The 71,170-nt window shown below is 46.4% G+C and overlaps 2 protein-coding genes across 2 annotated transcripts in view; both read left to right on the plus strand.

Moving 5' to 3' along the window:
- LOC306959973 (adhesion G protein-coupled receptor E3-like) overlaps positions 1–11,419 on the plus strand; it is a gene marked incomplete at both ends in the record, with an annotated part of 17,354 nt that extends 5,935 nt beyond the window's left edge. Inside the window, 16 exons of the mRNA XM_079552230.1 lie at positions 1,510–1,656; positions 2,063–2,209; positions 2,275–2,312; positions 2,628–2,714; positions 2,806–2,835; positions 2,915–3,077; positions 3,149–3,262; positions 3,965–4,143; positions 4,217–4,432; positions 4,609–4,812; positions 9,564–9,805; positions 10,275–10,341; positions 10,463–10,554; positions 11,021–11,180; positions 11,255–11,314; positions 11,378–11,419. Coding sequence (XP_079408356.1) covers positions 1,510–1,656; positions 2,063–2,209; positions 2,275–2,312; positions 2,628–2,714; positions 2,806–2,835; positions 2,915–3,077; positions 3,149–3,262; positions 3,965–4,143; positions 4,217–4,432; positions 4,609–4,812; positions 9,564–9,805; positions 10,275–10,341; positions 10,463–10,554; positions 11,021–11,180; positions 11,255–11,314; positions 11,378–11,419 — 1,988 coding nt within the window. The remainder of the gene's footprint in view (positions 1–1,509; positions 1,657–2,062; positions 2,210–2,274; positions 2,313–2,627; positions 2,715–2,805; positions 2,836–2,914; positions 3,078–3,148; positions 3,263–3,964; positions 4,144–4,216; positions 4,433–4,608; positions 4,813–9,563; positions 9,806–10,274; positions 10,342–10,462; positions 10,555–11,020; positions 11,181–11,254; positions 11,315–11,377) is intronic.
- A 17,996-nt stretch (positions 11,420–29,415) lies between these two features.
- On the plus strand, positions 29,416–57,402 carry LOC306959974 (adhesion G protein-coupled receptor E1-like; the record flags this gene model as incomplete). The annotated part of the gene is made up of 18 exons (XM_079552231.1): positions 29,416–29,653; positions 31,000–31,140; positions 35,035–35,181; positions 47,554–47,700; positions 47,766–47,803; positions 52,986–53,072; positions 53,164–53,193; positions 53,273–53,435; positions 53,507–53,620; positions 54,469–54,647; positions 54,721–54,936; positions 55,113–55,316; positions 55,622–55,863; positions 56,225–56,291; positions 56,466–56,557; positions 57,019–57,178; positions 57,253–57,312; positions 57,373–57,402. The coding sequence occupies 18 exons, from the start codon at positions 29,416–29,418 to the stop codon at positions 57,400–57,402; spliced, it is 2,355 nt and encodes a 784-aa protein (XP_079408357.1).
- Between the last annotated feature and the right edge of the window lie 13,768 nt (positions 57,403–71,170).

Raw genomic sequence — 71,170 nt, forward strand, 5'->3', positions numbered from 1 at the left:
ATGTAAACAAGTCACAAGTCACGGACGTAGCTTCTTTGTGAACCGGAGCTACAGCCGCTCTGGAACTTTTTTTTTTTAGAAAGACACATCAGTGCTTCTTTATCTAAACACCAGAATTAAAAGCGGCGGAAGTACCGTTGAAAGCGACTCTCGTCCGAGCGCAGCTCCTGGAGCAAATGGTGAAACTCGCCAAACTGAGAACGCCTTCGGACGATCTCATGAATCCAGACACAGGCGTCCAACAAATGGGCGTGACGCGCGTTTTTGATGCCCAAATCGAGTTTGGTGTGGACGGAGCATTAGAGTCCTGTTGATGTTGTAGAGCTCCAGGCATTCAATGATCCAAGTATGTGGCATTGAGTCGTAGGCTTTCTTGTAATCAATCCAGGCAGTGCTCAGGTTAGTGTGTCGGGTTCTGCAGTCTCGAGGGACTGTTCTGTCTACCAGGAGCTGGTGTTTGGCACCTCTGGTATCTTTACCGATTCCCTTCTGAGCTGTGCTCATGTATTGATCCATGTGCTTACTTATCTTAGCCGCTATGGTGCCGGACATGAGCTTCCACGTTGTGGAGAGGCAGGTTATTGGATAGTTGGATGGGACTGTACCCTTTGAGGGATCCTTCAGGATCAGGATTGTGCGCCCTTCGGTTAACCATTCAGGGTGATTCCCATCCCTCAGCAGCTGGTTCATTTGTGCTGCCAAGCGCTCATGGAGTGCCATGAGTCTCTTAAGCCAGTAGGCGTGTATCATGTCAGGGCCTGGTGCTGTCCAATTTTTCATACCTGAAGCTCTTTCTTAGACTTCTGCCACTGTGATGGTAACTGGATTCTGTTCAGGGAGGTGCTGTGGTCCTTTCTCAGAGCCACCAGCCACTGTGCGTCACTGTTGTGCTGCCTCCTTCTCCCATATGTCTTTCCAGTACTGTTCAGTTTCCAGCCTTGGTGGGTCTGCTCTGTTACTGTTACCCTGCCACTGAGCGTACACTTTCGCTGGTTGAGTTGCGAACAGGCGATTTACTCGTCTGGCTTCGTTGTCTCTCGTGTACCTCTTTAGGCGGCTGGCCAAGGCTTGGAGCCTTTGTTTGGCAGTTTCCAATGCTTCAGGTTTGGGCATCTGGCTGTACCTTTTGGGTACTTGCTTTTTCATTGCACCTTTCAAGGCCTCTGTCAATTGACTCACTTCTCTCTCTCACTGCCTTGATGTTGTCCTCTAGCCTTCTTTTCCATGGTGGGTATTTCATCTCATGGTTGCTCTTACGATGGCCAAGCGTCTCTAGGATCACTGCTGCTGTGGAGTGTATCAGCTCATTGGTTTCAGTGAGGAATATTTATTTATATATATATATATATATATATATATATATATATATATATATATATATATATATATATATATATATATATATATATATATATATATATATATATATATATATATATAAAATAATAACTATGTGCTCATGCTCTCACAAAGAGGACGACCTTTTCATGTGACTGTATGATCTCGCAGATGTTGAAGAATGTGTGGACGATCCTGACGTCTGTGGTCCAGAGGCCACCTGCAACAACACCCTGGGGTCCTACATCTGCACGTGCACCCCGGGGTATCGGCCGCTTACACCAGCTGTGATCGCCAGCAACGCCAACCCCTGCAGCGGTGAGTTTGGAGCGGCCCATACAGGGTCACGTTTGAAGCAGCCAGAGGGAGAAAACATTTGCCTGGCCTGCAAAACTACGATGTTTTCAAACACATGTAGTCTGGCAGTGATTTCCCGGTCACCAATATGACGCAGGAACAACCTGCAGGAAGCCTTTTCAGTAAACATGAATGTCTTCCAATACAACGCGCTTCCTTATTTCAAACAGAAAAGAAATCAGTGTATCCGTAGCCGCACATGCCTCTTTAATGTTCGCTTCGTCTCTTGGTGCAGTGAACTCCTGCCTCACTGTTTTTTACATGCTCTACTTAAATCATCCCATGGACCTAATCCGGTCCATGGGCCACATGTTTGACACCCCTGCTGTTTGCAAACAAACCTTTATGAACTTGGTCTATTTTTTAGATATCGATGAATGCAGTGAAACTCCAGATTTATGTGGTGTTCTGGGTGTTTGCACGAATGTCCCAGGACTATTTCACTGCTCCTGCCTAGAAGGATCTTACCCTAACACTGGAGTGCTGTGGACCATGGGTGTAACATACTGTAGAGGTACCATGTCATTTTCATACAAATGTGCTGATCCATACATAACGCGGTTTTACATTGTTCTTTAGCTATTCCTGACATTTTGGATGAGATCGTCCCTCCAGAGGTAAGCATTACAAAAGTATAATAATTATCTGGGGCAACAAACTTGAACATATGAATAACCTCATTTATTTGACATCTTCACTGCAAGTCACACAACTGTAGAAAAATATCCAGTAACAGGTCAAATGCAGTACATTGGTCTTAATGTGTCTTGTGTCCTTACGATGGAAATGTATTTATTTTCATCATAACAATACAAAGAAAAGGATTTAAATGAATGAACAAGATTCAGTTGGGAATGTAGCTTTGAACCATAAATAAGTCAGTTTGTGTAGTTCGTTTTGCCCTTGAGAATAATGATAGACTATTTTCTCAGGGTCAGACTGCAGAAAAGACTTTCCTCCGGCAAGTGGACTCCCAACTCAGAGACAATCTCCCGAAAGGGCTCATTCTCCCAGATGCGGTCAGAACAGATTTGCTTCTATGAAAATCCAAATACACATGATGTATTTTGGAAGCTTATTCATGATGTTTTGTTTCTCCTACTTTCTCAGATGGTTGCAAACTGTTTGTCAGCGTGCATGGTAAGTTCTACAGACGTAACAGCGTAACATGTGAATATCTGACTCTGCTCTGAGTGACCTGTTATCACGTCACACACAGGAGGTTGCAGGTGTGGGCCACAGGGTGGACCCTGTCCGAGTGAGCAGTGCAGGGGACGGGGAGAGCGGCAGTTTGATCCAGGACATTACCAAACTTCTGATGATCATGTTGGTGCCGCCTGATCTTAACCAGACCATAATACGGGTCACCACAAAGACCCTGGGTGAGAATGACTCACATTTACCTTTTACAACACACTTTTTCAATGGGGTTCTCATTGTTTTAATGCTGTAGACTTGACTCTGTACGCCTTTGGACCTGGAATTCACAAATCAAGCAGCATTTCGCTCTCTGCCAATGGAAACTTGATGGAAATCAACTTGAAGAGTTTGGGCAGAAACAACAATGGTAAGTTCTTACATTGAGCTTGAATTTACTAAAGTATTTGCAGAGGGAATCCTAATGCTGAAAATGCATTTCTATGGGAATAACCTAATATCACAGTGAGGCTGTTTCTGTGGAGTTCGGAGGCTCACGGGGGAGGGGCTTATCTGGGGCGTTGGGGGAGTGTCAAAAGTGTCCGTTAAAGTGTCAAAGACTTGTTGCCTTTCCGTAAAGCTTTGACTAGATTTACAAGTTTATTTGGAGTGCACAGGTCTTACACAAGTGACAGAGAGTATCTACAGACCCATGTTCTCCTGCCTCAGTGACAGAGAGTATCTACAGGCCCATGTTCACCTGTATCAGTGACAGAGAGTATCTACAGACTCATGTTCACCTGTATCAGTGACAGAGAGTATCTACAGACTCATGTTCACCTGTATCAGTGACAGAGAGTATCTACAGACCCATGTTCACCTGTATCAGTGACACATTGTTGTTGTTTATTAGCTGACTTAATGGAAGCATGTACAAGTTGAATAAGAGGGGTCCCAAGATTGACCCCTGGGGGACTCCACAGGTCATGGCAATTTTGTCTGAGACACAGTTGCCAATTTCGACAAAGTACGTCCTTGAGATAGGACTTGAACCAGTTTAGAGCAGTACCAGAGATTCCCACCCAGATTTCTAACCTGTGAAGTAAGATCCCGTTGTCACATTGTTACCCAGGTTCTGCGGCTGTTGCTTTCCTGGTTCTTCACGACATGGAGAGTCTCCTCAGTCATCAGTACTTTGAGACTGAAAACAGGACAGAGATGATGTCAGATGTGATCATGGCAGAGCTCCCCAAAATGAGCAACACTGAGCTCACGGAACCGGTCAATTTCACTGTGATGCACAACAAGAAGGTACAGGGACTCTTGACACTCATTGATGATTAATGTAGAAGTGTCTAAGTCGTGTCGGGGTCTTCTCCCTCAGCTGATGCCGGAGTCGGGCTTGGTGAACTGCGTGTACTGGAACATCACCGAACAGCAGCTGATGGAGTTATTGAGCGGAGAAGATGATGAGGATGAAGAGGCCGACAGCATGGAGTGGTCAGAGGAAGGCTGCTGGGTCTCTCACACCAACGAGAACTACACCGTGTGCAGCTGCTCTCATCTCTCCACCTTCGCCCTGATTCTGCAGACTGGAGAGGTCTGTTCACTGACTTCCTGTATAAGACAGCCGGCCCATCATTCCCTCGTCTGCACATTTACAAACACACAAAACATTTATTAGTTAATAACTAAGTTTGTCCAACAGGAAAGTGTAAATACCGATTGTCTAATACAGTAGAAAAGCATAACTGTTTGTTTGTGGTTTCTCCTCAGCCTCCTCCACAAAGTGACTTCCTGGATTGGCTCAACAGGATCTGTGTGATCATTGGACTGTTCTTCTTTGCTCTGGCTATTCTGACCTTCCTCTTGTGCAGCTGGAACCCCAAAATCAACAACACGGCACGGCTGCACCTGTGTGTGAACCTGGGCCTGTCCCACCTGCTGCTGCTGTTCAATGATGTTTATGTGGCTGACAAGGTACGCTGATTCAAAAGCTTTTTACTTTGTGGAACTGTCTTTGGTTTTACTCAGGAATCCTGAACGTTTAGTTTATCCTGTCTCTGGAGCTAAAAATGCTCCTCTGGTGCATCTGCCTGTTCCATCAGTGCGAGCACATTGTGTTGGCGTTTTGTTAAAGGAACAGGCCACCGTTTTTCCACGCTGAGATACGTTCTTACCTGAGCTTAGACGAGTTGATCCGTACCTGTCTGGTCTTTGTGTCCGTGGAAGAGCTTGGTCGCTTCCAACTTCACCTCTGTTTGGAGCTATAGGAATACACTGGGAGAGGCCAAATGCGAACAACATCTCTGTTCTTTTTGTGTGACTGAGCGTAAGAACATGTCTATGGAAAAACGGTGGCCTGTTCCTTTAAGACAAATATCTTTCCTAGACACAGACATCGTCACAGGCAATTCTATAGGAAACACTGAAATGAGTCTGAAATATTTTAAAAGCCTAAAAAGTGCAAAATATCGTCGTCTTTCAGGTTCTTGAATGTGATGAGCTCAAACTGCACGATGTTTCTTTGTATTTGTTTCACTTTTGATAGATGGGCCAACTCCTTGGTGCAACATATTTATTTCAGGTGGCACAAGCTGCAAAACATGTACAAATGTTATTACTACAGAGCTTGCAGCCTCTGTTTCTCTCACATCACGTACTGGCAGAACTTCTTACAAAACAACACTCAAAGTCTAGAGTTGAACAATTTTACAATATTCAAAATGACTGAGCAAAAACCTTGTTTTACCTGTTTTTAACTACCTTTCAATCATGTATGTATCTTTTGTCATTACCGTTCTACTGTACCATTATATTACTTGAAACTTGACCTACTGTACTGTGTGACTCCATTTTCCTGCCTAAGCACACGTACACTAGTAGCTTAGCCGTACACATAACTGATGTGCTTATGGTGGCAACAAAACACAAAAAAAGTTAACCTGGCAATCCCTACCACACAAATTGCCCCGGCTAGATATAGTCGGGCTCACCTCCACGCACAGCTTGGGTTCCGGATCCCAACTCCTGGAGAGAGGCTGGACTCTCCATTTTTCTGGAGTTGCCCGCGGGGAGAGGCGGCGGGCTGGGGGGGGTTTGCTCATATCCCCCCAGCTCAGCCGTCACGTGTTGGAGTTCACCCCGGTGGACGAGATGGTCGCGTCCCTACGCCTTCGGGTCGGGGACAGGTCTCTCACCGTTGTCTCGGCCTACGGGCCCAACATCGGAGTACCCGGCCTTCTTGGAGTCCCTGGGAGGGGTTCTTGATGGTGCTCCGACTGGGGACTCCATTGTTCTACTTGGGGACTTCAACGCCCACGTGGGTAACGACAGTGAGACCTGGGAGGGAGTGATTGGGAGGAACGGCCTCCCCGATCTGAACCCGAGTGGTGTTCTGTTTTTGGACTTCTGTGCTAGTCACAGTTTGTCCATAACGAACACCATGTTCGAGCACAAGGGTGTCCATAAGTGCACGTGGCACCAGGACACCCTAGGCAGGAGGTCGATGATCGACTTTATAGTTGTGTCGTCTGACCTCCGGCCGCGTGTCTCGGACACTCGGGTGAAGAGAGGGGCTGAGCTGTCAACCGATCACCACCTGGTGGTGAGCTGGATCCGCTGGCAGGGGAGGAAGCCGGTCAGACCTGGCAGGCCCAAGCGTGTTGTGAGGGTCTGCTGGGAACGTCTCGCGGATCCCTCTGTCAGTGGGGTCTTCAACTCCCACCTCCGGAAGAGCTTCACCCAGATTCCGGGGGAGGCGGGGGACATGGAGTCCGAGTGGACTCTGTTCTCCTCCTCCATTGTCGATGCGGCTGCTCGTAGTTGTGGCCGTAAGGTCTCTGGTGCCTGTCGCAGCGGCAATCCCCGAACCCGGTGGTGGAGCCCGGAAGTAAGGGATGCCGTCAAGCTGAAGAAGGAGTCCTACCTGGCCTTGTTGGCTTGTGGGACTCCTGAGGCAGCTGAGAGGTACCGGCAGGCCAAGCGTGCTGCGGCTCGGGCGGTCGCGGAGGCAAAATCTCGGGTCTGGGAGGAGTTCGGAGAAGCCATGGAGGAAGACTATCGGTCGGCCTCGAAGGGATTCTGGCAAACCATCCGGCGCCTCAGGAGGGGGAAGCGGTGCTTCACCAACACTGTTTACAGTGCGGGTGGGGGGCTGCTGACCTCGACTGGGGATGTCGTCGGACGGTGGAAGGAGTACTTCTAGGACCTCCTCAATCCCGTCGTCACGTCTTCCAATGAGGAAGCAGAGGCTGGGGACTCGGAGGTGGGCTCGTCCATCACCGGGGCTGAAGTCACCGAGGTGGTGAGAAAGCTCCTCGGTGGCTCCGGGGGTGGATGAGATTCGCCCTGAGTACCTCAAGTCTCTGGATGTTGTAGGACTGTCTTGGCTGACACGTCTCTGCAACATCGCGTGGCGGTCGGGGACAGTGCCCCTGGATTGGCAGACCGGGGTGGTGGTCCCTCTCTTTAAAAAGGGGGATCGGAGGGTGTGTTCCAATTACAGAGGAATCACCCTCCTTAGCCTCCCCGGTAAAGTCTACTCCAGGGTGCTGGAGAGGAGGATCCGGCCGATAGTTGAACCTCGGATCCAGGAGGAACAATGCGGTTTTCGTCCTGGTCGTGGCACACTGGACCAACTCTATACCCTTCATCGGGTACTCGAGGGTTCGTGGGAGTTCGCCCAACCAGTCCACATGTGTTTTGTGGATCTGGAGAAGGCGTTCGACCGTGTCCCTCGTGGTGCCCTGTGGGGGGTGCTCCGGGAGTATGGGGTCCGGGGCCCTCTGCTAAGGGCTGTCCGTTCTCTGTATGAGCAGCAGGAGCTTGGTTCGCATTGCCGGCAGTAAGTCAGACCTGTTCCCGGTGCGTGTTGGTCTCCGCCAGGGCTGCCCTTTGTCACCGGTTCTGTTCATTACTTTCATGGACAGAATTTCTAGGCGCAGCCAGGGGCCGGAGGGCGTCCGGTTTGGGAGCCTCAGAGTCTCATCTCTGCTGTTTGCGGACGATGTTGTTCTGATGGCTTCAACGAACCAGGACCTTCAGCTGCTCTGGGGCGGTTTGCAGCCGAGTGTGTAGCGGCCGGGATGAGGATCAGCACCTCCAAATCCGAGGCCATGGTTCTCCACCGGAAAAAGGTGGTTTCCCCTCTTCAGGTCGGTGGGGAGTCCTTACCTCAAGTGGAGGAGTTCAAGTATCTCGGGGTCTTGTTCACGAGTGAGGGACGGATGGAGCGTGAGATGGACAGACGGATCGGTGCGGCGTCAGCAGTGATGCGGTCGCTGTATCGGTCTGTCGTGGTGAAGAGGGAGCTGAGTCGGGGCAAAGCTCTCGATTTACCGATCGATCTACGTTCCCACCCTCACCTATGGTCATGTGATTTGGGTCATGACCGAAAGGACAAGATCGCGAATACAAGCGGCCGAAATGAGTTTCCTTCGCAGGGTGGCTGGGCGCACCCTCCGAGATCGGGTGAGGAGCTCAGTTACCCGGGAGGAGCTCGGAGTAGAGTCGCTGCTCCTTCACGTCGAAAGGAGCCAGCTGAGGTGGCTCGGGCATCTGTTCCGGATGCCTCCTGGTCGCCTCCCGCGGGAGGTGTTCCAGGCATGTCCTAGTGGGACAAGGCCTCGTGGAAGACCCAGGACACGGTGGTGGGACTATGTCTCCGAGCTGGCCTGGTGTCGCCTCGGGGTCCCCCCAGAACAGCTGGAGGAGGTGTGTGTGGATCGGGAAGTTTGGGCATCTCTGCTGAGACTGCTGCCCCCGTGACCCGGCCCCGGATAAAGCGGAAGAAAATGGATGGATGGATGGATGGATGGATGGATGGACAAATTGCCCCGAGCACAGTACTAGTACGCACATCTGAGTACTTATTTCGCGAACACAACCCCGCACTGTAGTAAATGCTATTTTGCTTGGTCACCGCGGTAACCATTGGTCCAACGTCCGCCATCTTAGAAACGCTAACTTGGTCTGGTACTCGTCTTAAACAAACTAAAGTTTACAAAACACTTCCAAACTAAACAAAATTAAATCTAAAAGGTGCAGGAGAGACTCTGCTACTGTTTATGTGTGCGCTTTTCCAACCAGCTTACCTGAAAACATGTACAAGTGTTATTACTGCGGAGCTGCCTCTGTTTCTCTCATATCATGTACTGGCAGGACTTCTTCTACAGCGCCAGCTACTGATACGAAACGCACCAAGCGCCCTCTGCTGGTGCACCCAGGCATTGCATGTCACATAAAACACAGTAAAACCTAAAACATTGCAAAAAGCAAACAATTATGAACAGCATCTAAACTTAGTTAAATGACCTTAAAGAGTTTTTGATGGGGGGGCAACTATTTTAATCTAAAAAAGTGAAACACCTAGTGCCACATATTCATTACAATGTATTTCCGTAACTAATGTCCCAAAGCAAATGACTTCACAGGATCATTCATATTAGAGACCAGGTCACCTTATCATATAAATAGGGTTTAGTGAAGCAAATGTAGCGTACGTTTTTTCTCTCTCACACAGATCACACATATTTTGAGAAACTAGAAGGTCTTGGCTTTCAAATTAGGTGTCACACTGGCATATAGGGTGTGAGCTCTCCAGTCAATACGCTTTGAGATTTGGATGTAAGTAATTGTTAACCCTAACCCTACGGTGGCAGTTAAGTGGTAAATATTGTAAATGACATAAATGGCCCGACAATAAGAATCTCATGTTAATGTGTTGACAGCGAGCGTGTAAGGCGATGGCGGGCATCCTGCACTTCGTGGTGGTGGCCAGTTTTGTGTGGATGCTGTTGGAGGCGGTGCAGCTCTACATACTGGTGCGCCGGCTCAACAAGGTGCAGGTGATCGAGAGAGATGGGCTCCCTCTGCTGGTTCTGTTCCTCATCGGCTACGGGGTCCCTCTAGTTATAGTGGGGGTTTCTGCATCGGTCTACCACCCTGGATATGGAGCCACTGCTGCCAAAGTGTAAGTACCACAGGATCATAAAGTACAATACAAATACATGTGGTCATAGGTTCACGTGCCATCATCAGAGCTTTTATTTGTAAATAGTTCCTTCTCTCGTCCTTGTAGTGGACACTGTCTGTGTCAGAGGTAATTCCACCTGCGGCCAGCGGAGGTCACTCAAAGTAACAAATGAAATCCATCAGAGAGCCGTCCTTTCTAAAAGAGTCTATTTTCAACACATTGAGTGGAGTTACATGAAAAAAGTGGTGCTTTTCTTGAAACATTTTGGGGGTTTGTTTAAAAAGGCAGGTTTGAGGAACAGATGGATCAAAATGAGGTTTGGTTCTTTCTACCAGAGCAGTATTGGACCACAGAGAAACATCAGCCCTGTCTCCAAAACAAACAAAATGATGTTGACATCAAACTGTGGGATGTGTAAACACTGTATCAATGAATAATTAAATACATTATAATGTTTCTGTTGCAGCTGCTGGTTGTCTCAGACTCGCAACTTCAACTGGGCTTTAACGGGACCAGTGATCGTGATCCTCGCCGTGAGTTCACAACGCTTTCATTTCTGTTCATGAGGTTTTTTAAGAACATCTTCCAGCAGTTTTTGAAGCCTTTTGTTGTTTCGTTGTCCTCCCACTTTGTGAATAATGTCTTTGCTTTCAGCTGAACTTCTTGTTGTTTGGTGCGACTTTGTGGAGCCTGAGGACCACCCTGGCCAACATGAGGAGCGGCGCCTCTGACTCCAAAGACACAAAGTCAGTTTGGGTTAATCATTTCATACGGGACATTAAAGTGGACGTGTCCTGCACAGTCGACTTTCTTAAACCATGTTGTTCCTCGTCAAAGACAGACCTGGAGTCGTATTTCCCTACATTAACTGCTGTGAAACAGTGAAATGGAGCTGTTTCTTCTTCTGCGGCGTCAGCGCCTCGTTCTGTACTTCCTGATAACACTCGCGTCATTGTTCAAACCCAGAAACTGTCCTCCACATTTGTAAAGCCCATAATCCCACATGATCGACTCTGAGCCGTGAAGTGTGTTCATCAGGCAGGTGTCCCAGTCCAGATCTTCACCTGCATTTCTTTCTTACTATTTGATTCTTAAGGGACATATTTTCAAATGATAAAACGTGAAATATTAAAGCTGAAGCCCCCAAAATCAGATGCTCAGTCTGTTTTCAGGCTCCACATGAGTGTCCCTCTCAGACTGTTTGTTTCTCAGGCTGGTGTTGTTCAAGATCGTGGCTCAGTTTGTGATCCTGGGCTGCACCTGGATCCTGGGCCTGTTCCAGACAAACCTCTTCTTCCAGATCCTGTTCATCGTGCTGAACTCACAGCAGGGAACCTTCCTCTACATCGTCCACTGTGTGCTCAACAAAGAGGTGACCGCACTTCATCACTGAGGACACGAACCTCTGTCAGCGTTAACCACAACGTCTCCATTTGTGTTGAGCAGATTCGAGAGGAGTGTCTGAGAAGGTTCACGTGTTCAGAGAAGAAGAAGAAAGAGAAAAGTGTAAGTTAAAAACAAACTGGTTCCTCAAAACAATCACTGAAAACCCTGTTGTTGTTTGTTCAGGAGGAGCAGTCGACCTCTGAGCAGATCGATCACACCGGTTAACAGAAGAGCAGCGTCTTTCTGATTTTTACTGTCAGCACTTCCATTACATGGATCACGTGCTCTGAGTTAATAACAGTCTGGTTTATTATTGTTCACTTAAAGTGCATAGAACAGGTTTTAATGCTTTTCAAAATATGACTCATAGCGTCTGTTGTTAGGAATAATTACTGTTTTATTTCAGTGAAGCAGCAGTTTTAACTAGAAATGCAATGGCTGCGCCATTGCGATTGACTGCGGAATTGCGGGAAGCAAATGCAGAAATTGTTTGAACAGAAAACTGTTCAAATTGCATATATTGGTTATATGCGAAAATCTCTATTAAGTTGCATAATAGTGCTTTAAAATGCATAAACTGTTTAAATTCCATAAAGTGGTTAATTTGCATAATCTATTTTGCATAAAGTGGTAAAATGCATGAATGGGTTAATTTGCATAAATTATGTAAAATGCATAAACGCTTTAAAGTGCATAAACTGGTTAATTTGCATAAATTATTAATATTGCATAAACTTTTATATTCCATAAACTGGTCAAACTGTTGAAATGGCCTCAGTGCTTGATTGGCAGAAGCACAAATGGCTGAAAGTCCTGGAGTCTCCCCATTGGCTGGATTCCCACATACACACCAATGCAAAAATTTCAAACTCTCGTATAAAAAAACTGGAAAGTTGCAGAAGGCCAATTTTTTCTCAAAACCCACAAGTTGCAGAAGCTGAACATGCACAAAGTGCAGAAATTGCAGAAAATGCAGAAAAAAGTGCAGAAAAGCATGGATTTGAAGAAGAAGAATTCCGCAGTCAATCAATGAGGAAAAGAAGAGGTGAAGGTCCAGAGCAGTTTGACTCATTTCCCATTGATTATCATGGTCGGCACGGCAACAGTTTAAAATTGTTTACCTCTGTCTATGTCACTTCCTGTCAGTGTCTAACAAGGAAGTGAAACTATAAACGTCACAATAATGGTCAAACTAAAAAAGATCAGCAAAACCTTAAAGGTATACAGGAGGATTTTCCCAAATTTTAGGAAAGAACCGCCCTCTCTACTTTGAAAAAAAATGCGCATGTGCAACGCTCTACCTGCCTCCGAGGAGGAAGAATCTCCCAAAAAAACTCTGGTCTTGTTTCTCTCTCCTGAAGCCTTTCTCTTCTTCTCATACACTTCGAAGACACTTTTTCTCTTGACCCTCTGCCATTTTCAAACGACTCGGTGCTTCTGCAGCAGCAGTGAATGACGAACAGCGTAACTCACATAGGCCTGAAAGTGCGCATGTGCAGAGATTAACAAGGGGCGAGCGCACATGACGGCCTTACGTGGGCAAATCACCAGAATGATTGACAATTAGGACCAATCGTCTTCATGAAGAACATCCTCTGCTATACCTTTAAATATAATTGTGTTAATGATGTTGGAGCAAAATATGTGTCTACTGTGTCATATGAACTTTAATCAAATGTTAAGAATGGAACATGACAGATTAGAACAGGGGTGCCCAAAGTGGGGCCCGCCGGCCAAATTTGTCCCGCCGAAGCAGTTCTGTTGGCCCCCAGAGAGTGACCTACTTTTGTACCAACTCTCTTCCATTCATTCTCAAAGGTAAATATGGATGCAGTTCACTTTTTGACCACTAGCGTCAAATTGGGGGCGCTGTTTCACTCCTTTGACAAAGTTAAGGAAACAAGGCAAGGCAAGGCAACTTTATTTATACCGCGCATTTCGTACACAAGGCAACTCAATGCGCCTGTTGTGTGTCTTGTTATTTATCAATCACAGAGCATTGTAGCATCAACTTTCACAGTTTTCAACTTTTATTGCATGTTAAAAGTAAATAAAATAAAGTAGCTTAATAATTTGCCGTTTTATGTGTTTTTCGTGTTCGCCGTGTTTGGCCCGAGACTCAGAGGCACTTTTTCATTTTGGCCTCGGAGACAAAAAGTCTGGGCCCCCTGGATTAGAATAACCTTCATTGTCTTTCTGTGTTTCTGTGAAGCGTCATTGAGTGTCTAGAAAACACTATAGATAATGCTGTTGTTTTAGTTGATTAATTAAACATTGTAGATGAGAATTACTTCTTAATGTTGTGTCTAATTAAATAAGGGAAATATTGTGGTGGGATTCATTATTTTGAAGCTTTTTTAACGCTGGAGCTTCATAAATGTCATATTGATCGATATCAGCTGTCTCCATGAATGTAACGTGTGAAATTGTAAAACTAAACTCTACATCTTGCTCTGGTTTTGCTTCTGGTTTTGTTTGAATAAACTTTTTGACTGAGTTTCATGTCGCTCTGGTTGTCGCTCTTTTACATTTTAGTTTGATCTCGAGGCGAATCACGAATGTCGCGAACGCGTGAGCTCAGTGAGGACGGAGGAACCTCAGGATGTTCCTCATGAGCCCAGAAGGAGCTCAGAACAATCCCACAATCCACTGCTGCCTCCTGAAGGTTTATGAAGGACAGTTTTGCTGCGTGAAGTTTCATTAAATACAAACATGAGTTTTGTCCTAAACATATGAAAGTATAAAGCAGGTCATGCAGCGTTAGAGCCACAGCAGCGTCTGAACTCTTTATTTGGCTGATTATGAAGTTTTACTTTTGAGAGAAGACGTGGCATATTAAAACAGAAATAACCATTTTAAATAATTGTATATAAACAGGCTGGACTGAAAGATCAGCAGAAGCTCTCAAGTTTAATTCCTATAACTCAGAAGTGGGAGTCACAGGATGCTGCAGGACTGGAGCTACTGTAGGTGTGTTCGAGATGCCGTTGTGTCTCGCCTGGATGCTCGGCGAGAGTCGCCTACGCAACGGGGGCGGAGAAAAAAGTCTGAAGCCCGTCCGACCGCTCCACATGCAGAGAACAACGAGAGCCTCTGATCAGCAGCGTCTCGTTCAGATATCGCGTTCATTTAAAGTTTATCCTAAATAAAAGTCATTCACCTCCTGCTCTGTTTCCTTTACTCCAGAGACATCATTCTTCATCAGAGGAAACTTTCCCATGTGTTTGTTCAAGTCTGTGAGATAAAATATGTCCTTTTGTAGGAATGAGTAAAATTAGACACACCCCCATAAAAATGTCTTGTGAATAGCATACATAACTAGAAATGCAATGGCTGCGCCATTGCGATTGACTGCGGAATTGCGGGAAGCGAATGCAGAAATTGCATAAACTGTTCAAATTGCATAAATTGCCTAATTAGCATAATCTATTTTGCATAAACTGGTAAAATGCATAAAATGTCATGTTGCATAAACTGTATAAACTGCATAAAGTGGTAAAATGCATGAATTGGTTAATTTGCATAAATTATGTAAATTGCATAAACTCTTTAAAATTCAAAAGTCCTAAATGGCATAAACTCTTAAGTTGCATAAACGCTTTAAAATGCATTAACTGGTTAATTTGCATAAATTGTTAATATTGCATAAACTTTTAAATTCCATAAACTGGTCAAACTGTTGAAATGGCCTCAGTGCTTGATTGGCAGAAGCTGCACAAATGGCTGAAAGTCCTGGAGTTTCCCCATTGGCTGGATTCCCCCATACACACCAATGCAAAAATTTCAAACTCTCGTATAAAAAAACTGGCAAACTGCAGAAGGACAATTTTTTCTCAAAACCCACAAGTTGCAGAAGCTGAACATGCACAAAGTGCAGAAATTGCAGAAAATGCAGAAAAAAGAGCAGAAAAACATTGATTTGCGGCAGCCCCATTATAAGTCAATGGGAAAAATCTCCGACATTTTGGCCGATTGCGGAAAAAACGTAAGTTGCAGAAGTCCCAAAAGTAATAGCACCTTCTCCTCAACATGCGGAACATTTTGATGCATAACTTGCATAAATTGCACAAAGCATGAAGGTGCTGAAAGCTCTAGAAAATCGGGAAAAAGATGGAAGAGGAATAATAATAAAGAACATGAAAACCAATAATTGACTGCGGAAGAATTCCGCAGTCAATCAATTATAATAGTATGTTGCAAGTAAATCTAGTAACTTGTAGAAGCAATAGCGCTTTTGCGCCACCAGTGGGCACTCGTCGTTCAATATGGGTGGTAGAAGTCTCGCGAGCAAGATGTACTTTGAATGATGCGCTGTGTGAACGTGACCGTAAAGCGATGCCTGCTGTTGTCTGTAGACAATAAACCAACTGAAAATCGACAAGTTGCTTCTTCTTTGATGACAAGTGTAACACTTTTAAATCACGAGTTGTTCTGAAAAGCATCAAACATGAGCTCTATTTTAGGGGCGATACATATCTTTAATAGTTTCAGTCATAGTTTAATTGTTCAGATCTAAAGAGGAGGGGGGAGGGGGGAGGGGGCTGATCACAGCAGACTCGTATCCAATCACCTGAGCGTGAGGACAGGTGGGTGTTTTCCCATCATGCACTGGGCTGTGGAGCCAATGCAGTTGCCTCTGGAGAGATGCAGCGGCTGATCCAGTCGGCTGCTCTCGTTAGAGTCTCAGATCTTTCCGTGCCCCACGTGCCCGTGACGTCAGAGCCCGTCTGGAGCAAGAACAGAAATCTAACCGGCACCGAGAGTCTGCAGTCGGCTGTAAAACTGCGTCCGCCTGGCTCATCTCAAACACACCTAATAATCACCGGGTCATTTCCCTGTGACGGTTGTGATTGGTTCGGCCTCAGCCACTTGTTTACCGTGTGTGTCCAGACCATTGGCAGTATATTCAGACAGTATATTCAGTATATTCATATTCAGGCAGAACAGAAGTGGGTGTGGTTTACCAGGCAACGGAGACACAGGCTGCCATACTGCTTTTGGACACACGGTGGAGACACTTCAGCTCAGAGGCAACGAGGCAAGAGATAAAACACAACACTGTGAAAAACAACAGAATCATGATTCCAGATCTTCATTCAGGCCAGGGCTTTTTGTTTTATCACCAAGCAGCAACCTCCCTCGCTCTTGGTACAGCTGCATTTGAGCCCTTTTCTGCAAACTGCATGTGTAGTTTCTTTGCTCCACATCGTTTCACTGGAGCTTTTGTGCATCTTTGCCGTGTTTTTCTTGGGATCTTTTTTTCCTAGACGTTATTTACAGTGACCTCGAGTCATGGCTGTGATGGACATCCATGTGTCTGACCAGTGGATAATGGAGGTTTTAAAAATGAAAGGCATATCTGTGTTCAGACGCTCTATCCTTCAGCCTCCTTTAGTGAGGCCCACACAGAAGCACCACAGGGACAAGCGGATACACCACATGTTTGATAAAACCATTTACAGCAGGGGTCGGCAAGTTCTCTTAACGGAGGGACAATTGTTTTCATCGTAAAAAGACCGAGGGCCGAAACCACAAATTTTAGGCCAAAGAAAAGCACTACACTGGAAAAAATACCATCTTCATTGAGATAAATGACTTAAAATTGCTTAAAATTGCTTGAATAAAGGTTCTTTATGTTGAGTCTGTTTGGACTAATCTAAGACAAAGATACAAATGCAGATGCCAGTGGAACGAGCATAAAACCCACTTTGAAATCAGACAATTGAACTTTTACTTTTAAAAAGATTTGTTTTTCACTTGAAATTATACAATATAATCTGAATTAATAGAATAATGACTTGTTCCATTGGCGAAAAATATATATATATATCTGATCCAAGACCAGACCAAATCTACTCAAACGTTAGATGGAATGTCTTAATTCAAGTAGGTTTCTGTCATCTCAATTATTATTTGTCCAGTGCACTTTTTACAAATGCCAGAGTTGTACATAATATGACCTAGTTGGGTGTATTGACAGTATTTCTCCCATTTAACCCGAAATATATTAAAGTACTTTCTGATTTGTGTCATAATGTTTCTCAAAATCATCTTGAGGGCCAGAGGTTCGGTGCTGGGGGCCGGATTTGGCCCCCGGGCCTGACGTTGCCAACCCCTGATTTATAGAATTTATTGGAATCAAGATCCATGAAGATGTCAGTCTTTATTAGGCCTGGGTACCGTAAAAAAGGTTTAGGTTCTACTGGTGTCAAAAAATAAAAGCATTAAAAAAGTATTATTTTCAAGTTTTGATGTTGGTCTATAAAACCTGAAAAAAATAAAAAGTGAAACACAAGTTGAAAAAAAAAATGAAAAAAAAATTGGAGAAAATTGGAAAAAGTGTGATTTTTAACCAACAGTGAGAAGATTTTTGTAAAGTGAGGACATTTTGGGTGGTCCTCACTTATTTGAAGATGTGGTTTTAGGGTTAGAATTGGGTTTAGATTAGGGTAAAACATTATGTCTATGAGTGTCATCACTAAGATAGAATTACAAACGTGTGTGTGTGCGTGTGTGTGTGTGTGTGTGTGTGTGTGTGTGTGTGTGTGTGTGTGTGTGTGTGTGTGTGTGTGTGTATGTGTGTGTGTGTGTGTGTGTGTGTGTGTGTGTGTATTGTCTATGTGTGGCTTTGACAGGCAGCTCGTGCAGGACGGGACAGAGAAACACATTTCCCTACACTGTAAAAACATCACTGTACCAACACTCTTGCAGTGATTAGAGATTTTGCATCAGATCTTGTCCCTATAACCAAATGTTGTTCCTTCACAAAGTCGCCTCCAGCCAGACTGAAGGTGATGACGCTTTTTGTAGAGAGAAAGTTTGGTTAAAGCAGGTCCACGATCTGACGCAGACATGTTCCCTCACTCACATGGGAAGGAAAAATGTGTCACATATTGTTCATGGCGGGTCAGAGGGTGCAGCTCCCTTGAATTATAAAAAAAATATTGAGACAGGACACAGGACCATCAAATGTTTTGTTGCCATTAGACAACAGGGTCGTGACTCCGGCTGAATACGTTACATTTTCCCGACACCAACACCCCTCTTAGACGAGGAACAAAGAGATTCAGCCTCATGAGCACTTTCCTTTGAGCTTCAATTGACAGAGGTGTCTTCATTTCACTGCATGTTATGTTTATTAACATTGTATGTGATTGTCTGTGTCTGTCTGTCTGTCTGTGTCTTGTTTAGGCCAATTTTGGGGACCTAAACCAGAATACACACCAGTCGATTGGGGACCAAAATCATGGTCCCCAATTTGAAAACACTGAAAATGGCATCTCCAGGCTTCAAGATGCATTTCCCTCTTAAAATCTCATCGGTCCCAAAAAGTGACTTATTTCGATTTTGTGTGTGTGTGTGTGCCCCCCACCTCCCCCCACTCAATTTGTGCATCGCTCAACATTGCCCCCGTTGGTTGTGTGTGGAACTGCATGTGTCCCCAATGGGAGGTTTTGGCGGTTTGTGTGTACAGTTGAGGTCACTCTTTTTTTGCTATTTGTACAAAATAAACTAAACATAATTAAAGAAGAACCTTCAACACAACAATTTAAACATGTTATACAGCTTTGCAACGGATGAGCATTGATGATCAGATTTAAAATTGGCGTGGACACTGCTGTGTAGCCTACTACTGCTCTATGTACTGACTACCTTTGAGCTTTCCCATTCAAAACATCTTCTGGATTATAACTGCTACCCTATTTAGTTTGGCTGAGGTGCAAAATTTTAGTATGAATCCAAATGATGCTAAAAGAGAGTAAAATGTTGTCAAAGTGCAGTTGAAAGTGAACATGGAAAAGGGGTGGGTCATTGCCAGAATTTTACCGGGTTCTACTCATCAAGGCAGCAACAAGTAATTTTAGCATCAAGAAATAGTCTGCAGTGGCAACAACAACATTTTCAAGGTAAGTTGATTATTTGAAGATATTTTAAAGCTAAAACTAGTCCTTTTTGTGGGACTAAACTCAATGATAGCGTGCATTACCTTTTCCACAAAGCTACAGCTAGCCAAACTAACCACATAAGCTAGTAGCTTTGTTCATATTTTGCTGTGATTTACTTTGGAGAACAAATGTCCATGTTGTGCAAAAAGAAAAGGCACATTCCTGTGTATATTCATGTAAAATGGTTAACTGGCTAATTAGAAATAACCACTTAGCTTACAAACTAGCAACATACAGTTACTGCAAACCTGCAAGAATTAATACTTTCCCTCCAAGCTACATTTTGAAGTTCAAAATGCGCATTATATAAAAAAAAAAAAAACATGATTGTCAAATATGATCTACTAAAAGATGAGATTGCTAGCTTGTCACCATGTGCTTCAAGCTAGCAATATATTAGCTACAGCCCCATTATTGATAGCTATATTGCAGCATCTGGCTAATTAGCAATAGCCGATTTGCTCCTTGCCATGTGCTTACAAACAAGCAACATACTGTTACTGCAGCACTGAAAAAATGAACCATATTTTTCCCCAACCTATGTTTGGAAATGTTCAAATTTTTCAAGTGTGAATGTTTTCTGCATGATCTAAATAAATTAATAAAAATTGCCATGATTGTGAAAATGTTATCTAGTAGTTGACAACATTGCTAACCTTGTGCTGCCTATACAGTAAGCGAACAACATATCAAATATATATTGCAGCAATATGTCTTTTTTTTTTTACAGAATACATCATGGATTGCACTGAGCCCGACAGCAATGAGGAAAAAACTACTTTGTCCCTAACAGAAAATCAGTGACTGTGACATCGACAAACCTCAAGTAAGTGAGGTATGTGTCCTTCAACAGTTACTCAGTACTCAAGTAAGCACTATTTTTACTCTTGAGTAAATATTTGGGCCTCTACTCTTTACTTGTACTCGAGTAAAATTATTTTAAAGTTGCATTACTCTTTGTGGCAACTCTACCCAACTTTTGATTTATATTGGCTGCTTTGAATAAAACACAGTACCCATTTTGGTCCCATCCGAATGTGTAGCGGTGTACACTGTCCCCAAAAGTATTTATGAGTTGATATTGTGGTTTCTTTTAAGATATAATATAATGGTTAAACAACAGTGATTTCTCTCACCAGTGCATCTTTTCTTTATTATGCTTTAGAAGGACCTCACAGAAAATGCTGGATATGAAATCAGTGACTGTGACATCGACAAACCTCAGGTACGGGTCTCAATGCTAAATTGCAGTGCACATTCCATTTATACGAACACCTGATTGTTCAGTGAAACATTAAAAATATGATGCATTGCTGGTATTAATAATAATAATAATAATGCATCAGTTTTATATAGCGCTTTTCTGGACACTCAAAGACGCTTCACATTGCACTATTCATTCACTCCATACTTGGTGGTGGTAAGCTACTATTGTAGCCACAGCTGCCCTGGGGTAGACTGACGGAAGCGAGGCAACCAGTCTGCGCCATCGGCCCCTCCGACCACCACCAGCCACTCACTCACTCACTCCATTCGCTAGGCTTCCTGGTGTTACCAAACGGTCTCCCATCCAAGTACCGACCAGGCCCTTCCCTGCTTAGCTTCCAAGGTCTGACGGGATTGGGCATAGCAAAGGCGGTATGGCCACATATTAGTGCAGCTTGTGCATGTTTCACTGCAACTTTCATTGAAAACAAAGGTGGGGTTAATTGTAAACAACCCACAACATACAACTAACACACCATTATTGTATAAAACAATCATCGCATGTGCCAATCTAATACATTTCTTGAATATAGCACCAAAAAAAATTCACTTTTCCGTCTGTCTTTCTTTAGCAGAGCACTACATCCAGCAGAACCCAGAGGAAAAATGTGCAGCTCAAAGAGAGACGAAAATGAGATTCTCCTCTATTGCTCCTAGTGAATTTTAGGAGAAACAAATGAGACTAGAGGTGAGACCCACTTGAGACACCAGGGAGAAACGAATGAGACTAGAGTTGAGACCCACTTGAGACACCAGGGAGAAAGTTTTTATGGCTCCTAAAGCTTCTAAACAAGCCATAATGGAGAAATAAAGATTCAATCTCACTTAAATAGCAAAATATACATTTATTTAATGTATGCGACACAACAAATATTGGCATACATAAATAAAAACATTTTCATCGAAGACCACCTATCGAAGTGTGAGCAGCTACAGCATATGGTCAAAGCAGTAAAACAGTCCCTCCAGGATTTTGCAGGCCTTTTTTGTTATTGTTGTAGGATATAGTATGTGCCTGATTTCACAGGACATTTTTCTAAAAGTTGCAATGAATCTAACCCTGTTTTAACCCTAGAGGAAAAAAATATATATTATTGGCACATGCCAATAATAACAAGTAAAATGGATTTCTACTGATAGGAAATAGTATTTGCAGGGAAGAAGCAAAGAAAATAGCGGATTATTCCTGGAGGAATTGGTAAAACATTAAATGGTGCAAGGTTGAACTTTAATGTCAGCTGTCTGTTAAGTTAACAAGAGTTAAATCGAGTAGAATTATTAAAGTAACAAGTTCCATCTCTAACAATGTGTGACACCCAAGTAATAAAAAAGGCTGCTCTTGGGCACCCTTGCTGAAGATCCCACAGATGATGTTAGATTATGTAAAGGTCCTGTGTCTTGACTTCAAGCTTTTATCCTTCTGGACTTTTTCAGTATTGCCCAAAGGTAATAGTCCATTAGTCCAGGAAAGTTGCTGATTTGTTCACCGTCTGGAAACAGTTCAAGGTTTTTGGGGATGTTCTGTTGTCATCACATTGGGGTTCAATCTTGATTTGTTAAGATGATCGGTGGCAACATCTGCTTGGTGTCCATTTTTCCCCTTCTTCATTCTTCTGCTGCAAAACAAACAAAAACATTTAATGTTTAATGACTGTCATCATTTCATTGCGGACCGTCCTATTAAGGTTAAGGATCAAACATTGCCATACACTTGCCAAAAGTCTGTTTACAAAAGAAACATAATATACTACATCCAAATAACGTACTTAAAACAGTGCAACTACCAAAAGAAATAAGAGTAAACTATTAAAAATATATAAATAACACAACTGGAGTAAACGCTATAATAAACAACAAAACTCTGAGTTGAAAGCCAGTAAAGTACAGTGGGTCTTTGGACAAGACTCTGCAGCAATGAAATATTATATATATATAACTATGTAGTCTGCAATATTAACTGGAAAATATTAAATCGGTATCTGCAAGGAAATGCAGCCATGCATGACTTAAAATCATTTAAGTCACCAGACCTCTTTTCCCCAGATATAACCAAAAGCCACAAGAGGAGAGCTGAAGAGCTGCATGCGGATTTAAAACCACTGGTGTCACATGCCTGCTCTAATCAAAAACTCACTTTTTTAAGAGCTTGTAATTAAGCTGGTCGCATGGTATTGGGCAAAATCTGTGTCCTGCCTCCAGCTGTACACAACCTGCAACACAGAAAAACAGGAGGAAAAGTTCAGGTCATGTATTTCAGCCACGATTATGTTTAAGGAAAATACCATAAAAAGTAATAAGTAAATGAGGCATAGCCTATACTGTAAATAAAAAGCATAATGTTAAATGATAAATACTACTTACTTTTTGTAGAAACTCCTCTAGTTGGTCAACTCTCCCACTTGGCTGAGGGATAGCAGGAGCCTGGGGTATACTAGTAGAGAACGGTGGATGTCTCTGAGTTCAGAGGGCCGTGCATGAGGCTGGTATAGGACATGGCAATCAGATCTGAAAATCAAAACAGGAAAAAACAATATGACCTATAGTAAATGCAAACTCAGAGTAAAACATATTAATATTATAGAAGTGTCTACAATGCCATGGGACGCTTCTCAGCTATTTTGCTGTCACATGCATTTGATATGGACAAATTCTACTGGTTAAGGGCCAGGCGTTGGAAAACGCTTAAGTATAGAAACAATTAAAGTTTGGGAAATGATTTTGATTAGGTTACCGGTAGGTAAAGGTTAGGTTTATTTAGCAATACAAAATAACGTCACAGTGTTAAATCAGGTTTGTCTTGTAATTACTAATAATTTAATTTATTTCTCAAACTGATTCTAAGTGCAAATATTGAACAGGATGTCTTTATACATTTTCATAAGGAGACAGCAAAAGAGCAAAATGAGTTTGTAGCCAGACAGTTCTGAAGACACTGCCTATTACACATAAATGAATGAGAGTGAACTTACATTTCAGGGTGTATGTGGGAGTGTCTCCCTCTTCTCCCCATCCTCTTGTTTCCATCAATGAAAGTTAGCTGCAGGCATATTTAGTGAGAAGTGCAAAGTTAAAACACATACTGTTCTGATACAAATATCGTTGCTTTATAGGATTATAATAATTATTATGAGAATATATCAATTGGTGTTCCTAATCTTAACAAATAATACATTCATGTCTCCACAAAGAAATGTCATATCCGATTCCTCATTACAGCTTGTGCACACAAAGCTAACAACATTGCTAACAGCTAAGGCTAGCATAGCCGCGATCGCGGCGAAAAAAAGTCGTTCTGGGAGTTAAATTAATACGACGACATATCTCGGGAGGTTCTGTGCTTTCCAACGCTATATAGCATGCCCATGTTGGGAGAGAGTTAGACAGTAAAACGATGCCCGTTTAGTTAGCATAGTGCTATAATACAACATAGCTTACGCAACTTTTTTGCTGCACTTGCAGCGCCTGGTAGGGAAATCAAGCCACAGTAAATAATAGGAAGGCTAAACAGAAATGAAACTTGGTCTTACCTTCAATGTTGTAGTTGGTGGATAATATTTTCCATCAGGATTATTAGTAGTTTTGCTGTATTCCGTGCGCTGCTGCTCGGTGCCACTGACCACCAGCCACTTTGGACAAATCAACCAATCAGAGCTCAGCAACAGTGAGCGACAAGGCTCCTAGCCAATTACAGGACTGATAGTGAATTTGAAAAATTGGCGCTAACCAATGACTTTGTAGCTCATCCTTGTTCAAGCTGCGAACGCGAACCGTTTGTTTGAAAAGAAAAAAAAAAAATTACTTATAAATTACTACCATGTATAGCATCCATGCAATTCCATTTTATTTATTTACCTCCCCCAAATGCATAGGCTAGACAATGACAAATCCACAGCATAAATAAACTATAGTAATAATAAATAAATAATAAAATACATTTAAAAAAATATATTAATTAAATTACATATATATATATATATATATATATATATATATATAAAATTGGTCAAATATGACTTGAGTCAAACCAAAGAGAGACATTGAAAGTATGGTGTTGAGCATACAAAAATTTGTTATTCATGATAAATACAAATCTTTATTTAGGAATCAGGTAACAATTTTTTTTTAGACCGTTTTTTTTTTTTCTTGGGTTTTTATTGTCTGTAAAGGGCAATTTTAGAGACACAGAAAGAGCCTGGAATAAGACCTGATTCAGTTGGAAGTGAAATCTCTCTGGTTTCTAAACTTGAGACAAAGTGAAGACACCAATGTGGAGACAGTTTGAGTTTTGATAAAGAACACATTTAGATCTCTTTCAAATCTACACTGGAGTCTGACCTGAGCTTTTGCACAGTCTGTTGCTCAAGAGACAAAAACAAGAAACAGGAGCAATAAGCCATGAGCTCACTTTGGTCTTAAACACTGCTCAAAATGGTCTAGGAGAAATAACTGAGACAATATTAAGATCTCAAATTGGGATTTTCTTTCCTCTGGGAAGTGAGCCCATTGTGTCTAATGACCAAAATGAGGTAAGGCTCAAGTTTCACAAACTACATTCTGTTAGTAACTGATGCCTTTTAGGGTCTAAGGTTGTTTTAAAGGCATTTATCTAGACTGTCATGTTGACTATTTAACCTTTGGCATAATGGTTGACCGCATTTGAATGGCGGTCCCCATTTCAGTCCAATCCAAATGTGTAGTGTACACTGTCCCCAAAGGTACGATCCTATATAGTAATATTGGCTGCTTTGAATATAACACGGTCCCCATTTTGGTCCCATCCGAATGTGTAGCTGTGTACATTGTCCCCAAAAGTATTTATGAGTTGATATTGTGGTTTCTTTTAAGATATAACGGTTAAACAACAGTGATTTGTCTCATCGACAAACCTCAAGTACGGGTCTCAATACTAAATTGCAATGCACATTCCATTTATACAAACACCTGATTGTTCAGTGAAACATTAAAAATATGATGTATTGCTAGTTTTAGTGCAGCTTGTGCACATTTCACTGCAACTTTTATTGAAAAGAAATGTGGGGTTGATTGTAAAAGACCCACAACCTACAACTAACACACCATTATTGTATTAAACAATAATCGCATGTGCCAATCTAATCCATTTATTGAATATAACACAACATATTTTTCACTTTTCTGTCTGTCTTTCTCTAGCAGAGCACTACACCAGCAGAAGTGACCAATTGTGTCTGGTGACCAAAATGAGGTAAGGCTCAAGTTTCACAAACTACAATCTGTTAGTTACTGATGCATTTTAGGGTCTAAGGTTGTTTTAAAGGCATTTATCTAGGCTGTACCATAGACTATTTAACGTATGGCAAATTTGTTGAAAACATTTGAATGGCGGTCCCCAATTTGGTCCCATCCAAATGTGTCGTGTACACTGTCCCCAAAGGTACGATCCTATATAGTAATATTGGCTGCTTTGAATATAACACGGTCCCCATTTTGGTTCCATCTGAATGTGTAGCTGTGTACACACTGTCCCCAAAAGTATTTATTAGCTGATATTGTAGTTTCTTTTAAGATATATAGTAGTTATAAAACAGTGATTTGTCTCACCTGTGCATCTTTTCTTTATTATGCTTTAGAAGGACCTCACAGATATTTCTGGATATGAAATCAGTGACTGTGACATCGACAAACCTCAGGTACAGGTCTCAATACTAAATTGCAGTGCACATTCCATTCATACAAATACATGGACTGTAAAAGATCAACCTACATACAACTAAAACACTGTTATTGGAATGCTAAAAACATCAAGGTGCACATCAACACGTCTAAGCAAAGGTAAGAACACGTCTCAGTATGTATAAACAGTGGTCTATTTCTTTAGCAAGTTTTTTTAAGTTTTGGGAATATGATATTTGGTATGTTTTAACCTGACAGTTAGACAGCCATAATACTCTTTTACATTTGTGGGTCTTATGGTATCAGCTAGTCTTCGATATCTACTTTCTGGTCCAGTTTAGTATAGTATTTTTTAATACTTCTTTGAAATATTGTGGATACTCATTTTACTGTATGTCTGTTCCAGGCATGACTGAGTGTCTATAATGATGATGATTGCTTCACTAAACCTAAAGAAGCAGAGGAACAACAAAATATTATTAAAAGACTTCGTGCAATGATATTAAAGTGAGCAGTTACAATTGGACAAGCTTGTGAGCATTCTTGTTCTTGATGGAAATGTTCATATTCACAAATTCACAAATTTCTTTAATGTTTCATGGGATTAGGAAAGTTTTCTTGTCATAGTTGAATCTAATAAATAAGTAACTTTTTCCCTTTGCAATTTGATGTTAGACAATTATCTAAATGAAGTCCCCAAAGAGGACATTTTTAGTCTGTGTATAAGATGTCCTCAAAAGTGACTTTAAAATTCTTTGTCCCCAATGTGATGGTTTAAAACTGATGGGACAAAAGTTTTAATATAATCAATTCTGAGGTGATTTTGTGTATATGGACAGTCCTCCTGATGAAATGGCCCTGCCAGAATCTCTCTATTTCATTCAGAAAGGGTGGTCCTCGAAGGTGGAGTATAGAGTTGGGGTCCCCGATAGTGCTCTAATCGAGTATGTGTGTGTGTGTGTGTGTGTGTGTGTGTGTGTGTGTTGTGCAGCTCGTGCAGGACGGGACAAAGAACACATTTCCCTACACTGTAGAAACATCACTGTACCAACACTCTTGCACTGATTAGAGATTTTGCATCAGATCGTTTCCCTCAAACCAAATGTTGTTCCTTCAGAGTCGCCTCCAGCTCAGAGTGAAGGTTCGGGGTCGATCTCTCTGGCAGTGGAGAGCGATGGACACCTGCACGTTTCTGCTTCTGTGTAAGTTCACCTTTACTGTTTGATTTTCTTCTATGGCCTATTTGAAGTAAACGTGACTGTATTTCTGCAGGTTCACTGTTGAATTGGATGAGCCCGTTTGCTGCTGGTAAGATCACGATTCTGTATCCAACCATAGGCTCCGATAGGCCGAGTGTAGAGTCTTTGTTTGTTTGCTCTCTTGCTTTTTTCTATCTTGGCTTTGGGATCCGTTCAGTTCAAAGAGCTGTTCAAAAGAGTGGGTAAAAGAAGCCAGTTTTGCAGCGTTTCAGTAAAAATCAGTTAATCAGTAATATGTCATATCAGTAATGCTACAGAGCAAAATGATGAAATCCCTCCAGCGCCTGCAGGGAGTCCAAAACGCCGCTGCCCGCCTGCTGACCGGCACAGGAAATATTAAAACTCTAAATTTACATAAGGTCTGACTCCATAAGATCATTTTAAACACAGTTAAACAGTTTAACATATTAAAGTATCAAAAAGGTCTCGCCAGCGTATTCGTTGATCCCAAGGTCCGAGGAGAAAACACCTGAATTAGCTTTGGTCAAGGAGATTTTATGCCCTATTAAAATTACAGTTTCTAAACACTGATTTATCTGAATGCCAAAGTCCCTGTACTATACTAACCATGCACACGGTGCTCGTACGGACCCGTCCCAGGAAACGGCACCGTTTAACAAATATATATCAGAAAAAATGTGTCGTTCACGAAGAGATAGAAGATGAGCTCGGGCCAAGGTCAGCAGGTCCTTCCTGTTGCCTTATATGGAGTTATTTTTCACTGCTCCAGGAGCGGACTGGCCATATGTCCATTCTGGAAGAGCACAGAAGGGCCACTGGCTCTTGGGCCACCAGTCTAAATTGTCTCCTTAACCTCTTAAACCCCCGCCTTAACCGAGCTTTACCCAAATCTAAGAGCTTAAAAGCAAAGCATCAAAACAGCAACGAGTGAGCCAGAAAAGCAGCAAAAGTGTGACAAAAAAGTGACTAAGACGTGACGAAAACATGATAACAAAGCAACGACATAAGCAATGAAAAACTGACAAAAAACTGCCGAAAACACAACAAAAAGCCACAAAAAAGTAATGAAAAAACAACAAAAACATACTGTAACAATGTAACAAAAGGGTACAATCACTTTTGTATGTCTTAGCTTTCAAATGAAGCGTTATGCTGTTGCTCTCCAGTGGAGAAGCTTTTAGATTTGGGTAAAACCGAACTGGCTAAGATGGGAGGAAAGAGGTTCCAGGGCGCTTTTTCAGTCCCAGTCCGTCCCTGCACAGCTCCGGGGAGGGCACCGGCGTATCCACAGGTTTGAGCAAAAGAATGCAAGAGCAAGAAATGTGGTAATGTTTTAGCAATGTGCGGGTGAAAAGATTGGTTTCAACTGAAACTTAAAGTACATAGATTAAACTCATCAAAAACATTCAGTAGCATTATAAAATATAACATTAGCTAAAAATCATCATCAGTTTCCCACAGAGCACATGACTCCTGTTCTGTCCTCTTTACATTGGCCTCCAGTTCCCTTTCAAATCAAGTTTAAAATTCTGCTGATTTGAAATGCCTAAATTCGCCGGCACCTCAGTATTTGTCAGGACTGTACTGTCCTTCCAGAGCTCTGAGGTCTGCAGACGAGTTCTACTGTCCTTCCAGAGCTCTGAGGTCTGACCAGCTCTACTGTCCATCCAGAGCTCTGAGGTCTGCAGACCAGCTCTACTGTCCTTCCAGAGCTCTGAGGTCTGCAGACCAGCTCTACTGTCCTTCCAGAGCTCTGAGGTCTGACCAGCTCTACTGTCCTTCCAGAGCTCTGAGGTCTGCTGACCAGCTCCTTCTGTCTGTGTGTCCAGAGGTGCCTCCTCTTCATGTGCGCTCGGCTCAGTCTGTAGAGGAGTTTAAATTAAAAACTCTTCTTTTTGCTTTGGCCTTCGCTTCGATGTGGACCAGACACAGTTTGTGCCTTAATTTTGCCTTAACCAATGGGCTGGCAGGGGCTGGAGCCCAGGGACCGCCCGTATTCAAGGGCCCATCACAGGGGTCGGCCTCCTTGTGGCTCTTTGTCCCACTGGAGCAGCACCGAGTATCTACAAGGAGAACCGGTTCTGCTGAGTAATCCATCGGAACCGTGTGACTCCTTCATTAACGACGCCTCATATCGATGCCGCTTTATACTATAAACCTGCAGCCGCTGCAGATACACGCCCGCAGATACGCGCCCGCAGATACGCGCCCGCAGATACGCGCCCGCAGATACACGCCCGCAGACACGCGACCGCAGAAACACGCCCGCAGATACGCGTCCGCAGATGCGCGCCCGCAGACACGCGCCCGCAGAAACACGCCCGCAGATACAAGCCCTCAGATACAAGCCCGCAGAAACACGCCCGCAGATACAAGCCCTCAGATACAAGCCCTCAGATACACGCCCACAGATACACGCCCGCAGATACACGCCCTCAGATACAAGCCCTCAGATACAAGCCCTCAGATACAAGCCCTCAGATACACGCCCGCAGATACAAGCCCTCAGATACAAGCCCGCAGATACACGCCCGCAGATACAAGCCCTCAGATACAAGCCCTCAGATACACGCCCACAGATACACGCCCGCAGATACACGCCCTCAGATACACGCCCTCAGATACAAGCACTCAGATACACGCCTGCAGATACAAGCCCTCAGATACAAGCCCGCAGATACGCGCCCGCAGATACAAGCCCTCAGATACAAGCCCTCAGATACAAGCCCGCAGATACAAGCCCGCAGATACAAGCCCGCAAATACAAGCACCACTCGCACCCGGGGTCTATGGGTTCATTAAGGCGGGCCTACTTTATATATGACCAGTGTGCATTGTGTTTATTTTACATAGTTATAGCACTTTAGTCGACTGTGGTTGTTTTTAAATGTGCTTTATAAATAAAGTTGACATTGACTAATACGTACCTTTCTATGTGTTTTGGACATAATCATGCACTGCTCCTCTGCAGGTTCTTGTACTTCATACACTACGATAAATGAACCTCGGCGCCATGTTTCGCTGCCCTCAGTCCCACCTTACCTCGACGACTCTGGCCTGGTTGGATCATGGCTGCGCTTCGTGGGTGAAGGCGGAGACGTCCTTTCCTTTGTCTGCTATCGTGGTTTTCACGGCGGCAGTGAGCATGCTCTGGTATCCACTCATAACTACAACATGCATGGATCCGGTTTGTTCACGATTTTTGTGAACAACGACGGCGTATGTAGCCAATGGCAAACTCAGTTGGAAGTAATGAAATGCCCCGAAGGGTTCTTCGTCTACAGACCACTGAGCCATCCACCCCAGACTTTACTTCCAGGCAAATTCTCCTGGACAACCGGTAAGAAGTGACCATTCTCTTCAGCGTACTCGCTAATGTGACGTTTTCTCCAGTCACTGAAATTTGTGTGCGTGTAGTTCATAGCAACTGCAGCAAACCTAACATTTGTGGAACCAGCCCACGTGTGTATTGTGGATATCATGGGATATGTGGATGTTTACCTGGATTTGAACTGGCCTCTGTCCCAACTCTCAACAACTACGACTGTGTGGGTGAGCATCAAAAGCATCAAAACTTGAATATAAAGATTATACATTTATTTTCGGTGCCTGTTTTCGATACTTTTATTTTTTGATACCAGGAGAACCTAAACCTTTCTTTCTCGATTCCAGACTGGCATCAGCCCTATCCCCGGATAAATCTGTGCTTCTCTGTTTGCAGATATTGACGAATGTGCAACTTCTCCCTGTGTTGCTAATGCTAACTGCACCAACTATGACGGAGGGTTTAGCTGTGAATGCCTCACTGGCTTTACTGTAACAGACGGTATAAACCCGCCTGCATCAAACAACCCGTGCACAGGTGCAGTCACCGCCACACACTCACACAACAGCCTATAAGTCAGGGGGAGGCAAGTTTACGTCACAGAGGGACGATTTTCATCACAGCCAAAACACCAAGGGCCGAACCTCACCTTTGTAGCCTAAAGAAAGAACCATTTTGTGCAAATGCCAACGTTTTACATCAGTGTTACTAAAGTGGTCCGGCTCCGAGACCACTTTAGTACCACCAAGTCAAACTGTAATTTGTCATATGAAATATTGTATTTACCACATGTTTTTATTGAACAAGACATAGACCCTCGTGGGGCCGAAAGCCACTGGAGCCCACGGCCTATAAAATTGACCCAAAAGCCGCTTAAGATTTTTGTAAAAAGAAGCAGAAAAAAATATGAATGAATGGTTATTTTAAGGCTCTCTTTTGGAGTGTACATTTTTTGACAATAGGGTCTTGAAAGGGTGCAACATTAAGGGCCACACGACTGAAATTATGATAAAAAAACCCAACAATATTAATTCTAACAGACTCCAGTGTGTTTCGTGTAGTTTCAGGGCGCACTCACACTTGTCCATCCGAACCGCGCGCAAGCGCTGGAAGCCCCTTCTGCGCGGTTCGTTTGTGTAGTGTGAGTACAATCAATCCATGCCCGAGTCGGACTCGGTTCCGGACTTTGGCCCGCTTAGAGGAGGGGGGCCAGAGCGCGGCTCGGTTGCTCGTGTTTGCGCACACGCACGGATACAAGCGGCGGTTGTGTGGGTGGTTGCATTTGTCACGTAAAACAGTGAGAAAAGGCTGTATTTATCAAACAGAGCAGCGGCTGCCTCGCTCTCGTCTCCCCGGCCCCGACCGCTTTGCTCCCGGGCGGCTCCCCGGACCCCCGGCCACATACCGCTCGTCTCCCCGACCGCTCACGCCCAACCCCCTGGCCGCTTCACGCATGTCTCGGGCTGACTTTACGGGAGCGGCTGCGCATCTCCCGCCCTGTGTCCGAGCTTCTCTGCTGCTGTACCTGGTTTAGCCGCAGGCTTTAGTGGGACAGATAAAACCTGCGGGTGCATTTATCGCTTGTGACTTCGGTGCGTGTTCGTGTTAAGTGCTTTGTCGCAATGTAGCGTATACGAAGTATAGTCTATACTTCCAGGAGTTCACCAACATAAAGCTGTTTAACCAGTGGCCGAAGCAGCAATGAATGACATAAACTAAGCGTCATATCTTCTGTTCTCGTAGTCTTTTTTGAAGGCTGTATATGACTCCAAAGAAAGGCTCAGAGCGGCAGGTGCTGCTCCACCCCCCGCCTCAGCTGAGCGGGACAGAGGGACGCGCACTTCTCTATTTCTCTGCTTTATTAAAATCGACTGTTATATTCACCATAGCCCTTTTTGTTAAACTGTAGTAAAATGCAAAGAAAAGTGGAGTGAAGAGATTTGACAGGGCTCATAGTAGACATTATTTCATGCAGCTGTTTAAGGTTTGTTTTTTTCCGCATTATGTTGCGCTGCTGCTGCTCACGTGCACTTGTAAACAACTCCTCGTGCTCGGCCACGGCTCGGTTCGTTTGTGTAAGTGTGAGCGCAGGCCGTTCGGGGCATCCAGGCCTTTCCTCAAACGAGCTGGAGAGTGGCACGGTTCGGATGTCAAGTGTGAGTGCGCCCTCAGATGGAAAATATTGAAAAAAAGTTCCCTGTAGGCTCGCGACCCACTTAGTGTCCCGACCCACCAGTTGAGAATCACTGTTTTACATTATATATGACCAAGTGGGATGTTCTGCAAAGACATTTAAAAAATACACTATAAAAGGACACTATTCCTCACATGTTTAGAGTACTTTAACAGGTATTTGATCCCTTATTTGCATAATAATGTTTCTCAAAATCATATTGGGGGCCAGAGGTTCTGTGCTGGAGGGCCGTATTTGGCCCCCGGGCCTGACGTTGCCTACCCCTGCTATAAGTCAGTCATCATCTTGTGTTTTCTACAAAGATGTGGATGAGTGCCTGGGAGATGTTTGCGGAGACAACGAGATCTGCCTCAACAGTGTGGGGAGTTTCGTCTGCGTGTGCGCAACAGGCTATGAAAACGTGACGGGCGGGACCGAACCTCCGTGTCGAGGTAAAACCGCCCGAAAACCCACGCACAGGAACAAATCCAGGCTCCGTGAAGATAAATCCCCATGTGATTCTCCTTTACAGATATAGACGAGTGTTTGGACACCACCATATGCGTGCCGAATTCAGTCTGCGCCAACGAACCTGGAACCTACAACTGCTCCTGTCAGGAGGGATTCTCCACTTTCAACAACGCCCCCCCTGCCTCCAACAACCCATGTCAAGGTGAAACAACAACAGTCTCTCACTCTGGCTGGGCTTTCTGAAAACATTCATTTACAATTTGCAAATTAAAATGGCTGCATTGTTTCAGGAGATAAAATAAATAAGATTATTGTCCCGTATGTGGGAAATTCGTCTTGATGCTGCAGCCAAAAATCAATACACAAAATACAACCAAATATAAAAAGAGAACAATAACAGAGTGTGTCCATTGTCTATTATCCATGGACCCCTCAAGGCTACGGTCATTAGGATTAGGGTTAAAGGAATAGGCCACCGTTTTTACATACTGAGATATGTTCTTACCTAACCTTAGACCAGTTAAAATATCCCCGTCTGGTCTTTGTCCGTGCGCTCTGTCACGCAAACGGAGCACATACGCAGCCTCTCCCACATGTCATATAGCTCCAAAAAAGCTCACGATAGAAGCTACCAAGCTCTTCCACGTGTTCCCTATTTAAATAAAGTTACATGAAGTGTTTTCATGCGAAGTATATTTACACAGAAATGTAACATGTCGATTTTATAAGCAGATAAAAAGGGGTACTATATTGTGAGGCGTAATGATACGAGGAGCAAAACGTCCGCGCAGTAACTCCTAAAGACTTCCCCCGCTCACTTCCGTCAATAGAAGCTGCGTGACTTGTACAGAGCCTTTTACAACAAGTAGAAAATATATTTTCGGAAAGTGCTGTGCATTCCTACCTCATGGTCGAGGTCCTGAGTCCTGTGTCGTCATCCGGGGTGAGTTGGAAATCTGTGAAACATTACTACACTATATACTTTCTGCTTGTTAACACAGCCCGGCACGATGCACGTAAAAGGCATCGTTCACAAGTTATCCACGCTTCTTCAACTGTTCTCTGCAGCTCTACAAGTCACGCAGCTTCTACTGACGGAAGTGAGCGGGGGAGTCTTTAGGAGTTACTGCGCGGACGTTTTACTCCTCGTATCATTACGCCTCACAATATAGTCCCCCTTTTTATCTGCTTATAAAATCGTCCTGTTACATTTCTGTGTAAATATACTTCACATGAAAACACTTCACGTAACTTTATTTAAATAGGGAACACGTGGAAGAGCTTGGTAGCTTCTATCGTGAGCTTTTTTTGAGCTATATGACATGTGGGAGAGGCTGCGTATGTGCTCCGTTTGCCTGACAGAGCGCACGGACAAAGACCAGACGGGTATATATTAACTCGACTAAGGTTAGGTAAGAACATATCTCAGTATGTAAAAACGGTGACCTATTCCTTTAAGGTTATAGGGTCATTAGGATTAGGGTTAAGGTTATAGGGTCATTAGGATTATGGTTAAGGTTATAGGGTCCTACTGCAGATATAGTGAATATTTGAAAGGGATTTTATATGTTTGCAGTAGTATTGATATCGGTTTCGAGAATTGAGTTTTATATTCAGTATTAAATTCTGAGTTTGAAAATGTAGTATTGTGACAACACTGCGCTACAACATGATGGGCTGAAAATGGCTTTGTGGGCGTGGTGTAGAACTAGCTTCCTCTTGGCAGTCGCTGTTTTGTTGTAAGTAAAATAAACCTTTACGTTTCATGTGACTGTATGATCTCGCAGATGTTGAAGAATGTGTGGACGATCCTGACGTCTGTGGTCCAGAGGCCACCTGCAACAACACCCTGGGGTCCTATATCTGCACGTGCACCCCGGGGTATCGGCGGCTTACACCAGCCGTGATCGCCAGCAATGCCAACCCCTGCAGCGGTGAGAGCGTTACACACACGCTTGCTTTGAGTTTACTGGCATAGGTTAAAAAATACCAGGACAGGTTTGTAATCATTAATGACAAACTATAATCAGATAGAGACGCCATGTTGGAATGGCCCATCATTTTTGAAGCAGCCAAAGGGAAAACAAAGAGAAAAAACTGAACTTTCTCCATTTCTCCACCATTACTTTAACAAACGCTGAAATATGAATAGAGATGGTGCTTAAACCCGGTATCATAACGGCCCTGGGGCCACGTGTGCCGGTCAGCTCCAGCCTTAACGGTCTGCGTTGTCGCGTTAAGAAGACAGTGCTCAAATAATCACGAAAAAGGCTCTTTCCTCTCATGGATGCATTCCCTGCATCAAATCTGTTCATCCCCATGAGACGTACGAGAGCGCACGGTGTCAGACCATCACCGCGCCGTGTCTCCCTCTGCAGCCGTGTCTCCCTCTGCAGCCGTGTCTCTCTCTGCAGTCGTGTCTCCCTCTGCAGCCGTGTCTCCCTCTGCAGCCATGTCTCCTCTGCAGTCGTGTCTCCTCTGCAGTCGTGTCTCCCTCTGCAGCCGTGTCTCCCTCTGCAGTCGTGTCTCCCTCTGCAGCCATGTCTCCTCTGCAGTCGTGTCTCCCTCTGCAGCCGTGTCTCCCTCTGCAGCCATGTCTCCCTCTGCAGTCGTGTCTCCTCTGCAGCCGTGTCTCCTCTGCAGCCGTGTCTCCTCTGCAGCCGTGTCTCCCTCTGCAGCCGTGTCTCCTCTGCAGTCGTGTCTCCCTCTGCAGTCGTGTCTCCCTCTGCAGCCATGTCTCCCTCTGCAGCCGTGTCTCCCTCTGCAGTCGTGTCTCCTCTGCAGCCGTGTCTCCTCTGCAGCCGTGTCTCCTCTGCAGCCGTGTCTCCCTCTGCAGCCGTGTCTCCTCTGCAGTCGTGTCTCCCTCTGCAGTCGTGTCTCCCTCTGCAGTCATGTCTCCCTCTGCAGCCGTGTCTCCTCTGCAGCCGTGTCTCCTCTGCAGCCGTGTCTCCTCTGCAGCCGTGTCTCCTCTGCAGCCGTGTCTCCTCTGCAGTCGTGTCTCCCTCTGCAGCCGTGTCTCCCTCTGCAGTCGTGTCTCCCTCTGCAGTCGTGTCTCCTCTGCAGTCGTGTCTCCCTCTGCAGTCGTGTCTCCCTCTGCAGTCGTGTCTCCTCTGCAGTCGTGTCTCCCTCTGCAGTCGTGTCTCCTCTGCAGTCGTGTCTCCCTCTGCAGCCGTGTCTCCTCTGCAGTCGTGTCTCCTCTGCAGCCGTGTCTCCTCTGCAGCCGTGTCTCCTCTGCAGCCGTGTCTCCTCTGCAACGGTGTCTCCTCTGCAGTCGTGTCTCCTCTGCAGTCGTGTCTCCCTCTGCAGTCGTGTCTCCCTCTGCAGCCGTGTCTCCTCTGCAGCCGTGTCTCCTCTGCAGTCGTGTCTCCCTCTGCAGTCGTGTCTCCCTCTGCAGCCGTGTCTCCCTCTGCAGCCGTGTCTCCCTCTGCAGTCGTGTCTCCCTCTGCAGTCATGTCTCCCTCTGCAGTCGTGTCTCCCTCTGCAGTCGTGTCTCTGCAGTTGTGTCTCCCTCTGCAGTCGTGTCTCCCTCTGCAGCCGTGTCTCCTCTGCAGTCGTGTCTCCCTCTGCAGTCGTGTCTCCCTCTGCAGTCGTGTCTCCTCTGCAGTCGTGTCTCCTCTGCAGCCGTGTCTCCCTCTGCAGCCGTGTCTCCCTCTGCAGCCGTGTCTCCCTCTGCAGCCGTGTCTCCCTCTGCAGTCGTGTCTCCCTCTGCAGTCGTGTCTCTGCAGTCGTGTCTCTGCAGTCGTGTCTCCTCTGCAGCCGTGTCTCCTCTGCAGCCGTGTCTCCTCTGCAGTCGTGTCTCCTCTGCAGCCGTGTCTCCTCTGCAGCCGTGTCTCCTTCTGCAGTCGTGTCTCCCTCTGCAGCCGTGTCTCCTCTGCAGTCGTGTCTACCTCTGCAGCCGTGTCTCCCTCTGCAGTCGTGTCTCCTCTGCAGCCGTGTCTCCCTCTGCAGCCGTGTCTCCCTCTGCAGTCGTGTCTCCCTCTGCAGTCGTGTCTCTGCATTCGTGTCTCCCTCTGCAGTCGTGTCTCCCTCTGCAGTCGTGTCTCTGCAGCCGTGTCTCCCTCTGCAGTCGTGTCTCCCTCTGCAGTCGTGTCTCCCTCTGCAGCCGTGTCTCCCTCTGCAGTCGTGTCTCCCTCTGCAGTCGTGTCTCCCTCTGCAGTCGTGTCTCCCTCTGCAGTCGTGTCTCCCTCTGCAGTCGTGTCTCCCTCTGCAGTCGTGTCTCCTCTGCAGTCGTGTCTCCCTCTGCAGTCGTGTCTCCCTCTGCAGTCGTGTCTCCCTCTGCAGTCGTGTCTCTGCAGTCGTGTCTCCCTCTGCAGTCGTGTCTCCCTCTGCAGCCGTGTCTCTTCTGCAGTCGTGTCTCCCTCTGCAGTCGTGTCTCCCTCTGCAGTCGTGTCTCCTCTGCAGTCGTGTCTCCTCTGCAGCCGTGTCTCCCTCTGCAGTCGTGTCTCCCTCTGCAGCCGTGTCTCCCTCTGCAGCCGTGTCTCCCTCTGCAGCCGTGTCTCCCTCTGCAGTCGTGTCTCCCTCTGCAGTCGTGTCTCTGCAGTCGTGTCTCTGCAGCCGTGTCTCCTCTGCAGCCGTGTCTCCCTCTGCAGCCGTGTCTCCCTCTGCAGTCGTGTCTCCCTCTGCAGTCGTGTCTCTGCAGTCGTGTCTCTGCAGCCGTGTCTCCTCTGCAGTGGTGTCTCCTCTGCAGTCGTGTCTCCCTCTGCAGCCGTGTCTCCCTCTGCAGTCGTGTCTCCCTCTGCAGTCGTGTCTCTGCAGTCGTGTCTCTGCAGCCGTGTCTCCTCTGCAGTGGTGTCTCCTCTGCAGTCGTGTCTCCCTCTGCAGTCGTGTCTCCTCTGCAGCCGTGTCTCCTCTGCAGCCGTGTCTCCCTCTGCAGTCGTGTCTCCTCTGCAGTCGTGTCGCCTCTGCAGTCGTGTCTCCCTCTGCAGTCGTGTCTCCCTCTGCAGTCGTGTCTCCCTCTGCAGTCGTGTCTCCTCTGCAGTCGTGTCTCCCTCTGCAGCCGTGTCTCCTCTGCAGCCGTGTCTCCCTCTGCAGTCGTGTCTCCTCTGCAGTCGTGTCCCCTCTGCAGTCGTGTCTCCCTCTGCAGTCGTGTCTCCCTCTGCAGTCGTGTCTCCCTCTGCAGTCGTGTCTCCCTCTGCAGTCGTGTCTCCCTTCCTCTGCAGTCGTGTCCCCTCTGCAGTCGTGTCTCCCTCTGCAGTCGTGTCTCCCTCTGCAGTCGTGTCTCCCTCTGCAGTCGTGTCTCCTCTGCAGTCGTGTCTCCCTCTGTAGCCGTGTCTCCCTCTGCAGCCGTGTCTCCTCTGCAGTCGTGTCTCCTCTGCAGTCGTGTCTCCTCTGCAGTCGTGTCTCCCTCTGTAGCCGTGTCTCCCTCTGCAGTCGTGTCTCCCTCTGCAGTCGTGTCTCCTCTGCAGTCGTGTCTCCCTCTGCAGTCGTGTTTCCCTCTGCAGTCGTGTCTCCCTCTGTAGCCGTGTCTCCCTCTGCAGTCGTGTCTCCCTCTGCAGCCGTGTCTCCCTCTGCGGTCGTGTCTCCTCTGCGGTCGTGTCTCCCTCTGCAGTCGTGTCTCCCTCTGCAGTCGTGTCTCCCTCTGCAGCCGTGTCTCCTCTGCAGTCGTCTCTCACTCTGCGGTCGTCTCTCCCTCTGCAGTCGTGTCTCCCTCTGCAGCCTCTGCGGTCGTGTCTCCCTCTGCAGTCGTGTCTCCTCTGCAGTCGTATCTCCCTCTGCAGTCGTGTCTCCCTCTGCAGTCGTGTCTCCCTCTGCAGTCGTGTCTCCTCTGCAGTCGTGTCTCCTCTGCAGTCGTGTCTCCCTCTGCAGTCGTGTCTCCTCTGCAGTCGTGTCTCCTCTGCAGCCGTGTCTCCCTCTGCAGTCGTGTCTCCTCTGCAGTCGTGTCTCCTCTGCAGTCGTGTCTCCTCTGCAGTCGTGTCTCCCTCTGCAGCCGTGTCTCCCTCTGCAGTCGTGTCTCCTCTGCAGCCGTGTCTCCCTCTGCAGTCGTGTCTCCTCTGCAGTCGTGTCTCCTCTGCAGTCGTGTCTCCCTCTGCAGTCGTGTCTCCCTCTGCAGCCGTGTCTCCCTCTGCAGCCGTGTCTCCCTCTGCAGTCGTGTCTCCCTCTGCAGTCGTGTCTCCTCTGCAGTCGTGTCTCCTCTGCAGTCGTGTCTCCCTCTGCAGTCGTGTCTCCTCTGCAGTCGTGTCTCCTCTGCAGCCGTGTCTCCCTCTGCAGTCGTGTCTCCTCTGCAGTCGTGTCTCCTCTGCAGTCGTGTCTCCTCTGCAGTCGTGTCTCCCTCTGCAGCCGTGTCTCCCTCTGCAGTCGTGTCTCCTCTGCAGCCGTGTCTCCCTCTGCAGCCGTGTCTCCCTCTGCAGTCGTGTCTCCTCTGCAGCTGTGTCTCCCTCTGCGGTCGTGTCTCCTCTGCAGTCGTGTCTCCCTCTGCAGCCGTGTCTCCTCTGCAGCCGTGTCTCCTCTGCAGTCGTGTCTCCCTCTGCAGTCGTGTCTCCTTCTGCAGTCGTGTCTCCCTCTGCAGTCGTGTCTCCCTCTGCAGCCGTGTCTCCTCCGCATTCGTGTCTTCTCTGCAGTCGTGTCTCCCTCTGCAGTCGTGTCTCCCTCTGCAGTCGTGTCTCCCTCTGCAGTCGTGTCTCCCTCTGCAGTCGTGTCTCCCTCTGCAGTCGTGTCTCCCTCTGCAGTCGTGTCTCCTCTGCAGTCGTGTCTCCCTCTGCAGTCGTGTCTCCCTCTGCAGTCGTGTGTCCTCTGCAGTCGTGTCTCCCTCTGCAGTCGTGTCTCCTCTGCAGTCGTGTCTCCTCTGCAGTCGTGTCTCCTCTGCAGTCGTGTCTCCTCTGCAGTCGTGTCTCCTCTGCAGTCGTGTCTCCCTCTGCAGTCGTGTCTCCCTCTGCAGTCGTGTCTCCCTCTGCAGTCGTGTCTCCTCTGCAGTCGTGTCTCCTCTGCAGTCGTGTCTCCCTCTGCAGTCGTGTCTCTGCAGTCGTGTCTCCCTCTGCAGTCGTGTCTCCCTCTGCAGTCGTGTCTCCCTCTGCAGTCGTGTCTCCCTCTGCAGTCGTGTCTCCTCTGCAGTCGTGTCTCCCTCTGCAGTCGTGTCTCTGCAGTCGTGTCTCCCTCTGCAGTCGTGTCTCCCTCTGCAGCCGTGTCTCCCTCTGCAGTCGTGTCTCCTCTGCAGTCGTGTCTCCTCTGCAGTCGTGTCTCCCTCTGCAGTCGTGTCTCCCTCTGCAGCCGTGTCTCCTCTGCAGTCGTGTCTCCTCTGCAGTCGTGTCTCCCTCTGTAGCCGTGTCTCCCTCTGCAGTCGTGTCTCCCTCTGCAGTCGTGTCTCCTCTGCAGTCGTGTCTCCCTCTGCAGTCGTGTTTCCCTCTGCAGTCGTGTCTCCCTCTGTAGCCGTGTCTCCCTCTGCAGTCGTGTCTCCCTCTGCAGCCGTGTCTCCCTCTGCGGTCGTGTCTCCTCTGCGGTCGTGTCTCCCTCTGCAGTCGTGTCTCCCTCTGCAGCCGTGTCTCCTCTGCAGTCGTCTCTCACTCTGCGGTCGTCTCTCCCTCTGCAGTCGTGTCTCCCTCTGCAGCCTCTGCGGTCGTGTCTCCCTCTGCAGTAGTGTCTCCCTCTGCAGTCGTGTCTCCCTCTGCAGTCGTGTCTCCCTCTGCAGCCGTGTCTCCCTCTGTAGCTGTGTCTCCCTCTGCAGTCGTGTCTCCCTCTGCAGTCGTATCTCCCTCTGCAGTCGTGTCTCCCTCTGCAGTCATGTCTCCCTCTGCAGTCGTATCTCCCTCTGCAGCCGTGTCTCCCTCTGTAGCTGTGTCTCCCTCTGCAGTCGTGTCTCCCTCTGCAGTCGTATCTCCCTCTGCAGTCGTGTCTCCCTCTGCAGCCGTGTCTCCTCTGCAGTCGTGTCTCCCTCTGCAGTCGTGTCTCCCTCTGCGGTCGTGTCTCCTCTGCGGTCGTGTCTCTGCAGCCGTGTCTCCTCTGCAGTCGTGTCTCCTCTGCAGTCGTGTCTCCCTCTGCAGTCGTGTCTCCCTCTGCAGTCGTGTCTCCCTCTGCAGCCGTGTCTCCTCCGCATTCGTGTCTCCTCTGCAGTCATGTCTCCCTCTGCAGTCGTGTCTCCCTCTGCAGTCGTGTCTCCCTCTACAGCTGTGTCTCCCTCTGCAGCCGTGTCTCCTCTGCAGTCGTGTCTCCCTCTGCAGTCGTGTCTCCCTCTGCAGCCGTGTCTCCCTCTGCGGTCGTGTCTCCTCTGCGGTTGTGTCTCTGCAGCCGTGTCTCCTCTGCAGTCGTGTCTCCTCTGCAGTCGTGTCTCCTCTGCAGCTGTGTCTCCCTCTGCAGTCGTGTCTCCCTCTGCAGTCGTGTCTCCCTCTGCAGTCGTGTCTCCCTCTGCAGTCGTGTCTCCCTCTGCAGTCGTGTCTCCCTCTGCAGTCGTGTCTCCCTCTGCAGTCGTGTCTCCCTCTGCAGTCATGTCTCCCTCTGCAGTCGTGTCTCCCTCTGCAGTCGTGTCTCCCTCTGCAGCTGTGTCTCCCTCTGCAGTCGTGTCTCCCTCTGCAGTCGTGTCTCCCTCTGCAGTCGTGTCTCCCTCTGCAGTCGTGTCTCCTCTGCAGTCGTGTCTCCTCTGCAGTCGTGTCTCCCTCTGCAGCCGTGTCTCCCTCTGCAGTCGTGTCTCCTCTGCAGTCGTGTCTCCCTCTGCAGTCGTGTCTCCCTCTGCAGCCGTGTCTCCTCTGCAGCCGTGTCTCCCTCTGCAGCCATGTCTCCCTCTGCAGTCGTGTGTCCCTCTGCAGTCGTGTCTCCCTCTGCAGTCGTGTCTCCTCTGCAGCCGTGTCTCCCTCTGCAGCCATGTCTCCCTCTGCAGTCGTGTCTCCCTCTGCAGTCGTGTCTCCTCTGCAGCCGTGTCTCCTCTGCAGCCGTGTCTCCCTCTGCAGCCATGTCTCCCTCTGCAGTCGTGTCTCCCTCTGCAGTCGTGTCTCCCTCTGCAGCCGTGTCTTCCTCTGCAGCCGTGTCTCCCTCTGCAGCCGTGTCTCCCTCTGCAGTCGTGTCTCCCTCTGCAGTCGTGTCTCCTCTGCGGTCGTGTCTCCCTCTGCAGTCGTGTCTCCTCTGCAGCCGTGTCTCCTCTGTAGTCGTGTCTCCCTCTGCAGTCGTGTCTCCCTCTGCAGTCGTGTCTCCTCTGCAGTCGTGTCTCTGCAGTCATGTCTCCTCTGCAGTCGTGTCTCCTTTGTAGTCGTGTCTCCCTCTGCAGTCGTGTCTCCCTCTGCAGTCGTGTCTCCCTCTGCAGTCGTGTCTCCCTCTGCAGTCGTTTCTCCTCTGCAGTCGTGTCTCCTCTGCAGTCGTGTTTCCCTCTGAAGTCTTGTCTCCCTCTGCAGTCGTGTCTCCCTCTGCAGTCATGTCTCCTCTGCAGTCGTGTCTCCTCTGCAGTCGTGTTTCCCTCTGAAGTCTTGTCTCCCTCTGCAGTCGTGTCTCCCTCTGCAGTCGTGTCTCCCTCTGCAGCCGTGTCTCCTCTGCAGTCGTGTCTCCCTCTGCAGTCGTGTCTCCCTCTGCAGTCGTGTCTCCTCTGCAGTCATGTCTCCTCTGCAGCCGTGACTCTTCTGCAGTCATGTCTCCTCTGCAGTCGTGTCTCCCTCTGCAGTCGTGTCTCCCTCTGCAGTCGTGTCTCCTCTGCAGTCGTGTCTCCTCTGCAGCCGTGTCTCCCTCTGCAGTCGTGTCTCCCTCTGCAGTCGTGTCTCCCTCTGCAGTCGTTTCTCCCTCTGCAGCCGTGTCTCCCTCTGCAGTCGTGTCTCCCTCCGCAGTCGTGTCTCCTCTGCAGTCGTGTCTCCTCTGCAGTCGTGTCTCCTCTGCAGCCGTGTCTCTGCAGCCGTGTCTCCCTCTGCAGTCGTGTCTCCCTCTGCAGTCGTGTCTCCCTCTGCAGCCGTGTCTCCTCTGCAGCCGTGTCTCCTCTGCAGCCGTGTCTCCTCTGCAGACGTGGCTCTGCAGCCGTGTCTCCTCTGCAGCCGTGTCTCTGCAGCCGTTTCTCCTCTGCAGCCGTGTCTCTGCAGCCGTGTCTCCCTCTGCAGCCGTGTCTCCTCTGCAGTCGTGTCTCCTCTGCAGTCGTGTCTCCTCTGCAGCCGTGTCTCCTCTGCAGCCGTGTCTCCTCTGCAGTCGTGTCTCCTCTGCAGTCGTGTCTCCCTCTGCAGCTGTGTCTCCTCTGTAGTCGTGTCTCCCTCTGCAGTCGTGTCTCCCTCCGCAGCCGTGTCTCCTCTGCAGTCGTGTCTCCCTCTGCAGCCGTGTCTCCTCTGCAGTCGTGTCTCCCTCTGCAGCCGTGTCTCCTCTGCAGTCGTGTCTCCCTCTGCAGCCGTGTCTCCTCTGCAGTCGTGTCTCCCTCTGCAGCCGTGTCTCCTCTGCAGTCGTGTCTCCTCTGCAGTTGTGTCTTCCTCTGCAGTCGTGTCTCCCTCTGCAGCCGTGTCTCCTCTGCAGTCGTGTCTCCCTCTGCAGCCGTGTCTCCCTCTGCAGTCGTGTCTCCCTCTGCAGTCGTGTCTCTGCAGTTGTGTCTCTGCAGCCGTGTCTCCCTCTGCAGCCGTGTCTCCCTCTGCAGTCGTGTCTCCCTCTGCAGTCGTGTCTCTGCAGTCGTTTCTCTGCAGCCGTGTCTCCCTCTGCAGCCGTGTCTCCCTCTGCAGTCGTGTCTCCCTCTGCAGCCGTGTCTCTGCAGCCGTTTCTCCTCTGCAGCCGTGTCTCTGCAGCCGTGTCTCCTCTGCAGTCGTGTCTCCTCTGCAGCCGTGTCTCCTCTGCAGTCGTGTCTCCTCTGCAGTCGTGTCTCCCTCTGCAGCCGTGTCTCCTCTGCAGTCGTGTCTCCTCTGCAGCCGTGTCTCCTCTGCAGCCGTGTCTCCTCTGCAGTCGTGTCTCCTCTGCAGTCGTGTCTCCCTCTGCAGCTGTGTCTCCTCTGCAGTCGTGTCTCCCTCTGCAGTGGTGTCTCCCTCCGCAGCCGTGTCTCCTCTGCAGTCGTGTCTCCCTCTGCAGCCGTGTCTCCTCTGCAGTCGTGTCTCCCTCTGCAGTCGTGTCTCCCTCTGCAGTCGTGTCTCCCTCTGCAGTCGTGTCTCCTCTGCAGTCGTGTCTCCTCTGCAGTCGTGTCTCCTCTGCAGTCGTTTCTCCCTCTGCAGTCGTGTCTCCCTCTGCAGTCGTGTCTCCTCTGCAGTCGTGTCTCCCTCTGCAGCCGTGTCTCCCTCTGCAGTCGTGTCTCCCTCTGCAGTCGTGTCTCCTCTGCAGTCGTGTCTCCCTCTGCAGTCGTGTCTCTGCAGCCGTGTCTCCCTTCCTCTGCAGTCGTGTCTCCCTCTGCAGTCGTGTCTCTGCAGACGTGTCTCCCTCTGCAGTCGTGTCTTCTCTGCAGCCGTGTCTCCCTCTGCAGTCGTGTCTCCCTCTGCAGCCGTGTCTCTCTCTGCACGAGGGTTAAGACTGAAATTATGATTTAAAAAAAAAAAACAATATTAATTTTAACAGACTCCAGTGTGTTTCGTGTAGTTTCAGATGGAAAATATTGAAAAAAAGTTCCCTGTAGGCTCGCGACCCACTTTTGTGTCCCGACCCACCAGTTGAGAATCACTGTTTTACATTATATATGACCAAGTGGGATGTTCTGCAAGGACATTTAAAAAATACACTATAAAAGGACACTATTCCTCACATGTTTAGAGTACTTTATCAGGTATTTGATCCCTTATTTGCATAATAATATTTCTCAAAATCATATTGGGGGCCAGAGGTTCTGTGCTGGAGGGCCGTATTTGGCCCCCGGGCCTGACGTTGCCTACCCCTGCTATAAGTCACTCATCGTCTTGTGTTTTCTACAAAGATGTGGATGAGTGCCTGGGAGATGTTTGCGGAGACAACGAGATCTGCCTCAACAGTGTGGGGAGTTTCGTCTGCGTGTGCGCAACAGGCTATGAAAATGTGACGGGCGGGACCGAACCTCCGTGTCGAGGTAAAACCGCCCGAAAACCCACGCACAGGAACAAATCCAGGCTCCGTGAAGATAAATCCCCATGTGATTCTCCTTTACAGATACAGACGAGTGTTTGGACACCACCATATGCGTGCCGAATTCAGTCTGCGCCAACGAACCTGGAACCTACACCTGCTCCTGTCAGGAGGGATTCTCCACTTTCAACAACGCCCCCCCTGCCTCGAACAACCCATGTCAAGGTGAAACAACAACAGTCTCTGCACTCTGGCTGGGCTTTCTGAAAACATTCATTTACAATTTACAAATTAAAATGGCTGCATTGTTTTAGGAGATAAAACAATACAGCCGTGTCTCCCTCTGCAGCCGTGTGCGGTGAGGCGGGTGCTAAACATGAATTATACATTTGTTAAGCGCAACATCAAACACAATAATAATTGTAATTCTCTTAACCAGCTACTAAAGCTTTAAAAAGCCAAACGTAGCTAATTTGAATTGAACCGACAAGCCACGCCCACTCTTCTTCATTCACAAATACCGGGCGATTAGCGCTCGTGCTTCTCAGCTAGAAGGTCCCAGGTTCGAGTCCCACCTGGACGGAGCCTTTCTGTGTGGAGTTTGCATGTTCTCCCCGTGTCTGCGTAGGCTTCCTCTGGGAACTCCGGTTTCCCTTCCACTAAAAATATGTACAATAGGTTCCCCTCTGGGACTGCCCTGAATACCCAACTATAGGGGGGTGTATTCGTCCACAAACTGCCACACACCACTGTGAACGAGCTCACGTAATTTACCTCCTACATATTAAATGTTTGGAATAATTGGAAATAAATGTGGTCCAAATGTAGAGCAAAAAAAACTAAATCCAGGCTATTTTTTTAAGTTTTTTTTTTTTTTTAAAGTACTGATAACAGCGTTGTTAAAGCACCGGATCGATGAAGAGTATTTTTAAATCCTTATTTGAGGATCCTGTTGTTATGATATTGGGCTTTACAAAACCATTGATAGATCGATTTGATACCAATCCCTAAATGACCTTTCGCTGAGCCCCGCCCCCCTTAGTTACTGTTGCTACACCCGACAAACAAATGGTGAAACACGATCAGTGCCACAGACTGCCATGAGTGTCAGTGACCTTTTTTGGAGCAATACCACCGCGATATCCTCCAGATCGAGGCAAAAGGTCACGATATCTGTTGTCAAAGAAACCTCATGTTCTCCTCCTTAAATGCAACAGCACTGCCGTGAGGACCAGTCGTGCTCTTACACTGCCCGGTAAGAACCCTCTGACTTTTTCTAGTATTTTTAAAAATAGGAACATTTCTCCTGCACTAAAGTTAGCTAACGCTAGCTAAGCCTACAGGTGCCACAGGGACAATCAGCTACAGCCAGTTATCAGGACCGAGACAAAATACACAGAACTTTTATCATTAATGGAGACAAAAACAAACGTGAGGCTGTCGGCTTGTAAAAGTCACCGCTACAGTTAAAGTTCAGCTCCAGTGCCAGTTTGTGTAACGTTATGTGACTGCCAGTAGCTAGATGTTAGCATGCTAAGGTGTTAGCCTAGCGGCTAGGCCGTAGTCTTACCTTAGAGCAGACGTATGCTTGTTTATTTGGAGACATTTATCTGGGCGTAGGCCGTCCACATTGTTTGATCCATTGCAGTGTCCTGGTTGTGTTTTCACATTGGGAAGGAAAGTAACTCCACTCCCCCAGACTCACTCTTGTGGTCCCTAGTGTCCGATTTACATCCTCCACAGGCAGATGATTTTGCTTCTTCTTCTTTGTCTGGTGGGTTTTTGGTGGTTAGCATAAAAAAAAGCATCTGCTCAGTGCTCATTGCTGGTGTGTCCCATTGTTTTGCATTAGAGGTCTGCGGCATGACGGACCTAGCTTCATAGAAACGGTTGCTAGGATGTCTGATTGGACAATTTCTGTTTTGGGGCGGGGTTTTGCGAAAGGTCAATTATGAGTATACTTTTCCACTAAAAAAAAAATACAAGGACACAGCGAGGAGCAAAATGGGCCCATAAATACTTGGATGATGCTAACTAGGGAGCTAGTGAAGCTAACGTTAGCTTCATGCTACGTTTGCTAACGAGTTCCGTCTTTCACTTCAACAGAACAATTTGCCGAGAAAAACATTCACATGGACCCGGTTTTGGCGTGACTTTAGTAACGTGTGATTACCATGTTCATCGTCCGGCAGAAAACAGCTAAAATAGAGAAAAGCTGCTGTTCCCCTCAGCGGTTTTCTTCCCCCTCTGCTAGGCCACGCCCCCTGTGTATGATGCATCACCGTCTATTTCTATACAGGCAATTTGACTGTTAAAATGCAGCATCTATTCAAGGCATACTCAAAAATGTACAAATTGATTGAAAGGGAAACTCGCCAGTAAACCTTTATGAACTTTGTCTGTTTTTTTTTTAGATATCGATGAATGCAGTGAAACTCCAGATATATGTGGTTTTCTGGGTGTTTGCACGAATGTCCCAGGACTATTTCACTGCTCCTGCCTCGAAGGATCTTACCCTAACACTGGAGTGCTGTGGACCATGGGTGTAACAGACTGTAGAGGTACCATGTCATTTTCATACAAATGTGCTGATCCATACATAACGCTGTTTTACATTGTTCTTTAGCTATTCCTGACATTTTGGATGAGATCGTCCCTCCAGAGGTAAGCATTACAAAAGTATGACAATTATCTGGGGCAACAAACTCGAATATAAAAGATGAATAACCTCATTTATTTGACATCTTCACTGCAAGTCACACAACTGTAGAATAATAATGGAGATAAGTATTTATATTTATCTAGGTTCGAGAGCCGGACCACACCTCCTATACGCCTCTTCCGCCCGCCGGCCTATTTAAGCCCCCCGACTACTAACCTCGTCCTCTCGTTCGAAGTTTCCGGCCGTCTAGCTTCCTTCCCGTCTCTGTTCCGTTTCCGGTTTGAGTCCCAGGTGCTGTCCCCTCCGCACGGTATGGATCAACTCTCCCTCAACCCGTCGGACGACGAATTCTTACAGCCAGTCCCGGATACCCAGTTTTTTCCCCCGTGGGGAGCGCCGCTCCGGACTCGGTCCCGCCGACACCGGTTACTGGCAAGCGTCGGCCTGCCCGGAGGAGTCGTTTCTGTCCTTCTCCACCTCGGCGTGGCTCGTCTCGCCCCGCCACGCCGCAATCTGTTCCTCCCAGGTCTCCCGCACGTTCTCCCCGCCGCACTCATCCAGGCCAGCATGACGGCTCCCCTCCTTCTAGCGAAAGCTCCAGGGTTAGCTCCGGGGCTAGCCGCCAGCCTAGCCGCCGCTCTCCGCCGACTCGGAGCTCTCCTCGTACTCGGTCAAAAGCGCGATGCGCCAAGACCACGGTGGCGGGATTGCAGAGAGCGCTGCGGACCGCCTCGCGCTGTTTAGGTTGTTGTTTGGCTCCAGCAAGCAGCCTCCTCGCGATCACCGCTCCCGAGCTTCCACTTCCGGGTTGACCTCTCTCCAGGTCGCAGCCGGCTCCCTCCTGGAGCCACGTCAACAGCGCCCCCGGCGCTGCAACTACAGGCCGCGTGTTGCCAGATATCTCTCCACCTATCTCTTTCACCACGAAATTGTCTATGGTTTCACAGCTTGTTTTCACTTTCGGCCCTCGTGCCTCGTCACCTGGCACTGCGTCGGGCTCTATTCCTCTTGCATCTCCCTCAGGCACCGGGTTGCCCCTCTTCTTCTTTCTAGTCTCAAGGTTGGGCTCTGCTGGGTCCACCTTCTGCACTTTTCGGCCATTCTGGCGGGTACGGCGCGGGCCTTTGCCTGCCCCGGGTTTGCCAGATACCTCGGCTAATTTCCAGCCCGCTTTTCCGACAGGCCTCAGGCCTTCGGTTTCCTTTCTCGGCACCGGGTTGCCAGGTCAGTCCGTTGCATCTAACGCATGCTGCCCCCGCCGGTTCATCCAGTGGTTCTCCAAGCTGGCTACCGGTTGGAACCGCTTCTCTGGACTTGACTTCGTACTCAACAGTCCTGGCCTCGTCGGCCCCGCCTCCAGTCGCTTGGATTCCGGCGTTTCAGCGGAAGCCTCGTCGGCCCCGCCTCCAGTCGCTTGGGCTCCGCCCATTTTAGCGGCAGCCCCCCACTGCCGTTTTGGCCCCGGCCTCGTCAGCCTCGTCGGCCCCGCCCCTGGCCTCGTCGGCCCCGCCCCTGGCCTCGTCGGCCCTGCCTCCGGCCTCGTCTGCCCTGCCTCCAGTCACTTGGACTCCGCCCCCGGCCTCGTCTGCCCCGCCTCCAGTCACTTGGGCTCCGCCCCCGGCCTCGTCGGCCCCGCCTCCAATCACTTGGGCTCCGCCGTTTCAGCGAAAGCCTCGTCGGCCCTGCCTCCGGCCTCGTCGGCTCCGCCTCCAGTCACTTGGGCTCTGCCCCCGGACTCGTCGGCCCCGCCCACGGCCTCGTCGGCCCCGCACCCGGCCTCGTCGGCCCCGCCCCCGGCCTCGTCGGCCCCGCCTCCAGTCGCTTGGGCTCCGCCCATTTTAGAGGAAGCCCCCCCACTGCAGTTTTGGCCCTGGCCCGGCCTCGTCAGCCTCATCGGCCCCGTCTCTGCCCTCATCGGCCCCGCTTCCAGTCGCAGGGCTCCGCCGTTTCAGCGGAAGCCTCGTCGGCCCCGCCTCCACCCTCGTCAGCCCCGCCTCCGCCCTCGTCAGCCCCGCCTCTGGCCTCGTCGGCCCCGCCTCTAGTTGCTTGGGGCCCGCCCGTTTTAGCGGAAGCCCACCCCAGCTGTTATGGCCCCGCCTCAGGTTTCCGCCGCGGTTCCAGCGGTCCAGCCGGACATCTCAACTGCAGCTGCCACCGCGCTGCCACCGTCCCTTCTCGCCACAGCGTAGGCCCTGCCCCTCGGCTCTGGGTTGCAGGCCCCGCCCCCTTTTTCACACTGCGCAGGCTTGGCCTGCCGGCACCCGGATGCCGGCTCCGCCTCCAGGACACGGCGCGGGTCTCTTAGGGCCCTCTCCCGTTTTGCCAGGGTTCCCCTACACCGCGCTCGCTGGCCCCTCTTTCCTCGGAGGCTACGGGATACCGGCTCTCTCCGGTTCGGCCAGTTACCAGTCCCTTCCTTCCACGTCCTACGCCGCGGCTGCCCCGCCCCTGGGGTATGCCGGGTTCCCAGACGCTGCCTCCCTCGCCTCAGTTGTCCCAGATGTTGCCTTCTTCGCCTCGGTCGTCTCAGACCTTTGGCTGCAAAAGCAGCCCCAAGCTGTTCGACTGCCTGTCTGAGGCGCTTTGCTGGATCCTTCTTAACAAGCACCGGGTTCCCTTCTTGGTTCACCTCTTGGACGATTTCCTGCTCGTCTCGCCCAGCTCTTCCCCCCTGGCCCGAGACCTGGCCGTTCTCAAGCGCGTGTTCGCCTCGCTCGGCGTCCCTCTTTCGGAGGAGAAGACGCTGGGTCCTTCCACCTCCTTGGATTTCCTGGGCATTACCCTCTATGCCGTTGCGTTCCAGGCTTCGCTTCCGACCGAGAAGCGGGATCGCATCGCGCTCCTGCAGCGCAATTTCCTCGTCGCCCCTCGTGTTCTAAGCGGCAGCTTTTGTCCCTTTTAGGTCACTTGAATTTCGCCATAAGGATTATTCCCCAGGGTCACGCTTTCGTTTCGTATCTCCTGGTCCTTGCCGTGTCGTCTCCCTCACTCCACGGGACATGATATCCGTCCCGCCGACGTCCCGGTTGTATACCGACGCTGCCCCTTCAGCCGGTTTTGGGGGTTTCTACCGGGGCAGATGGTTCGCAGCTCCATGGCCTAGCGAATCATGCCGTTCTTGCGTCACTTAGTTTGGCACTCCATATCTAACCAGTTTATCCTTAGAGCCAAGCACGTTCCGGGTCACCACAACAGCATAGCCGACTCCCTCTCTCGTTTTGCATTTCCGACCTTCAGGATGCTGGCCCCCTATGCAGAGCCTCTTCCGACTCCTGTGCCACCATTCTTAGCTACGATCCTCGTCTTGTGACCAGCCCTAGCCGACCTTCTGCGGATTTCCCAGTCCGCCATCCTCGATAGTCTGGCACCCCGGACTCAGGCAGCTTATCGAACCGCCGGGGTTAAATTTCGCTCCTTCCACGAGCACTATGGGTTGCCGTTCCCCTCCTAGACGTCCTCACTCTAACAAGTTTCGTCTCCCACGCTTTTTCTCATCAATCATTCTCCATTGGCACGATTAAGGCATACCTTAGTGGAATCGGCTTCTTTGCTAAAGCACTAACCGGCATGCCTCTTTCGGCATCTATCGTCTACCAGGTGAGTCAGGTCCTTAAAGGCTTACAGCGGCAAGCTCCACAAGCTACCCGCCGCCAACTCCCTCTCACGTCGGACCTGCTTGGGCGATGCTTAGCTTCTCTCCGCTCTAACGTGCTGCCCCCGCACATATCGCGCACGCTCGAGTCCATGTTCTTGCTGGCTTTCTTCGGCTTTCTTCGTTGCTCCGAGTTTGCCACGCCTTCCCTCGTGCACAGCTCGGCTAGGCTTCCTCACGTGGGTGCCAGCCGAGGCGTGCCCGACCGCCTAATCAAGATCTTAGTCCGTTGGTCATCCACAGCATACGAGGTCTACACACGCCACAACCTTGGCGATCTACAGGAAGCTCATTCCACGCTTCTCTCTTAGACTTCTTTGGGGACGAGAGCCCGTGAGCTTCCCTATCTGAAGCCCCAAAACGACAACGCCAACGTTCTAAAATAAATATCTTTTCATACATCATACCTGAGGTTGTGGTTCTTGTGAGCGAATCCAAAAATATCCAGTAATGAGCCAAATGAAGGTGCACCTTGTGTTCATACAATAACGATTGAAGTGTAGCTTTGAACTGAGGCCAAGAGTCCATAAATAAGTCAGTTCTTGTAGTTCGTTTTGCCCTTGAGTAATAAAGTGGGACTGAGGTTTAAGCCAGGAGACTGTGATCATTGTCCTAGCTGTGAAAAGAAGTACTTTTAATAAGAAAACATTCAATTTGAATTCGAACTGAATGACAACTCCTAGACGATATTCATCTGGGACAGTCCCAAAACACGTGAGTGCGGTCTGCCACAAACGCCTCCAACATCGCTCTGAAGTTTTTCCAAACTTTGACAAAAGGAGTTTGAAGAAAAAGCCAGTGAAAGGTTTTCCATTCAAACTCTCTAAGGACCGGACTTTTTATCGTCTATTTATGTCTGTCCTCGCAATATCCGATACTGAACCGATACCAGTTTTGGTTCTCACAGCTTTAATAGCACAACTTTCACCAACTAAGACTATATCCACACAAAGATAAAACTTTCTTTGTAAACACGGAGCCAGTAAGTGTGTGCGTCCACATGAAGCCGTCATGTCTGTAAAACTGCTGCGAGTCATCTACCACGCCTGCGGGTGGCGCTGTGACGCTACCACAGGTAATAGAACAAAATGTACAAAGCGCAGTACAATGTGTGGAATGGAAACAGTGAAACAGCGGCGTGTTCCCCCAACACTGTACATTACATATCTCTCCCAGACATCCACCTAATCAAACTGGACCATCGTTTTCATGAAGGCTTTTTATCTTGTTCGGGTTTTAATTCACATTCCTTCACTTTGTAATGATATTCCATATAACAAAAGCTGAACTGTTTGCTTCAAAGATACATTTCTTCACTAAACAATGATTAGGTTGGCTAATTGCTTCCATTTTGATTCTCAAAGAAACACGAACACCACTGAAGGCAGACTATGAAAACCATCTTCCAATGAACAAACAAACCTTCACATTTTTTTAAATAGTTCTATATGGCCAGGTTATTGCACATTTTTGATCGAGAGAAAACCTTTTTATACTTGTTTGTATTTTCTAATGATAGACGATTTTCTCAGGGTCAGACTGCAGAAATGACTTTCCTTCGGCGAGTGGACTTACAACTCAGAGACAATCTCCCGAAAGGGCTCATTCTCCCAGATGTGGTCAGAACAGATTTGCTTCCATGAAAATCCAAATACACATGATGTATTTTGGAAGATTATTCATGATGTTTTGTTTCTTTTACTTTTGCAGATGGTTGCAAACTGTTTGTCAGCGTGCATGGTAAGTTCTACAGACGTAACAGCATAACATTTGAATATCTGACTCTGCTCTGAGTGACCTGTTATCACGTCACACACAGGAGGTTGCAGGTGTGGGCCACAGGGTGGACCCTGTCCGAGTGAGCAGTGCAGGGGACGGGGAGAGCGGCAGTTTGATCCAGGACATTACCAAACTTCTGATGATCACGTTGGTGCCGCCTGATCTTAACCAGACCATAATACGGGTCACCACAAAGACCCTGGGTGAGAATGACTCACATTTACCTTTTACAGCACACTTTTTCAATGGGGTTCTCATTGTTTTAATGCTGTAGACATGACTCTGTACGCCTTTGGACCTGGAATTCACAAATCAAGCAGCATTTCACTCTCTGCCAATGGAAACTTGATGGAAATCAATTTGAAGAGTTTGGGCAGAAACAACAATGGTAAGTTCTTACATTGAGCTTGAATTTACTGAAGTATTTGCAGAGGGAATCCTAATGCTGTATCTTTAATCAGTTTTACATTTGCCCCGAGTTACAAGTGCCATAAAGGTAGAATCATGACTATTTTACATGTAACATTTCATAATGATAATGTCTTACACTTGTTTTGAGCTTTTCAAGCCTGTGTTGACAATGATCTGATAAGCAGCTGTTGTTGCCAGAGCTGCCCTGGGGTAAACACAACAGGAGACTGCACTTACAGGAGCCAAACTCTCATATAGGATGGAAAGCACTTTGGTTCAGCAGCTGCTGATATAAAGGTGGAATGATGATTGATTACCCATCCATCCATCCATCCATCCATCCATCCATCCATCCATCCATCCATCCATCCACCCACCCACCCACCCATCCATCCATCCATCCATCCACCCATCCACCCATCCATCCATCCATCCACCCATCCACCCACCATCCATCCATCCATCCATCCATCCATCCATCCATCCACCCATCCATCCATCCATCCACCCATCCACCCATCCATCCACCCATCCATCCACCCATCCATCCACGCATCCATCCATCCATCCATCCATCCATCCATCCATCCATCCATCCATCCATCCACCCACCCATCCATCCATCCATCCATATCGAGATATCTGGCTTAAATATCAAAATAAGTCTGCAATTATTATATATCCATGAATCCATTTTCTTCTGCTTGTTTGGGTCCTGGTCGCGGAGGCAAGAGGCGTTTATTATAGAACTAAAGTTTATTTTGAGATAGATTTGCAAGAACAGTGACTGCATAACTGGTAAACCATTGTTTAACCCATCCCCAGGTTCTGCGGCTGTTGCTTTCCTGGTTCTTCACGACATGGAGAGTCTCCTCAGTCATCAGTACTTTGAGACTGAAAACAGGACAGAGATGATGTCAGATGTGATCATGGCAGAGCTCCCCAAAATGAGCAACACTGAGCTCACGGAACCGGTCAATTTCACTGTGATGCACAACAAGAAGGTACAGGGACTCTGGACACTCATTGATGATTATTGTAGAAGTGTCTAAGTCGTGTCGGGGTCTTCTCCCTCAGCCGCTGCCGGAGTCGGGCTTGGTGAACTGCGTGTACTGGAACATCACCACACAGCAGCTGATGGAGCTATTGAGCGGAGAAGGTGATGAGGATGAAGAGGCCGACAGCATGGAGTGGTCAGAGGAAGGCTGCTGGGTCTCTCACACCAACGAGAACTACACCGTGTGCAGCTGCTCTCATCTCTCCACCTTCGCCCTGATTCTGCAGACTGGAGAGGTCTGTTCACTGACTTCCTGTATAAGACAGCAGGCCCATCATTCCCTCGTCTGCACATTTACAAACACACAAAACATTCATTAATTTATAACTAAGTTTGTCCAACAGGAAAGTGTAAATACCGATTGTCTAATACAGTAGAAAAGCATAACTGTTTGTTTGTGGTTTCTCCTCAGCCTCCTCCACAAAGTGACTTCCTGGATTGGCTCAACAGGATCTGTGTGATCATTGGACTGTTCTTCTTTGCTCTGGCTATTCTGACCTTCCTCTTGTGCAGCTGGAACCCCAAAATCAACAACACGGCACGGCTGCACCTGTGTGTGAACCTGGGCCTGTCCCACCTGCTGCTGCTGTTCAATGATGTTTATGTGGCTGACAAGGTACGCTGATTCAAAAGCTTTTTACTTTGTGGAACTGTCTTTGGTTTTACTCAGGAATCCTGAACGTTTAGTTTATCCTAAACGTTCAGGATGCTGAGCTTCCAAGGTCTGATGATGGAATCAGTGAAGGGGAGATCACGTGGTGCTGCTCGTACAGAGGGTTTTATAAATCTAATTTTTTTCTCCGTACTTGAAGTTTGGGTTTTGCTTGTACGCACTCTTATCGGCAGAGTCTCTTGGACAGTTTCTTGTAATGAGAGCCCAGGTCCTTTAACGGTCCACATCTCATGTTAATCTGTTCACAGCGAGCGTGTAAGGCGATGGCGGGCATCCTGCACTTCGTGGTGGTGGCCAGTTTTGTGTGGATGCTGTTGGAGGCGGTGCAGCTCTACATGCTGGTGCGCCGGCTCAACAAGGTGCAGGTGATCGAGAGAGATGGGCTCCCTCTGCTGGTTCTGTTCCTCATCGGCTACGGGGTCCCTCTAGTTATAGTGGGGGTTTCTGCAGTGGTCTACCACCCTGGATATGGAGCCACTGCTGCCAAAGTGTAAGTACCACAGGATCATAAAGTACAATACAAATACATGTGGTAAAAGGTTCATTACATTCTAACATTTGTAGCTGAATGATGAGGTGAAAGACGGCAAAGAACAGGAATTACACAGAAATAGGCAACAAGACTAAACTAATAAGACTCAAAATCTGTATTTTCACAGTTACCATAGTTACTGCCTTGGAAGTTTCAGCGGCCTCAGTTTTAAAGCATTGGCTCTTGAGAATGTTGTGATGTCACGTGAACCCTACTGGACCACAGAGAAACATCGGGCCTGTCTTTAAAAAGACTGATGTTCATCAAACTGTGGGATGTGTAAACACTGTAGATATAAATAATAATGTTTCTGTTGCAGCTGCTGGTTGTCTCAGACTCGCGACTTCAACTGGGCTTTAACAGGACCAGTGATCGTGATCCTCGCCGTGAGTTCAGAACGCTTTATCTGATGAAATAAAGAAAATCATTCATCTGTTCATCTCTTAATCAATCGACAATTTAACTTTCTGAAACTAGAACGCCTTCCAGGAGTTGTTTTTGAAGAGTCAAACCTAGTCAAATATGTCCTCCCACTTTGTGAATAATGTCTTTGCTTTCAGCTGAACTTCTTGTTGTTTGGTGCGACTTTGTGGAGCTTGAGGACCACCCTGGCCAACATGAGGAGCGGCGCCTCTGACTCCAAAGAAACAAAGTCAGTTTGGGTTAATCATTTCATACGGGACATTAAAGTGGACGTGTCCTGCACAGTCGACTTTCTTAAACCATGTTGTTCCTCGTCAAAGACAGACCTGGAGTCGTATTTCACTACATTAACTGCTGTGAAACTGTGAAATGGAGCTGTTTCTTCTTCTGCGGCATCAGCGCCTCGTTCTGTACTTCCTGATAACACTCGCGTCATTGTTCAAACCCAGAAACTGTCCTCCACATTTGTAAAGCCCATAATCCCACATGATCGACTCTGAGCCGTGTGTTCATCAGGCAGGTGTCCCAGTCCAGATCTTCACCTGCATTTCTTTGTCACTATTTGATTCTTAAGGGACATATTTTCAAATGATAAAACGTGAAATATTAAAGCTGAAGCCCCCAGAATCAGATGCTCAGTCTGTTTTCAGGCTCCACATGAGTGTCCCTCTCAGACTCTTTGTTTCTCAGGCTGGTGTTGTTCAAGATCGTGGCTCAGTTTGTGATCCTGGGCTGCACCTGGATCCTGGGCCTGTTCCAGACAAACCTCTTCTTCCAGATCCTGTTCATCGTGCTGAACTCACAGCAGGGAACCTTCCTCTACATCGTCCACTGTGTGCTCAACAAAGAGGTGACCGCACTTCATCACTGAGGACACGAACCTCTGTCAGCGTTAACCACAACGTCTCCATTTGTGTTGAGCAGATTCGAGAGGAGTGTCTGAGAAGGTTCACGTGTTCAGAGAAGAAGAAGAAAGAGAAAAGTGTAAGTTAAAAACAAACTGGTTACTGAAAACAATCACTGAAAACCCTGTTGTTTGTTCAGGAGGAGCAGTCGACCTCTGACACCGGCTAACAGTCTGGATCACAGAACAGCCGTGGAATACGTGCTATGAGCTAATGTTGTGATTTAGTAACACACTCGGGTTTGTCGTTGTTTGACTTAAAGTGCATATGACAGGTTTTAATGCTTTTGAAAATATGACTCATTTAGATGAATAGTGTCTGTTGTAAATAATATCATCATTTCACTGAAGCAGCAATTTTAATGAAAGGTAAAGTTCCAGAGTAGTTTGATTCATTTCCCATTCCCATACAGACGGCATCTCTGAAACCGCCCATGCATGGTCATGTTTGAAAAATCTGAACTTTCTCCAATTATTCAAAAATTACTTCAACAAGAGCAGGATTGTTGATATACTTTTCAATACGGTGTGTTTACATGCATGAGACCCATGTAAATATGCAATTTCTCCATCTGTGAGATCAATAAAGTACCATCTTATCTTATCTTATCTTATCTTAAATGCTTAAGGTACGCAACTTATAAAGCGCTTTTCTACCTTTATCAGGCCCAAAGCGCTTTACAGTAAGGAACCAGTCACCCATTCACTCTCTCATTTATATGCAGACACTAGAGGCAAGTAGGGTGAAGTGTATGGCCCAAGGACACGATAACAGTGTGCATTTGCAGGAGCTGGGATTCAAACTCACGACCTTTCGATTACAAGATGTACTGCTCTATCACCTGTGCCACCATTACCCACATATGTTCATTAACATGCACTGTCCCGACTAAATAAACCAATTGAATAAATCGCCTCACGCTCGCCTCACGCTCGCCTCACGCTCGCCTCACGCTCGCCTCACGCTCGCCTCACGCTCGCCTCACGCTCGCCTCACGCTCGCCTCCTACTCTCTCCCGGCCCGGGCGCTGCTCGGACGCCAGGCTGCATCGGCCACACGCTCATTTAAACTCTCTTCTTGATGTTTGGGGTAGAGTGTCAGGCCTGTAGTTCGGTGAATAGAAGAATTAACTTGTTCATTTTGAAATGTGTGAACTGAACTAGTTCATGTAGAAAATGAACTTTCCCAACACTGTCTGTATCTATAACATGGTCGGCACGGCAACAGTTTAAAAATAGGTGTGTTTAAGATGAAGTGGCCTCGCCTCGATTCCAGACGAGACCAGGCGGTGGCGCCGAGGGCGGAGAAAAGCGCCTCTAATCAAGGCAGACACATCTCAGCCCCGAGAACAGGGAGGAGCCTCAGATCACGCAGCGTCTCGCCTTTGTTAGAAAGTTTGGGAATAAAACTATTGTACTATTTGTGAACACATTTCTGCTTCTCCCACACACCAGAGAGACCCATCACTACAGCAAAAATAACAGACTCTCCTCTTACAGTTTAGGATTAGAATAACAAACTTATGCTTATTTAAATGTGGGAAAAGTGCCATACACGGGCACTTTCTGTCAAATATGAAGACTCTGAAGCACTTCAGCAGATTTAAGCAGATCAGCCGCCTGCAGCGCCTCGCTCATCTTAAACACACCTATTGTTTACCTCTGTCTATGTCACTTCCTGTCAGTGTGTAACAAGGAAGTGAAACTATAAACGTCACAATAATGGTCAAACTAAAAAAGATCAGCAAAACCTTAAATATAATTGTGTTTATGATGTTCAAGCAAAATGTGTCTACTGTGTCATATGAACTTTAATCAAATGTTGAAGAATGGAACATGACAGATTAGAACAGGGGTGCCCAAAGTGGGGCCCGCGGGGCAAATTTGTCCCGCCGAAGCAGTTCTGTTGGCCCCCAGAGAGTGACCTACTTTTGCGCTGCGTGTGGTTAAAGCAGTACTAAGTAACGTGTTTACCTTAACAAACCCTCCCCGTAGTCCCTGTGGAGGTAATACAAGTGTTTATGGGATGATTGGAGGGTCTTTCATCTCCCCCTGGTGTCTCTGGACAGAAAACCATGTTTGAACTTGTCTGCCACCGGACCGGAAAAAGCAATACACACTAATGGAATCACGAAGAAGAAGCTAACATGCTAACGGGCAAAGCTAACTGCGGGCTAACGTCACTTTAAACAGTATTTACAGCCAAGTTTTAGTGAAAAAATAATATTTCCATTGTGTGATTGGATGCACAGTAACCCTCTCTCCCTTCACCTTTCCTGTCAGCGTAGTGTTTACTCTCCAAGACAATTAATAAGTTAAAGAATCGCAACTTGCTACGACACCTGCAGTTGCGCTTATGGCCTCTAGGGGGAAGAGCTACTTAGTACTGCTTTAAAACTCCCTTCCATTCATTCTCAATAGTAAATATGGATGCAGTACACTTTTTGACCACCAGCGTCAAATTGGGGGCGCTGTTTCACTCCTTTCGCAAGGTTAAGGAAACACTGTTGTGGTGTCTTGGTTTTTATCAATCACAGAGCGTTGTAGCAGCAACTTTCACAGTTTTCCAACTTTTATTGCAAAGGTTTTTGACGTCAACAACAGTATATGTTAAAAACTGACTTATAAAAGAATTGATGCTGAACTGACACTTTCAAAATAATCTAATGTGGCATTTTCTTTGAGTGAACGAATGAGGTAAAGTCACTGTAGGTGCTGTAGATAAAGGGTTTTTTTCCACTAAATTGTTACAATGGTTGATTTTGTTTTACTAAAATTAATCTTTTGCCATAGTTACCATTTGTTTTAACCTCTTACCACCCGCCTAAACCAAATGCCTTCTTTCCTCTTTGGCTGTAGGCCTGTGTGGCACCTCATTTGAAAGCTAAGACCCACAAAACTGATCTTTTTCCTCACGTTGTTGCTGTGTTGTGTCACCTTTTTATGTTTTTTTTTTGTGTGTTTTTTTTAGTTTTTGTCATTTTATTGTTGAGTTTTTGTCACTTTTTTGTTGCGTTTTTGTCACATTTCTGTTGCGTTTACATCCTTATTTTCTTCTCGTTTTTTGTGGCTGTTTTGGTGCTTTTTCCCAAGAAGCTTTTTGATTAGGGTAAAGCCAAACTGGAGAAAATGGGATCCGTTCAGGTGGGAGTTAAGAGGTTAATATATCATGTTATTTGCATAGATAGAATCAATTGCAAATGTAGGCTATGGAAAACATTAAAAGTAAATAAAATAAAGTAGCTTAATAATTTGCAGTTTTATGTGTTTTTCGTGTTCGCCGTGTTTGGCCCGAGACTCAGAGGCACTTTTTCATTTTGGCCTCGGAGACAAAAAGTCTGGGCCCCCTGGATTAGAATAACCTTCATTGTCTTTCTGTGTTTCTGTGAAGCGTCTTTGAGTGTCTAGAAAACACTATAGATAATGCTGTTGTTTTAGTTGATTAATTAAACATTGTAAATGAGAATTTCTTCTTAATGTTGTGTCTGAAATCATGAAATAATGAAATATTGTGGTGGGATTCATTGGTTTGAAGCTTTTTTAACACTGGAGCTTCGTAAATGTCATATTGATCGATATCCAGCTGTCTCCATGAATGTAGCGTGTGAATTTGTAAAACTAAACTCTACATCTTGCTCTGGTTTTGTTTGAATAAACTTTTTGACTGAGTTTCATGTCGCTCTGGTTAGTTTTACATTTTAGTTTGATCTCGAGGCGAATCACGAATGTCGCGAACGTGTGAGCTCAGTGAGGACGGAGGAACCTCAGGATGTTCCTCATGAGCCCAGAAGAAGCTCAGAACAATCCCACAATCCACTGCTGCCTTCTGAAGGTTTATGAAGGACAGTTTTGCTGCGTGAAGTTTCATTAAATACAAACATGAGCTTTGTCCTAAACATATGACTGCAGGTCATGCAGCGTTGGAGCCACAGCAGCGTCTGAACCTTTTATTTGGCTGATTATGAAGTTTTACTTTTGAGAGAATACGAGGCATATTTAAAACAGAAATAACCATTTTAAATAATTGTATATAAACAGGTTGGACTGAAAGATCAGCAGAGGCTCTCAAGTTTAATTCCTATAACTCAGAAGGGAGTCATGATCCCATGGGTGCTGCGGGACTGGAGCTACAATAATAACCTGGTCATTTCCCTGTGACGGTTGTGATTGGTTCGGCCTCAGCCACTTGTTTACCGTGTGTGTCCAGACCCGCCCTCTTTCGCGCAGAACAGAAGTGGGTGTGGTTTACCAGGCCAACGGAGACACAGGCTGCCATACTGCTTTTGGACACACGGTGGAGACACTTTGTCTTGACAGCTCAGAGGCAACAAGGCAAGAGATAAAACACAACACTGTGAAAAACAACAGAATAAATATAGCCGCAAGCGGCGATTAGCGGCCCTCGCCGACCGCCCTGCCCCCCTTTGGGTCTCCCTCAATCAAAATTTACGGTATTGCTACTGCCTTTATGTTTGTTTTTTAAGTTTTTTCCCGAGGGTCTTAGTTTTAGGATTTTTGGAACGCGCTAATGTGCCCTCTCGGTATCTGACAAAGTTTTTGTCAGAAAAAAAACAAAACTTTTTTGACAATACTGAGAACTCTGCTCTTAATTTATACATTATACCGAGAAAAATGTGAACACCGCAATCCAAATTATTATGCAAATGACATTTTTCTCTGATTTCCTAAATTGTCAACTCAAATGAGAGTCTTTAACTGGTCGAGGATCATTTAGATGTGGTTGAAAAAATCTCCCAGTGAAAACATTATTTATTTCAAAAATAAATATAGTAAAAGAACTCAATCCACTGTTCCAAATTATTATGTGTTGCATCGTGGCCGAAATAACTTTGCACAACATCTCAAAGAGTTAAATCTTTACTGGGCTTTTGCACAACGTATTAACAGTACAGCACATTGCTTCAGTATCTCTTCTTCTATCTCTCTAGCTTACAGTAGGTAACATAAGGCTAGTTTGCCCTCTACTGGTTAAACCTTAGAATAACATTCAGTATACCACATCTCCCCCGCCTTTAAGCAAAAACCTCTCTTGGTAATTCAAACTAATGCGTATAGACCAGACATTAAAATAATAAATCAAAAATGACTTAGTCAAACTAAGCTATACATAAGTATGGTACTTTAATGAACAAAGTCTTTAAGATGGATAGGCGTACGTCTCTCTCTAGTAGAACGTCTTATTTCTGGCTCAGCAGGTAAAACATTTGTCACCTGAATATCTGGGGCAGGTGGTATCTCTGACACTTTCTCTGCACTAGAACTCTGTTCTAACATTTGTGATTTGTTTAACTCAGGTAATGTAACAACACTAGGAGCAGTGTCTGGAAACAACTCTAAGCTTTTGTCTTTTTCAACATTTAACACGGGATCGGGCAATCTGGCTCTGACCTGATCTACGTGCCTCTTCACAACTTGACCAGCACCAACACTAACTGTGTAGGACAGGGGTCCTGAAGAATCTTGGATAACACCAGGAATCCATTTTGGTCCATAGGAATAGTTCCTGATGAGAACGTCATCTCCCGATGTGAATCCTCTCTCTTTACAGCGTGTGTCATGTGTCTCTTTCTGTTTCAGCTGTTTTTGTTGTACTCTGGTTTTCACGTCCGGAACAACCAAATCCAGGGCAGATCTTAGTCTGCGTGACATCATGAGTTCTGCGGGGGACAAACCTGTTGTTGCGTGAGGTGTAATCCTGTAGCTAAACAAGAATCTTGATAACCTTGTTTGTATTGTCCCTTCTTTCATCTTCTTCATACCCTCTTTGAACTGCTCTCTCTGCAAGTCCATTTGAGGAAGGGTGAAATGGGGCGGATCTCACCTGATTGATGCCATTTTGCTTCATGAATGCTTCAAACTCTGCACTTGTCAAGCAAGTCCCATTGTCTGATACCAGCATTTTTGGTATTCCAAAAATACTAAAGCTTTGTCTGAGTTTTTCAATAGTGACTTGGGAGGTGCTTGTTTTTGTTGGGTTCACATCCAGCCACTTGGAATGAGCATCCACAATCACGAGAAACATTTCCCCTTGAAACGGTCCTGCATAGTCCACATGAATCCTTGACCATGGTGACTCCGGCCATTCCCACGGATGTAAAGGTGCCGAGGCAGGTGCTTTCTGATGTGCCTGACATTCATGGCATGCCTGAACAGTTTTCTCTATCTCTTGATCCATACCTGGCCACCACATGTATGTATGTGTCTGGTCAGTCCTTTCATTTTAGTCATTCCTGTGTGAGTTTGGTGTAGCAATTTGAGCATCCCCTCTCTTCCTTTAGTAGGTATAACCACACGAGCTCCCCAGAGAACACAGCCATCTCTTACGCTGAGCTCCATTTTTCTCTGGTTCAAAGGCTTCAGGTTTGGATCAGTTTCTACAGGCCATCCTTTCAGGATGTATCCATGTACTTGTGATAAGACAGTATCTTTTGCAGTCCAACTTTTTATCTGATTTGCATTTATCAATGTCTCATCCAAATGTCCATCATCAGTACTTGCTCAGTCCTTTCCTCTTTCTTTAATTTGACAGGAACTTGCAGTCTGCTGAAGGCATCTGCATTTGCGTGATGTTTGCCCGGTTTGTAGACAATGTTGTACTTGTATGCACTGAGTTTTACAGCCCACCTTTGTACTCTTGTACTCTAAATCAGTGGCTTGTGATCTGTGTAAATAGTGAAGTTACGTCCATACAAATATTTGTGAAACTTTTCAATTCCAAATATGACTGCAAGTCCTTCTTTATCCAACTGTGAGTATCTTGTCTCAGCAGGTTGTAATGTACGAGAAACAAACCCAATTGGTCTTTCACTTCCATCTCCCATAACGTGTGATAATACTGTACCTACTCCATAAGGTGAAGCATCGCATGACAAAACTAGCTCTCGGTCCGCTGAGTAGTGTACAAGTACATCAGATGTGTTCAGCAAGTCCTTGGCGTTTTGAAATGCCTCTTCTTGTTCTTTATTCCATTTCCGCCGAATCTCATGTCTCAACAATTCGTGTAATGGCGCCAATCGAGTTGCCAGGTTTGGAAGGAACTTGTTATAGTAGTTTATTAGTCCCAAAAATTATTTGAGCTCTGTTACATTTGATGGGGCTGGAGCATCTTGGATTGCTTGAACCTTTTTCTCCACTGGGTGTAGTCCTTGTGCGTCGACTCTGTACCCTAAGTGCTCCACTTCATCCTGCATGAAGGTGCACTTGTTTCTTCTAAGTCGTAGTCCAGCCTCTTTTAGTCTTTTTAGTACAGTGTCCAAGTTCTTGATATGATCAGTTTTGTCCACTCCACTGACCAAAATGTCATCCAGATACACTGCAACCAGGGGAATTCCACTTTAAAGACTCTCCATCGTTCTCTGAAATATAGCCGGAGCGGAGGCCACACCGAACGGAAGCCTGTTGTAGGTGAACAATCCTCTGTGCGTGTTCACTGTGAGGTATTTCTTGGAGTCCTCATCCATGAGTATTTGTTGATAAGCGTGACTCATGTCTAACTTGGAAAACTGCACACCTTTTGAAAGTGCATTGAACAAATCATCCACTCTGGGTATTGGATACTGTTCAAGGGAAGATATAGTGTTGACAGTAAGCTTGTAATCTCCACATAATCTGACTGTGCCCACTGGTTTCAGGATGGGTACTACTGGTGCTGCCCATTCTGAATATTTCACCGGTGTGATAATATTATCTTTCAGCAACCTGTCAATTTCCTCATCTACTTTTGCTCTCATAGCATAAGGAATAGACCGCAGACGAAAGAAGCGAGGAACAGCATTTTCTTTCACGTGGATTGTGGCTTTGGTGCCTTTTAATGTGCCCATAGCACAGCACTTCTTGTCCCGTCTCATGTTTGTTCTTCTCTGAGTGAACATGATGTATTTGACGATCAATGTGTCTAGCTTTTATTTCTTCCCAGTCTATTTGAATGTCCTCTAGCCAGCTTCTGCCCAGCAAAGTGGGACCATCCCCTTTCACGACCACTAGGGGCAGTTTGGCTCTTTGCTTTTTATACTTCACTTGCACTTGAGCTGCTCCCACAACTTTCACTGGGTCTCCTGTATACGTCTCCAACTTGATTCGTACAGGTTTAATGTGGGGTGTTTTGTTGTTTTTTTCATGTTGTTTGAAATGTCTTTTCATTCATCACTGTGAGACTGCAGCCTGTGTCAATCTCAAAACAAAGTCTTTTCCCATTTATTTTCATGCTCTCGGTATAAGGATCCACTTTTCTCAGGTGCATTTCACTCATACGCCCAAGCTTAAACTTCCTGTTCTGTAATGCAAAAGGTTCTTCGTCTGAGCTGTCCGTGTTACTTTCAACTTGCTGCTCTTGAACGTTATGTGAGCGATAGCTTGAACGGGACTGCTCTTTTTTATCACAAATTTGGCATTTCCTTTCTGTTTGCTTTTGTTTCGACATGCTCTTGCAATATGCCTAACTTTTCCACATGCATGACATTTCTCTTGTTTAAACTTACATTCTGTATGGTCGTGCTGTCCTTTGCAACGATAGCATTCCTGCCGCTCAACACTGCCGCTCTTGAATGCGCCTCTCGGATGCAAGCCTTTGTTTATTTTAAAGCACTTCATCGTTGCGCTTGGATTCTGGAGATCGTGTACATTTTTACTTGCTGTTTCTGCCGCAACTGCGATGGACAAGGCCTTCTCACACGTTAGATCTGCTTCTGCCAGGAGTCGTCTTTGAATACGATCATCATTTAGTCCACATACGATCCTGTCTCTCAACTTCTGCTCCAACATGTTACCGTAATTACAGTCCTGTGCCAGCCTGCGCAGCTCCGCTACATACTCCATCACGGATTCACTTGGCTTACGACTGCGGGAATCAAACTTGTACCTCTGGACGATTTCACTTGGCTTTGGGTCGAAGTGAGTTTTCAACAACGACACCAGTTCACCGTAAGTCTTCTCTTTTGGTTTATTTGGACTGAGGAGGTTCCGCATTAAACTGTATGTAGATGCGCCGACCACACTGAGGAGTATAGCTCTCTGCTTATCCCCATCATCAATCTCATTGGCCTCAAAAAACTGCTCCATTATTTCACAGTCTTCTTCCCAGGTTTGACTTTTAGCATCAAACGCCGCCAGAATGCCAATGGTCGCCATCTTCTCTTTTTACTTTCACGGAACCTTCCCCCTTTTTAAAAGTCTTGCCGTCCAAAAAACACGTCCTTTCTCTTCAAAGTTGATCCTCGTCGCCAAAAAGATGTTGCATCGTGGCCGAAATAACTTTGCAAAACATCTCAAAGAGTTAAATCTTTACTGGGCTTTTGCACGACGTATTAACAGTACAGCACATTGCTTCAGTATCTCTTCTTCTATCTTTCTAGCTCTGAACATAGCTTACAGTTGGTAACATAAGGCTAGTTTGCCCTCTACTGGTTAAACCTTAGAATAACATTCAGTATACCACATTACGCAACTCATTGTTTCAATACATTTTAAAGCTTGTAATTAACTAAAAATGGTCATTTGTTGAATTTGTAGCATTAGGAGGTCATATTTACTGAAATCAAAGATATTTCAATCAAAAACATCTTAACAGGTCAGGTTATATTTTACCATAGGACCTTCTTTGAGCAGCTTCAAAATTCTTAAATCCATTAAACTTACGAGTTTTTGGACAGTTTCTGCTTGGATTTCTTTGCAGGATGTCAGAATAGCCTCCCAGAGCTGCTGTTTGGATGAAAACTGCCTCCCACCCTCAGAGAAGTTTTTCTTGCTGAGGCTCCAAAGGTTCTCAATAGGGTTGAGGTCAGGGGAGGAGGGGGTCCATCATGAGTTTCTCTCCTTTTATGCCCAAAGCAGCCAGTGATGCAGAGGTTTTCTTTACAGTATGACGTGGGGCGTTGTCATGAGGAAGATTATCTTGTTCGGGAAAACACGGCTCTTCTTTTTGTAGCATAGAAGAAAGTGGTCAGTCAGAAAGAGGTCATTTTCACACCGTCAGGGATCCTAAAGGGGCCGACCAGCTCTCTTCCCATGATTCTGACTCCGCCCCCTCCTTACTGACGTCACAGCCTTGTTGGGACATGGTGGCCATTCACCAACCATCCACTACTCCATCCATCTGACCATCCAGGGTCACACGGCCTCATCAGTGAACAAGACTGTTTGAAAATGAGTTTTTGTGTAGTTCTGGGTCTGTTGCAGCCGTTTCTGCTTCAGCTTCAATGAACAGTTTAGGGGAGGCCCGGATAGAAGGTTTATGCACAACTGCAGCCTCTGGAGGGTCCTACACCTTGATGTTCGGGAGACTCCAGAGGCACCAGCAGCTTCAAATACCTGTATGCTGCTTTGTAGCTGCTGTTCTATTCATCTGATGTGTTTGTCTGGCAGAAACCGTCCTCATATTGCCTTTATCTGCACAAACCCGAGTGTGTCTGAATCATCCAAAAATCTCTTATCAGTACGATGATTACGCTTAATCTTTCATGAAATATCGAAGGTTTTCACACCTAGACCAAGACATTCAACTATTTCACGCTTTTCATCAGCAGAAAGATTCTTTTTCTTTCCCATATTGCTTGAAAATGATGATCTGCTTAATAAAGAGGAACATCCTTTTTCAGTAGTTTTTCCCTTAACTGGGCTTAACCTGAAAACTAATCATCCCAGGTCTCTGAGATTAATGTCAGTGATTCAAAGAGCCTGAGACAGTAAACCATCCATGAGTTTCATTGAAACTTTTTTTTTTTTACCTTTTTGATAATGAAATACAATTTGCATAATAATTTGGAGCGTTGTGTATGAATTTGTATCACGCTATATCTGCAAACTGAAGCATATCTTTAAATTTTACTTAGGGTTGAAAATACTTTTAGTTTGTCCAAGTTTGTCCAAGAACCTTTGGTTCCTCACTTCTCTAGATCTTCACCAGATTTTCCTCGGAGGAGATAGAAAAAGCACATGTTGCTGAATTATGGAGTTTAACATTTTTCCATCAGAATAAAATGGGACATTCTGGTCATCGCTATGGCAACACCGTGAAAAATATGACATAGGTGTGATTGACTTTTCTGATCGGAGCGACCAAATAGAATTTTGTGCCAAATTATATAAATTTTCGTGAAACTAAAATTTGTACTCACCATATAATTCCTATAGGGGGCGCTATCGCGCCAAATTTGAATTTTGCCTAATGAGAGTGTTTAGGACTGTGACTTTAACACCTGACAAAAAATGATAAAAATCGGGCTTCATATGTGCGAATGGGAGCCATTTATTGTTTGCGAAAAATTGCAAAATACTTCGTCCAGTTTGCGGCTTCGCCGCATAAAAAACGTTAAAGTTACAAAAATAATTTGGATAACTTTTAAAGTTCTACCTCTCAAGAATATTTTTCACCCAAAATTAGCTCGTTCCTATAAATGGTCTAGGAGGAGATAGATTTTGTACGAAGTGAAAAATAGAGGCGTATTCCCGCTTCGCGGGCTTTCATCCAAAATGGCCGACATCCAATATGGCCGACGGCATTGCCATAATAATATTTTTTGCTCAACTTGTCATGATGCACGTCTGTACCGATTTTTAGGATTCTACGACAAACTTCATTTTTGCCCGCGTCCTATCCTGCAATTTAAAAAAAAAAATGAGGTGGCGCTGACGCGCCATTATTTTGAAAATCAAAATTTGGAAATAGTCAAAAGTTTTGTCGGATCGGGTTTGAATTTTGGGCCAAACTTTGAACGAAATCGGGCTTGATATGTGCAAATGGGAGCCATTTATTGTTTGAGAAAAATCGCAAAATACTTCGTCCAGTTTGCGGCTTCGCCGCATAAAAATCGTAAAAGTTAGAAAAATAATTTGGATAACTTTTAAAGTTCTACTTCTCAAGATTATTTTCCACCCAAAATTAGCTCGTTCCGATAAACGCTCTAGGAGGAGATAGATTTTGTACGAAGTGAAAAATAGAGGCAGATTCCCGCTTCGCGGGCTTTCATCCAAAATGGACGACAGCCAATATGGCCGACGGCATTGCCATAATAATATTTTTTGCTCAACTTGTCATGATGCTCATCTGTACCGATTTTTAGGATTCTACGACAAACTTCATTTTTGCCCGTGTCCTATCTCGCAATGTTTAAAAAAAACGGAGGTGGCGCTGTCGCGCCATTATTTTGAAATTAAAAATTTGGAAATAGTCAAAAGTTTCGTCGGATCGGGTTTGAATTTTGGGCCAAAATCTGGGACTTTTCGTCGATGTTCACTGGGTGAAAATCGCGACGGCGCGAAAGAAAGAAAGAAAGAAAGAAATATAGCCGCAAGCGGCGATTATCGGCCCTCGCCAACCGCCTTGCCAAAAGCAAGGGGGCGCTTCGCGCCCGTTTGTATCCCTCAATCTTAAATTATGGTATTGCTTCTGTCTTGTTTCTGTGCACATTGAAGCATAATTCCGTTTGATAAACATTATATATTTTACTTTGGGATGCGGCTGGGCTGCAACAAAAATCCTTTACGGTAATACAAGTACTTTGGATAACTTTTGATTCCTCACTTCTCTAGATCATTTTCATCAGGTTTTCCCAACAGGAGATATAAAAAGGGCCGTGAAAAAATATTTCATGGGTGTGATTGACTTTTTTGATTGGAAAGACCAAATGGTATTTTGTGCCAAATTATTACATTTTTTGTTGAACTAAAATGTTCACTATCCATATAATTACTATATTATTCATTTCACCAAATGAAAGTGTTTCGGATGGGGATTTAAACAACTGATTACAAAATTATCAAAATTGGGCATCACATGTGCGAACGGGAGCCATTATTTGCTTAGCAAATGATATATTTTTGTCTTTCCCAATCTAAGGCTTTAGGTGGAGTTAGAGCCACGATGATATTTCAACACAACAAAACACTATTTCAACACAATTATCTTAACCCCTGCCGTAACTGAGCACATTTCTCCAGTTCAGCTTTATCCAAATCTACAGGTTTACAGCCTACAGGCCAGTGTAACACCTCATTTGAAAGACCTACAAAACTGATTTAAGTTTAATTTTTTCCTTGTGAGTAGAAGTAAAGCTTTACACTCAGTTTGTAAAATTACTTGGGCCAGGACTCCCCTGAAAAACAGATTCTTAATCTCAGTGGGACTATCCTGGTTAACTAAAGATCAATACAAATACTTCTGTATTTTTTGCTTATTACCTTTCCACTCTTATTATTAGTTTGATATTCTTGGCACTTTCGCCACCTTTGCATACATTTGTAGTTAATTTAAGAGAACATTATTTTTTATATGCCAACATTATTTGACAACGACAACCTGTTTTAAATAATGTAGCCAAATTAGTTAGTAAAACAAACAGTTGTCAATGAGAGATCTTTAGTTAAAATCATAACTGATTAAAACATAGTGCGACTGGTGTCCAAAGAAGCCTAGATGAGCCTACTTCTGTGGATTTTAAAATCAAAGACAGGATCAAATAATAAAAATAAAAAGTTAGCCACAATAGCATGCTAAATTGCGCTAATGTTATGTTAGCGGTCTCTTTGATACATCAGAGAGAGCCGTTGTGACAGATCAACGTAGGGATCAAATCAACGAAGGGAAAACAAAGCGGCGCGCACCAAAACCAAGAAATGAACGAGTTTTTCCCATGGTTATTCCCTTGAATTAGTTCTATGCTTGGAATCAACCCATCGGAGTAACTTTGCATGGAATTCTTAGACCAAGGCATCATCTACTTTAGAGGTTCGTCACAACGCTTTGAGTGGACCATGTCATGTGGCTGAGCCACCCGAACAGTGTACCACACGCGAGGAAATGTGACAACCACTCTTCGGATGTTCAGCATGAGGCCTCCTTGATATAGTAAGCAAGTTAAAATTGTTGTTATGACACCATACTTAATGAACAAGTGACATCCATATGAGGATGAAAAATGGCAT

The sequence above is a fragment of the Gobius niger genome, assembly GCF_951799975.1.
Source record: "Gobius niger genome assembly, chromosome: 2".
NCBI lineage: Eukaryota > Metazoa > Chordata > Actinopteri > Gobiiformes > Gobiidae > Gobius > Gobius niger.